This window comes from Melospiza melodia, assembly GCF_035770615.1.
Source record: "Melospiza melodia melodia isolate bMelMel2 chromosome 7 unlocalized genomic scaffold, bMelMel2.pri SUPER_7_unloc_1, whole genome shotgun sequence".
NCBI lineage: Eukaryota > Metazoa > Chordata > Aves > Passeriformes > Passerellidae > Melospiza > Melospiza melodia.
The window spans coordinates 4,620,508-4,681,455 of NW_026948497.1; the positions used below are offsets into that span (position 1 = coordinate 4,620,508).

The following is a 60,948-nucleotide window of genomic DNA, read 5'->3' on the forward strand; positions in this document are numbered from 1 at the left end:
GAAAGTGACAGAGGGGTGGAGGGGACCGAGGGCGGCAGCGGGGCAGAAAGCGGGGGGTGGCAGATGGCATTAGGGGCTGACGAAGAGACAGAGGGGACAGCAGATGCCTCCAGGGAGGGGACAAAGGGGCCACCCCAGGAGGCCACAAGTGCCACCAGGTCCCTGACACCTCTCCTGTTCCCTTCCCAGTGCCTGGAGGCTGTGGTGGCCATGGGCAAGGTGGCAGCCACTGTGACCAGGCCACAGAGAGGCATGTGGCAGCGCGTGTCCCCAAAGTCCCTGAGTGCAAACCTGGGGAGATTCACCTGGTACCTCCATAAGACCCTCAACTATCATGCTGTCACCTTCCTAGGCCACTCCAGTGTCCCCTCCCTGGGTCAGGCCCTGGCACCACCCTGGGACCACCTGGGCCGATATGAGAGCCGCAGGCAGCACCTGGTGGCCTAGTGGGACTCGTCGGATGTCTCAAGAACAGCTGGCCACCGAGCTCTGTGACACCTGCAGGGACACAGCCACCACTGCTGCCATCACTGCAGCCACCGTTGCGACTGTCGCCACAAACCATGCCTGGAACCTGCAGGACAAGGCCGCCCACTGGGGGACGTCTCTGCACAACCTGGTGGCCACGGCCCAGAGGCCGTCGGTGGCCCTGGCCAAGGAGGCAGTGGCCGTGCTTGAGGCCTGGCTGGCAGCGGTCACCAGTGAGGAGGAGGTGGCCACCAAGGCCATGAGAGAGGCCATGGTGGCCACCAGCTGGTTGAGAGTGGCCACCAGGAGGGGACAGCAGGCACAGGTGGCCCTGGTGCCACTGGAGCGCTTGCTGTCTGCATGTGACGAGGCCACCGCGTTCCCCCGGGAGCTGCGGTGCCAGCTCAGGGACATTGAGGCCACCCTGGAGGGGACAAATGAGGCATCCCCCGATGTCCCAGAGGCCATGGTGGCCAAAGTGGCAGAAGCCAAGTGGCTGTTGGAGGCCAGCGCCCACCTGGCCACGCGTCACCTGCTGAGGACACTTGGGGACATCCACAAACTCCTCTTCAGTTGCTATGGTGGCCACGGTGGCCCCGGTAGCCCATGCGGCTAAGAAGCGCCAAAAAACCATAGAGGACATCCTGACGGTGCTGGAGGGACAGTGATGTCACTGCTGTGATGTCATTGCGGTAATGACGTCACTGGGGAGCCTTGTGGACACTCAGGTGCCACCAGGCACTGGGACACCCCCGTGCATTGACAGCACTGCCCCCATCATCGAGCTCCAGGACTGGGGCTGAGCCCCCCTCTCCTGTACCATTCCCCACAAGCACCGGGCCTTGAACCCCCTCTGTGCCTCCCCACCCATCCTAGGGGTTCTGCCCCCTCGCCTTTGACACCCCAGAGCTGCGGAATCCCCTGGGGACAGCACCGGGACCAGGGCAGGCCCAGGAGTGAGACCAGGGGGGCTCTGAGCGCTGGGGGAGCACAGGGGGGTCCCCAACACCGGGGGGGTCCCTTAGGGCTCGACCCTGTGACCTCCCCCTGTTATCAGCCAGGACCCCCCGTTATCACCAGGGACCCCCCCCAATTTACTGGGCCCCCCCTCGCACCAAGACCCGCCCTTCACCAACCCCTAAAAGTGCTTGGACTCCCCTGGTCCATGAACCCTCCCCCAGTGCACCAGGATCCCGCACTCACTGCCCCTTCCCCATCCGTGGGATCCCCTCACACTCACCAGACACCCCCACTGACGAGGACCCCCCAATCCATGGGACTGCCCCACACTCACCATGTCCCCCCTCAGAACCCCCCAGGGCCCTCCATTGATAGGAACAGTCCCAAATGATCTCAAATCCTGGATCCCAAACAACCTCAATGCACTCAAAAATCTCAAATCCTACTGGACACTCAAAACCAATTCTAAATGCTCTCAAATCCCAAACCCTGAATCCCAAAACATCCCAGATCCCAAATGCTGCCAGATAACCCAAATCTGATCCTAAAAGATCTCCAGTCCTAGGTCCTCAAACAATCCCAAATCCCAGACCCCAAATCCTGCTGGATCTTCATAAACAATCCCCAAAACCAATTCCAAATCCGGGTTCTGGCGGGGGAAATCAGAGCCCTGTGTGGGGTAAATGGGCCCTGAGGGGGTAAATGGGGTCCTGGAAGGATAAATGGGGTCCTGAGGGGGAAATGATTCATGAGGGATAAATGAATGCCCTGAGGACTAAGTGGGGTCCTGAAAGGATGAATGGGGGTAAATCAGGGTCCTGTCTGGGGAAATCAGGGCCCTGAGGAGTCACTGGGGTCCTGGCAGGGAAATGGAGCCCTGATGGATGGATCCAGGCTCCGAGGGGTTAAAGCCAGCCCCAAAAGGTTCCCTGAGGTCCTGGCAGGCCCAGTTCTGCCCCTCGGGGGAGGATCAGGGCGTGGGGCCCTCCCTCCTCCGAGCCTCGAGCCTCGACGCCCTCTGCCCTCAGAGCTCCGGCCGCAGCCTCCGGGTGGGGACCAGGATGGAGCTCAAGGTGGGAACCCCAAAACCCCGGGGTAACCCCCAGTGGGCACCCGAGGGGATCTGGGAGGATTTGGGGGGGGGATTTGGTGAAGTTTGGGAATCCCCAGGGCCAGGGCTGCAGCTGGGAGGGCAAAGAGAACTGCAAAGTTCTGGAGACTTGGGAGTTCAGAGGGGCTGGGGAGGGGGAAAAGGGGGGTGGGACTCTCCAAATTCCTGGGGGGATTCAGGTGGAACCCCCCAGAATCTCACCTGGGTACCTGGGAACCCCAAAACCTCCCTGGAGCCTCACCTGGGACACCTGGGAAACCCAAAATTCTTGTGAATTCTTATCTGGGACACCCAGATCTCATTTGGGAGTCCCTTGAGATCCTCACCTGATCCCCTGGGACTCACCCAAATCCTCACCTGGGCATCTGCGAAACCCCAAATCTTTGAGAATTCTCAACTGGGAAGCCACAAATCCCTGGGAAACATCAGCTGGGATCCCCAAAACCTTGACTGAGAGCCCCAAGACCTCACCTGGGACCCCCAAAACCTCACCTGGCACCCCTTCAGTCTCTTGCAAACCTCACCTGGGACTCCCTTGACCCCTCTGTCCACCCTGACTGCCCTGTGCTGTGCCCCGTGTTCACTTGGGACCCTCAAAACCTCACCTGGGACCCAGAAAACCCTACGTGGAGCCCCCCCAAAACCCTTCCAGGACCCCCAAAAGCCCCCTCAGGATCCCCCAAAATTCATCTGGGGCCCCCCATGCCCCAAAAATGTCACCTGAGACACCCCAACCCCCCTGGGCCACCCCCTGAATACCCCTCTGGACCATCCAAAAGCTCCCCCAGAACCCCCCAACCCCACCAGCGACCCCCCAAACTCTCCTCCCCGAACCCCCCAAACCCCTCCCTCCATCCCCTAACCCCCCTTTCCTGTCCCCAGGTGTCCCCCCCTGCCCTCCCTCCCGATGTGTCCTCGGCGGTGGCCAAACGGCACCGGGCCCTGGAGGCCCTGGTGGCCCTGGCCGAGGCCTTGGGGACACCGGACAGCATCCCCACGGCACTGGCTGAGGCCGAGGCTGCACTGAGAGAGGCCCGGGTGGCCCGGGAGGGGCTGCAGGGGGCCCGGGTGGCCGCGGTGGCCCCGGCTGTGGCCCTGGGGACCCTGGGCTGGACCCTGGTCCTTGTGACAAACAGCCTCAGGTTTATTCTCGCAGCTCCTTTTATAGGAGCTTCAAATTTCCCTCGCTTACACATGTGATTGGTTGGGGTCTTAGCACCGTCCAGCTCCCTGGCCAATGATAGGTCTGCATTTAGGGCTGAATGACATTGGCTGAGGGTCCTTGTATAGAACTGAATCCAACCTATCCTTATTCACTCAGGGACTTGTTTGCTTCTAGGCTGGTTGAATCAGGGGGGCAGCTTCAGACTGGTTGCACTGTGACACCCCTGCCCTGAACAGTTTAGACCAATATAGACCAGTTCAGACCAGTATAAACCAATACAGACCAGTAAAAAACCAGTATGAATATCTACAAAGCAGTAGACCCTTCTCCCTATGCTGACGAGTATAGACCAGTTCAGACCAGTATTGACCAGTATGAGACTCTATAGAGCAGTAAGGACCAGTATAAACCAGTATAGAGCAGTGGGGACCAGTTCAGACCCGTTTAGACCAGTATGAGTTTCTACAGAGCAGGTGGGACTCTCCCCTGCCAATGCCGGTATAGACCAGTATGAACCAGTATAGAGCAGTATGGACCTGTTCAGAGCAGTAGGGACCTGTTCAGATTGGTATGGACCAGTATAATCAAATTCAGACCAGTATGAACCAGTATGAATATCTACAGACCAACAGAGACTTTCCTCTGCCCTGACCAGCATGAAACAGTTCAGACCAGTATAAACCAGTATGGACCAGTAAAGAGGAGCAGGAGATGCAGGAAACCAGTACAGACCAGTAGAGACTGGTAGAGACGAGTTCAGACCAGTATGGAACTCTACAGACCAGTAGAGACCTTCCCATGTCCTGGGATGCGGACACTGGGATTGAACTGTCACATTGGAGGGGACACTGGGATGGAACTGGGGACACTGGAATGGTGACATTGGTATGGGGACAATGAGAGATGGTGGCACAGGGCTGGCAGTGGGAACACTGGGATGACACTGGGAGCACTGGGATGGAAGTGGGGACACTGGGCTGGTGGCACAGGAATTGAACTGGTGCCACTGCACTGTCCCTGGTGCCACCTCTGTGGTGACCCCCATGTCCCCACAGTGTCCCCACATGTGTCCCAAGAGGACATTTTGGGAACACTTGGGCACTGTTGGGGACACTCAGGGGACATTGGGATCCTTTTGGGAACATTGGGGGCACATTTGGGACCCACGATGGCCCCTCAAGGGAGGGGCAGTGGGCGGGGCCAGGGGTGACATCACCTCTCCCTGCCTCCACCCTCGCCCCCCCACCTCCCTGCCTGTGTTCAGAGTGTCTCCTGGGAGTGTCAGTGGCTGCCAGCACTCCTGGAGTGTTCCCAGTGTCCCCAATGCATCCCCACAGTGTCCCCAGCGGCCATGGAGCACCAAGAGATGCGGCAATCCCGGTCTAGTGTGGTAGATAGGGACAGGCGATCGGAAGATCACGCGATGTGACGGAAAGCGGCAGGATTCCTTTTCCTCTAATCCCTTAAGATAAGAGACCACCCTAGGAATGTAACTAGGAATGTAGCCCCCCTAACAATAGTAATGCTGGTAACTTTCCACTCCTTACTCACCATAGATGGTACTGCAGACCCCCTCTGACGTAGAGAAGCCCCTTAGACTATAAAACTCCATGAGATGAGACAATAAAGGCCTTTGACCCTCTACCACATTGGTATCTGCATGCTCTCTGGCGCAAACGACCCTGGTGAGTTTGGGTCGCCGTGCTGCTCCTCGAAACCAGGTCGCTTTGCCTTATATCAGAAGGCAACAACTGGTGCCGATACCTGGAAGGGAGCTTGGGTAACGGGATTCGCCTGGAGGAGAAGCAGCGGCTGCAGCGGCGGGACCATCTGCAGCGGGGGGGACGCCCCCAGACCCACGTGGACCGTGGAAGCCTTAGTGAAGGTCATAAGTCAGATGCATGCGCAATGGGGTATTGAGTGTAAGCTTAAAGACCTATGTCTTGCATTACCGAGACTGATTAAGCTTGGGGCCATAGAAAGCCCAATAGATATCCTCCATCCGGAGACTTGGGATAATTGTACAAAGGCTCTGGCCGAGGACACCATGTCCTCAGGCTCAGGGAAAGCCCTAAAATCGTGGGGCAGAGTTATCCAGGCTCTGCAAAAAGCTCGACAAAAGCAAGAAACCTGGAAAGCCTCGCGAACTTGTTTATTAGCCACGCCGCAGCTGGGGGTGGGCGCGGAACGCAGACTGCAGATGATTTTGATTAGATCGGCGGCGTGGAACCGCGAAGGCTGGATTCCCCCGAGCAGACTGACTTACCATCGGGGGGGGGGGGAATACGCGCGGGTGTTTTGGCAGGGGCTCGCGGAGGAGGCGCGGAATGCGGCCGGATTGTCAGACCCCGTAGGGATCGGTAAAAACGCCCCCCCCACCCTATGCATTTGACAATGGCGCCGACCTGCGTGTTCTGGGTGGAAAGGAGGACGCGGAGGGCGGAAATGCAGTCAGCCTGCTTAACAACGCATGTGCGGGTTAGCGGGGAGAAGGGGCGGCCCCCGCGGAGGAGCGTAAGACCAATCAGAGTGCTCAGTTCACATTAGGTCCTTATAGGGCAAGGACCTACCCCAGCAGGAGGCGGGGGGACCCCAGGGAGAGGGAATGGCCCGACCCCGCAAGAAGGGGCGGGGTCGGAGCCCGAGAAAATGGCAGAGCAGCCTGGAAACGTCCAGCCAGTCGACTTCCGGCTCGGACTCTGACTCGAGCTCTGAGCTCAAGAGGGGACCGGGGGGTTTGACTCGGATTCTAGTTTTAACAGAAAGAAAGCAGCAGCATGTAAGGTCACTAGCCACAGCGCTCCCGCATGGGTTAAGGGGATATCAGAGAAAGATTGAACCCCGCTTACAGACTGGCGGAAAATAAAAATAGCATGCGCGGAATGGGCTCCTTCTGCCACAGTGGTGTTCCTGGTCCGTGTGGGGGGAGCAGGCGGAAACCAAAGGACCTATTCCCTGGTAAACCCGAAAGATGTACAGGCAATTGTTAAAGCGATTGCAGACAAGGGAATTAATTCTGCCATCGTTTCCACTCTCATTGACAGCGTTTTTGGAGGGGACGACATGCTACCTTTTGATATTAAGCAGACTTGCAGGATGATTTTCGATGGGGCAGGGATGATCGTTTTTAAACAGGAGTGGGAGGACAACTGCATAAAGCAGCTAGCCTTGGTAACCGGAGCTGACCATCCACTGCACGGCTCCAGCATACAGAGGCTAATGGGCACAGACCCCACTATGATCAACCCCAGGCGCAGGCTGAGGGCTTGCGTGCCCATGAGGTTATGACAACAACCCGTAGTAGCCAAACCCTCGCCATGATCATGTATAAAACATAGTGAGAGTGAGTGCTTCACTCAGTTTGTGGACAAGCTTCAGGCCGCATTAGATTCCTCTGCATTACCCTCAGAGGCGAAGGGTCCTGTGCTGGATGAGTGCCTACGCCAGCAATGTAACTCAGCCACCAAGGACATTCTAAGATCACTGCCGCAGGGGTCTAATATAGCTGCCATGATCAGACACTCTTTGCAAAGGAAGAACATCTAGCTCCCATCCAAGCAGCAGTTCACACTGCAATAACCAGTGTGATGGCGTGCCTTAAGTGTGGCCAGGCAGGCCACTTGGTAGTAAACTGCCCCCAGCCAGGACGCCTATCAGCAGCTGCTCCACCACGCCAGGGGAGACTTAAGGGACCATGCTGGGCATGTGGAAGGAAGGGACATTTAGCTAAGGAATGCAGATCCAGACCTCAGGGAAACGGGAGAGGGAGGGAGCAGCCCGGCCGTATCCAGCCTCCTCCCACCTGGAACATGCAGCGGCCCAGCTACAGCAACCCCCAGTGGGGCAGGGGACCCTCATGCCCCATGCCCCCACAGGGAGCAGTCAGTTTCGCACCCCCACCAGCAGCGCAATGGCAGAGTTGCGCAGCACCACCAGCAGTACTTTGGCATTCTCCACCGCCACAAGCCGTGCTGGTGCCACAGTGCCAGCAGGGGACGCCCCAGAGCGGGACCCCTGGGTGGCCCTGGCCATAACAATAGGGAAGGAGCCCCTGATGGTGTGGGGGACATGCCGCCTTTTTACGGCAGTCAGGATCCCTACGTCATAGGGCTTCAGTTTTGGGTGGACACGGGATCAGACTGCATGATTTTTTCCCAAGCGCATTGGCCCGGACATTGGCAATTCAAAGAAGTCCCTCCAGTGAACGGAGTGGGAGGGTAGTCCCCGGCGTGGAAAAGCATCCAGCTGGTGGCTATAACACTTCACACGAAAAAGGAACCAGAACAGACAATAGCAATCTACCCCTACATTTTGCAAAATTCCCCACCCCTGATAGGAAGGGATGTCCTTGCTATGCTAGGAGTCAGGATCACAAATTTATCATGAGGGCCACTGTCATACAGCCTCTGCTGCCAATCAAATTGACTTGGAAAGCATCAGACCCCGTATGGGTTGAGCAGTGGCCCCTGACAGAGCCTCGAGTGGCAGCCTTGCTGGAACTGGTCGACCGCGAACTGCAAAAGGGTCACATAGAGCCCTCCATCAGCCCATGGAAGACCCCTGTATTGGTGATCCACAAAAGGTCTGGAGAAAGTTATCGCCTCATCCACGACCTGAGAGAAGTGAACAAGACAATCTGACCCATGGGTCTAGTTCAGACACTGCTACCCACAAACTCAGCCATCCCCGCAGGGCAGCCATGCGCAGTGCTGGACATCAAAGACTGTTTCTTTTCGATACCCCTGCACCCTGAGGACAGAGAACGATTTGCCTTTTCCATTGTGTTCCCAAATGGCAAGCGGCCCAACCTCCGCTTCCAATGGAGAGTATTACCACAAGGTCTAGTAGACAGCCCGACCATATGCCAAATCACCGTGGACAGAGCAGTGACGCCAGTACGATACTCCTACACCACCGCAACCATCATTCAATACATGGATGACATCCTAGTCGCTGCACCATTGGCAAGCCAAGTAGATCACCTGGTGTCCACAAAAAACATCACGGAAACCCTTCAGGCCAACGGCTTCGAGATCGCAAGCGCAAAGATCAAGAGAGGACCCTGCGTGACCTTCCTGGGAGTGGGGATCACAAGCTCCTACGTGACACACCCCAAGGTGAAGCTCCGTCGAGACATCAAGACGCTCCACAACATGCAACGGCTGGTGAGATTGCTGCAGTGGCTTCGCAACATTGTCCTAATTCCTCCCGAAGTCATGGACCCTTTATATGACCTCCTGAAAGGAAAGCACCCCTGGGAACCCAAGGAGCTGACACCGCAAGCAACAAGCTCCCTTGACTTCATCGAAAGCCAGATGTCCACTGGCGCACTTGCCAGGTGGAACCCAGCCATGCCGCTGGACCTATACGTCCACTTCACACCGAAGGGGCGAGTGGGAGCACTGGCCCAAGGACCTTCTGAAAAGTCCCGACCAATCCAATGGGTGGTCCTCGGAAGACCCGCTCATGCATTTTCCCCAGGAATCGAATGCATCGCTAACCTCATCATGAAAGGCAGGAAACTCGCCTTGAAACACCTAGGAACCGAGCCAACAAGAATCCACCTTGCTTTCCGCAAGCAGCCAACCACGGAGTCAACCACAATATCGGAGCACCTAGCCCTTGCTCTCACCGGCTTCGGAGGAGAAATTTCCTAGACCGCCAGACCACCCTGGACTCAGCTGCTGACCATTGTCAACATGGACATGCCGCCAAAGGTTGTGGACTGACCGCAGCCAGGCCCAACGGTCTTCACAGACGCTTCCTCCACAACTTCAACCGCAGCAGCAGTGTGGCAGGCAGGAGAACAATGGCATTGTGTCAAAGCTTGTGACCCCACACTGTCAGTGCAACAACTGGAGGCAGCAGCAGTGGTCTTGGCGTGCGGACTCTTCCAAGAAGAACACCTCAACATGGTAACGGACTCTATATTCATGGAAAGGCTCTGCCTAGCCATGGCAGGACCAGGTGTGTCAACATCAGCAGCAGCCCTAATGCTGGAAGAAGCATTCTCCTCGCCACAGGGCACCGTGTCAGTCATTCACATCAACAGCCACAACCCAGTCAAAGGTTACTTCCAGATCGGCAATGACAAAGCGGACGCCGCAGCAAAAGGCGTATGGACGTTGCAGGAAGCTCGTCAACTGCACGAGTCGCTCCACATTGGAGCCAAAGCACTGGCGAATAGATGCGGAATCTCGACAGCGGACGCAAAACATGTGGTGGCCACCTGCCCTCATTGCCAGAAGTCACCCCTTTGGACCTGTGGGGTCAACCCGAGAGGTCTCAAGCCCTCAGAGATCTGGCAGTCGGACTTCACCTGGTGCGAACTCCTGAAGCCCCGAGCATGGCTTGCAGTGAGAGTGGACACTTATAGCGAAACGATCATAGCCACACAGCACCCCAAAACTAACTCCAAAGCCACAATTCAGCACTGGCTGACAGCCATGTCTTGGCTTGGTATCCCCAAGCAGATCAAAACGGACAATGGCTCCAATTTCACCTCCAAACCAGTATAGGAATTCACCTCGAAATGGGGCATCATGTTAGTGCAAGGCATCCCATATAACAGTACCGGGCAGGCCATAGTTGAGGGAGCAAACCAGACCCTGAAAACCAAGCTAGAAGTGTTGGCAAAAGCAGAGGGCTTTGCCAATGCCATTCCCCCAGGAGATCAGGCACATATGCTGGCAACCGCTTTGCTAGCACTGAATCAATTCCCTAGGGGAGGTGAAACAAACAGTCCCGTTCAAAAGCACTGGGCCACCCGAGCGCTAGAGGAGGGCCCGCAGGTTGTAATTAGAAATGAGGTAGGTGAATGGGAATGGGGCTGGAGGCTGATGCTCACGGGGCGAGGGTACGCAGCTGTCAAAAAGGACGGCAAAATCAGGTGGTGTCCACTTAAGTCAATCAAGCCCGACCTTCACAATGAGCAGAATGAGACTGATGAGAGTTGCAAGTTTCTGTTTACAGGACATGCTTGTGGGGCGTCCTCGTGACGCATACATCCCCGTTCCAGAGGAAAGTGACAGACCACCAAGTCGCCAGGCAGCCCCCGAGAGACCCGCACGGGTAAGACCCAAGCATCAACAGTGTTTCTGTGTGATTTTGCTGTTGGGGCTTGTTGCCATAGGGCAAACCAGCCCAGATCACTACCCTCATCGGCCATTCAGGTGGGTCATGTGACACTTAAGTAGTGACAAGGTGCTCAAAGAAATCACCACACCGAACGTCCCATCCTTCGTGCTCCGCATCACCGACCTGTTTCCAGGACAACCAAAGGTAGACCCCAATTCCCCCACACGCCACACACATGTACCTATCCTATTGGTGCCCAGCTTCAAACCCAGGACAAAACTACTGCAATCATCCAGGGTGAGGATATTGTGGGCACTGGGGCTGCGAAACCATTGTTACAGATGCCAGACTGTCAGGGCCTGGGTTGGAGCCACAAGAGCCCGACAAATTCTTACAGTTCACCTGGGCACCCACCAGCTGCAAAACACCCGTCTTCCTCCAGGGAAGTTTCAAAACGGTCATAAAATCCCTAAATTTTGGAAATGCACTGACTACAACATGACGGTTTTGCAGCCAGATCATCCTAGTTGGGCCATAGGCAGAATGTGGACAGTAGTCCTTCAAGGGTCAAAAGAGAGGGTGAATGTGCGAATTATGAGGCTCCAACCGTCAGCACCCGCAGCGGTCGGACCCAACAAAGTGATTAAAAGCACACAGAAAGGGAGAAACGCGACCCACCCCAAAGCCTTGCCCACAAAGGTCACCAATATCCCGACTGGCCATACGGAAGCCTTTCAGATAGGCCGCTCAGCCGGGTCGGACTCAAACCCAATCCTTCACATGCTAGAAGCTACTTTTCTATCCCTGAACGAATCCAACCCTAACCTAACTGACTCTCGCTGGCTTTGTTACGATGTTAAACCCCCCTTTTATGAAGGAGTCGCTTTAAACACTCCCTTCAGTTACTCCACAGCCGATGCCCCTCACCAGTGCAGGTGGGATAACCCCAGCAAAGGAATCACCCCAAGTCAAGTCACAGGCCAGGGCAGATGCTTTGGCAATGCAACCCTAGCTAGGCGAAAAGGCAACGTCTGCACCAAAGTAGTCAAGCCCAACAGGAAAAACAATAAGTGGGTAGTCCCATCCGCATCTGGGATGTGGGTTTGCCAGCGATCTGGAGTGAGTCCCTGTGTGTTCCTTGCCAAATTCAATGACTCTAACGACTTTTGTGTCCAAGTTCTGATTGTTCCTAGGGTCCTGTACCACTCAGACAAAGAAGTGTACCACCTTTTTGAGGAACCCAGCCGGCTCCACAAAAGAGAAGTAATAACAGGTATAACTATCGCAATGCTGCTCGGCCTAGGAGCAGCAGGAACGGCCACGGGTGTCTCAGCCCTAGCAACCCAACACCAAGGACTGTCCCAGCTGCAAATGACCATCGATGAGGACCTGCAAAGGATCGAGAAATCCATTTCCTTTCTAGAGAAGTCAGTCTCCTCACTCTCAGAAGTGGTCTTGCAGAACAGGCGAGGCCTGGACCTCCTGTTCATGCAGCAAGGAGGCCTGTGTGCCACCTTGACGGAGGAGTGCTGCTTCTACGCGGACCACACGGGAGTCGTAAGAGACTCCATGGCGGAACTCCGAAACAGACTGGCTCAGAGACAGAAAGACAACAGGGAAGTCCAACAGGGTTGGTTCGAGTCCTGGTTCAATCAATCACCATGGCTAGCCACCCTAATTTCTACCCTAATAGGTCCATTGGCAATGCTACTTTTAGCTGTTATCTTTGGACCATGCCTGCTGAACAAGCTGGTCTCATTCGTTCAGACCCGCCTAGAACGGGCCAACATCCTGCTCATAGGCCGGCAACAAATGCTGTGAAATCAACCAGGGAACACTGCCAGTCACAATATTTTCTAAACTTGCCTGGCAAAAATTTACTCAGGTTTACCAAACCCCTTTCCCTTGTTGAATTACAACCTTATACCTCATTTCAGTGCCTATGTATATGACTACCACATTCATTTGCGAAAAAGGTGGGGGGAGATGTGGTAGATAGGGACAGGCGATCGGAAGATCACGCGATATGACAGAAAGTGGCAGGATTCCTTTTCCTCTAATCCCTTAAGATAAGAGACCACCCTAGGAATGTAACTAGGAATGTAGCCCCCCTAACAATAGTAATGCTGGTAACTTTCCACTCCTTACTAACCATAGATAGTACTGCAGACCCCCTCTGACGTAGAGAAGCCCCTTAGACTATAAAACCCCACGAGATGAGACAATAAAGGCCTTTGACCGTCTACCACATTGGTGTCTGCATGCTCTCTGGCCCGAGCGACCTGGGTGAGTTTGGGTCACCGTGCTGCTCCTCGAAACCAGGTCGCTTTGCCTTATATCAGAAGGCAACAGTCTAGGGAGGGGGGAGGAGACGGGGGATACACGGGGGTGGCAGGAGGGGACAGGGGTGACAGAGGGGAACAGGGTGGTGGAGGGGAAATTGGGGGTTCCAGTAGGGGAGAGGGGCATGGCAAAGCGACTGCAGCACGTTAGGAAGAGGGAGATGACCCCAAGGACAGCAGGGGGGAACAGTGGGGGGTAGCAGGAGGTGGCAGAGGGGATGAGGGGGTGAGAAAGGGACAGAGGGGACACAAGAGCCCTCCAGGGAGGGGACAAAGGGGTCCATAGGAGGGCAGAGGATCCGCCACAGGAGGCCACAAATGCCACAAGTTTTCTCACATCTCCCCTGTCCCCTCTCTTTGTATCCCCTTCCCAGCTGCTGGAGGCACTGGTGGCCATGGTGGCCACCCTGGGTGAGCTGGTGGCTACCATGAGCGGGCCATACGGGGATGTGCTGTTTGCCGTGTCCCCAGGACCCCTGCACGCAGCCCTGGGGACCTTCATACATCGTGTCTGGGACACCCTGAACCACCCCAGTCTCACCTGCCTGGCCAGGGCCCTGGCTGCCCTTGGGGCCACCCCGGGGGCCACCTGGGCCCATGTGACAAGCACAGCCAGTGCCTGGTGGGACTTGGTGGCCACGCTCTTGGATAGCTGTGCCCACCTAGACCGGGAGGCCACTAAGCTCTGCAATGTCTGTAAGTGATTTACTAAAATTATGGATATTGATCTAGTACTGATATTCCAACTGTGACGGACAAAGACTCTCTAACAGTTTAAAGTTACAAAGTGGATGTTTATTGCGATGTCGGATAGCTCCCAAATACACACTGCAATTTACAGGTGATTGAAGAGTCCTTTTATCTATACCAGTAGTGAATACCCAAAATACAAATACATATTCATAACTTTGGTGCATCCCATTCCCCACTTCGTATGGTAATTAGTTCAAAAGCTATTAACCATGCGTTGTTTGTTCCTTGAAATGGGTCGGTGGTCCCTTTCATGGGGAGGGGTCCCAAAATGAGGGAGTAAATGAAGTCTTCCTCATTCTGACCTTTCTAACTTTCAATGCAAATATGACAAATGAACCCTTGGTAGAAGAACTCCCATTCCCCATCTTCAATTGGTTTCAGAACAGAGGAAGCCACAATTGTCTTGTGTTCCTAAAAGCTATTTATCAGTTTCTATATTCTTCATTAAAAACCCAGCTAACCAAACAGTGTGTTGACAAGCAATCAATTATTAGTTAACTACTAACTCTTAAGTTCCTCAAGGCCTTCCCATTTTTTGATTAACTCTAATAAAGCTTATCTCTAACTGAAACCTCAGCTCCTTTAAAATCTCTAAATTTCTTAAAGTTTATGTCTCACAGGGACGTGGCCACTAATGAGGCCACCACTGCGGCCACCGCCACTGCCCTGGCTGGGGACCTGCAAGACAAGGCCACCTGCTAGGGGACATCAATCCACAACCAGGCGGCCGCGGCACAGCAGCCGCTGGTGGCCCTGGCCAAGGAGGAGGTGACCTCAGCGGTGGCTGCGCTTGAGGCCCGGGTCACAGCCTCCACCATGGAGAAAGAGGCAGCCACCAAGGCCGTGGGAGAGGCCATGGCGGCCAGCAGCCAGGCAAAGGTGGCCACCAGGAGGGACAGAGGGCGGAGGCGGCCCTGGGGCTGCTGGAGCGCTTGGCGACTGCCTGTGACGAAGCCACCATGTTTCCCTGGGAGCTGCGGCGCTGGTTCGAGGACATCAAGGCTGGCTCTGAAGGGGACAAATCAGACATCCCCTGATGTCCCTGAGGCCTTGGTTGCTGCAGTGGCCAAGGCCAAGTGGCTGTGGGAGGCCAGCAGCCGCCTGGCCACGTGTCACCTGCTGAGAACACCTGGGGACATCTGCAGGCTCCTTCTGAGTCCCCCCAGTGGCCCCCGTGGCCTTGGTGGCCGTGCAGTGGCTGAGTGGTGCCAAAAAGTCACTGAGGACATTCAAAAGCTGCTGCGGGAACAGTGATAACAGCACTGTGACATCATCAGGGCAGTGACATCATGAGGGACATCGCTGGTGTCACTTGTTTTGTCTCCCCTCCCTGTGTGGGATTTTAGACCACATTTGAGGAGTTTTCTGAGAATTTTCATTAAAATTGCCCCAAATCCTGGGGTAATTCCTGGAGTAACACACCAGGATCCCCCCCTTTGCTGCCTGCCTGCTTCACAACATCCCCCAGAACGCCTCCAGCCACTTCCCCCTCGGTCCTCCCAAGCCCCTGGCCCACGTTGGCCCCTGCTGGGGCCTGGCTGGCTCTACCCCCTGGGGCCCCCCAGAGTTTGACTGCCAATTTCTCTTCCTCTGGAAGTACCCCGACACCTAACTGCACTTGCAAATCCCTTCCCATCAGATTATATCCTTCCCCCCATACAAATAAAACATCCCTCATTCCTAATTTGTTTGTTCCTTCAAACATTACATGTTTTATAACAGGTGCTTCATATCCTTCTCCCTTTGCCCCTACTTCTTGAACTGTATTTTGGCTTTTTTTTTGCATCCTCTTGGAATTCTATAAACATGTCCTCTTAGCCCCTGTGTCTACTAAAAATTCAAATTCTTCCTCCTGAGGGCCTAGTTTGAAATTTATCAAGGGCTCTTGTTGATATTTTGACCCCAGGAGACAGAGCCCCTGACTTCCCTATCCAACCCAATTCCCCGCGTGCCCCTCCCAGTGGCACTTCTAGAAGGGGGTTTAGTGCCACTGCTTGGTTCTCATTTTTCCATTCCTCTCGCTGGACTGCTCTGCCCCAGGAATTCTGGCTGGGTCCATCAGGGGTGCATCAAGTGCTGGCAGATATAGAGGGGACAGATACCCTAAGGTCCCAGTTTTCAGTTTCTTTTAATTTAAATGTGTTCACCTACCTCAGGGAAGCCTCACCCTTCCAACTGGCAGCAGAATCTGTTTTTTCTTGACTGACTGGTTCTTTGGCATTCACATGAATATTCAAAGTTTGGCATATCCACCCTTCAAAGGAACTCTATTTTGGCCAGATCAGATCAATGATAAATGATCAGATCTTGTCTCCTGATGAGTCTATTTCATCATATAGCAATCAATCATTTTGATTTTATTTGCATTCTTTTTGTCAGGGTTATGTACCTTCTGTTCCAATTTTATGCCTAGGAGGCTGTTTGGAGGTATATCCATTAATGTTTCCCGGCTCCCCTTTCCCCTGGGGATTTTCTCCTTGCTTGCTTTGTGTCCCATTTTCTCAGCTTATCCCAGCACTGTCCCCACACCTTTTTTTTCCCTTCTTTCTTAACTTCAAAACAAATCTGATTCTACATATTTCACATATATTTTCCCAGTCCTTCTCAGGTACTGTTCAGGGTCATGGAACTAAATGCAGTTTTCCCACACACTATTTCCTACAGAAATTTTTAAAAATTTAATGCCCAATTCCTGGCTCAGAGTTCCACTTTTTCCCACTCCCGGCACAAGGCACTCTTTAGTGTGCCTGTGCAATGCCACCTCTCATGACAGATTTTACACTTACACCATACCCAAGGATCACATCCCAGTCCACAACTGAAACATAAAATTACATTCATACAGACAACACAAAATCTTTATTAAAAATTTTATTCATATGCAAAACAAACACTTTGCTTTTTCTGGCTGTCTCGGTCACCTGAAAAGAGGAAGCTCGGCTCGAAGCTCCTTGTTTGTTTTGTACTGCAGTACATCTCATTCACTCAGCAGCTATACCTATCAGCCACAAGACACAGGACATAAACATTCACTTCCCACTCTCCTCATTTCCCATTCACACTTTCACACAATACTGAGGTGTAGCAATGGGGAATAAAGAGACACAAATGCCCTTGTGCATCTGAAGGAGATCACTTTATTGTAGAAATCACCCTCCTTTTATAGCTTCACTCTGAACCTGACAAAACCAGACCTCAACAGAAGAAGGGCACCCATTGGCTGGCTCAGCTGCAGTCTGCTGTCCACAGGTCCTATCATCCAATCAGTTTCCCTTTCATGCATTCATCCGTGCATTCCTCCTCATAACTGCCTCTCACCCCCCAACCAATCTCCAACCATCCAGCCTGCAGCTGTGCCTTACCCACAGGGCCTTCTGTGGGCACAAGCCTTAACAACTTTAGGAAATATCACCCCATATTCCACATACTGCCCTTCCTTTCTTTTAGGCAATGAAAACATACTAAGAAAAACCTAAACAACCCCTAAAACATTTATTACAGTGATAACAATAATACCTTTAACAACTTTTTCAAAATAGTAACATATACCTATAACACAGCAACTATATACACATGGGATCAGGACAGTGAGACAAAAGGCTGCACACTGTGATGGATCCCACTCCACATGGAGGCACTGTGGAGACACAGGCCCAGCCCCTTCCCCATGTCAGTAAGTCCAGGGCTCCTTTCCATTGTCCAGCCAGTAAGTCCTTCACCAGAACTGGAGGTCTTAGATGAGCCTTTGTGCTGAAGGAATGCTGTCTGTCACATGCAGTCTGTCCCATCTTGTCCCGATTTAAAAAACTGAAGACATATAGGGCTTTAGCTACTCTGTTGTGAGGGTACCCCAACTCCCCCTCTTTTTGTTTTTCAAGCATGGTTTTTAGGATCCTATGGGCACACTTGACAACAGTTTACCCTGTGAGAGAGCGGGGAATGTCAGTATTGTGAGGCACACCCCATGGCTGCAAGAAGTTACAAACTCTTTCTGAGGTGTAGGCAGGTCCATGGTCCATTTTGATGGTGTCAGGAAGGCCCAGAGTGGCAAAACAGGTGAGCATCACAAGCCTTCTCTCTGGTGTAAGAAGTCGCTTTTAGAAAATGAGAATAGGTGTCAATGGAAACGTGAACATATTTTAAGCAGCCAAACTCTGGGATAGGGGTGACATCAATTTGCCAAATGGAGTTAGGAGTTAAACCTCAGGGCTTAGTGCCTTCTGCTAAAGGAGCAGGATCAACCTCATGACAGGAGGGACAAGACAACAGGATATCATGGGCTTGTGAGGAAGTTATTTGAAATTGCTTGTGAAGAGAATAAGCATTCTGGTGTAAAAAAGTTGTGACATAGCTTGGCCTGTGCAAAAGTATTTTGTAGGAATGTTCCCCCTATTGAAAGAGTGACCAAATTATCCTTTATCTCCTTAAAAAGGAAAAAACCCAGAAGTTTCTCTCCTCAATTTGGTAAAAAGACACCTCACAGGACCTTTGGGACTTCATCTCAAACTTAAGACTACCCAATTGGATAGAAGCCAAAAAGTCCCGCCTAAGTAATTCACTAGAAAAAGAAGAGAACAAAAGAAATCATTGTTTTTGTGGGGTGTTTTTAGCAGGAGCAAGAACCTCTTGCTTCTGGCTCGGGTTTTCTCTGCCAAGAGCTTTGTTATTTGCCTTTTATTAAAACTTTCCTGTTTCCAACACTACCTCAGAAGTCATCCTGCTAATTTTATGCCATTTGAAGTAGCTGAGCTATCTTGGGTGTGATAGGTCCTCTAAGAGCTCATGAGACCTGGCTCGAGGAGAAAACTTATCAGTATTTGGTACCACACCTGTCATGACAATGACATCTGCATTTATTACCTTCTGCAATAGGGCCAGGTGAACCTGTGTGGGAGCGAACATGCAACACATAAAAATCATGCAGCTGGCTGTTAATTAAAGTCCACTATGTTCTTAACTCTGTAAACAAAAGATAGTTATTAACATGCTTTAAATAGGAAAACTGTCAATGGAATACAACATTGGCAGCATACAAGGAATCAGTTACGGTGTTAAGTGGTTCCTGTGAAAATCACTGAAGGGCATAGCAGATAGCAGCCAATTCTAAAATGTGCACCGAGGCATCCTTTAACATTAACATCCTTTTATGCCACTGGAAAGAGTCACCTTCATGCCAAATCCCTGCACCTTTGTTGGTTTTGCTGGATGCATCTGTAAAAACACCTGGTCTGTTGACAGGGGTTGTGCTGCAGTGGTGCTTTGAGTGCAGGGCGAGGTTACCCATCTCTGTCCATAAACGATGTGAGGGATAATGGATAGATAATTGTCCAGAAAAACCTGCAAGCACAATTTGGAAGTTAGTTGCTGTCAGAGTCTTCTTTACTTGCAAGTACATTGATGGCATGATGATCCTGGCCATTGAGAGTTTGCAATCTGTTTCTACCTTTCTTAACTAAATAAGAGAACATATCATTAACAGTCCACACAGGTTTTGTTGCTATGTGAGGTAAGAATAACCATTCTAACACAGGCAAACGGTCTGTATCATTAGCAAACAATCAAAACAGAACAGCAAAATGTCAAAATTTTTTAGCAATTATGGCAAGGTACACAGATTTATCGGGATCCCCTCTCCAATTCTGTTGGTTTTCTATTGCTTGAGCACAGTGTGCAAGGGCACTTCTAGCTTCTGGGATAAGCTGTCAAAGTGAATGCAGGTGGGGGTTTCCTCTGAGTAAGCCAAACAAAGGATGTGAAAGTTCTGTGGATGTACCCAAAACAGGATGCAGCCAATTCAAAGAACCCAGCAGTTTCTGTAATTCATTTAAAGTGAGGGTGACTAACACAAAGCTTTAAAGGCTGAGGTTCTGCATGATTGGAGGTAGGCACAGAAAAGGCAAACAGAGGTACATGATCAGGGTGTAAAGATATGGTGAAATAACAATCTTTAGGTCTAACATTACTAAGGGCCAATTGAATGGCATCATTGTAGCTGATGGAAGAGCACCCATAGCTTCAATAAGTGCATTTACTGCCCATTAATAGCTCACCACTTGCCATTTTGCTTAGGTATACAGAATATTGGTGTTCCGGGGGCTAGAAGATGGACAGATATGGCCTAAGGGCAATTGCTGTTCCACAAGCTGTTTTAAATTTAGTAGATGTTCTTTTCATAAGGGCCATTGGTCGACCCATAAGGGTCTTCAGTCCACCTTGGGAGTTGACATATGTCCAGTATTTGGTCCCTTGGTTTTGGAACGGCTGATCCCTTGGTTTTGGAACGGCTGATCAATGGCCCCTTTGAAAAAGGTTTTCTGGTGAGGTCAAGTCTATGGTGACAGAGGGACAGAACTGGTGGCAATGCTGTGTCCCTGGTGCCACCTGCCAAGTGTCCCCATGTCCCCGCAGTGTTGCTGAACTCAGCCAGCACCACCCTGGCCGTGTTCGACCCCTGGAGTGTCCCTGGAGTGTCCCTAGAGTGTCCCCAGTGTGTCCCCAGTGGCCATGGACCCCTGCAAGGTGTGACAATTCCGTCAAGGAGGTGGCAGAGTGGACACAGGGGGTGGGGGGAGGGGGCAGGGGGGACAGAGGGTCACAAAGGGCACAGGAGCGTGTGGCAGGATGGGGGCAGGTGACAGAGGAGTGGAGGGGACCAAGGGTGGCAGGGAGACGGCAGAGAGGATGAGTGGCCTGTCAGGGGGGTTGGCAGAGGGGACAAGGAGGTGACAAAGGGATAGAAGGGACAGTAGAGCCCTCCAAGGAGGGGACAAAGGGGACCCTGGGAGGGCACAGGGGCCCACCACAGGTGGCCACAAGCGCCACGGGGTCCCTGACACCTCCTCTTTCCTCTCCCCAGCCGCTAGAGCCACTGGTGGCTGTGGTGGCCACCCTGGGCAAGGTGGTGGCCACACTGACCAGGCCATACAAGTGTGTGTGGCAGCGTGTGTACCCAAAGTCCCTCCTCACAGCTCTGAGGAACTTCACCTGGCACCTCTGTTAGACCCTGGACCATGGTGATGTCAACTCCCTGGGCAGATTCAATGTCCTCACTCTGGCCTGGTCCCTGAGAGTCCTCAAGTTCTCCAACATCAACCCCAGGTCTTCTGGGCCGGTGTCTGGCGGGACTTGGTGGCCATGCTCATGGACAGCTGGGTCCAGCTGGCCAGGGAGGCCGCTGATCTCCGTGACACCTGCAGGGACATGGACACTGCTGAGGCCGGTGCTGCAGCCACCACCACTGCCCAGGCTGGGGACCCGTGGGACAAGGCCACCCGCCAGGGGATGTCAATGCACACACTGGTGGCCATGGCCCAGCGGCCTCCAGTGCTTCTGGCCATGAAGGACTTGGCCTTGGCAGTGGCTGCACACAAGGCCCATGTGGCAGTGGCCACCATGAGGTGGTGGCAGCCCCCAAGGCCATGAGAGAGGCCATATTGGCCGCCAGCCAGGCAAGGGCAGCCACCAGGAGGGGACAGTGGGCGGGTGTGGCCCTGGGTCCACTGGAATATTGGTGACGGCGTATGACAAAGCCACAGGGTACCCCTGGAAAATGCGGCACCTGCTCGGGGACATTGAGGCTACCCAGGAGGGGACAAAGGAGGCGTCCCACAATGTCTCCAAGGCCTTGGAGGCCCCCATGGCTGAGGCTGAGCAGCTGTGGGAGGCCAGCACTCGCCTGTTCATGCATCACCTGCTGGGGTCACTTGGGGACATCCACAACCTCCTCTTCAGTCCCTATGGTGGCCCCAGCAGCAGCACGGTGGCCGAGCAGTGCCAAAAAGCCATGGAGAACATCCCAAGTCTGCTGCAGGGACAGGGATGTCACCGCTGTGATGTCATTTGGGGTGGTGACATCAGCGCTTATGTCATCTGTGCCCTCCCTCCTCTCCACACAGGATTTGGGACAAAAGTGGGGAATTTTCTGCGAATTTTCATTTATATTCTTGGTGGGAATTCCTGGGGTGATGTCACTGGAGACACTCTGGGGACACTCTGGCAGCACTCAGGGACACGCAGGGACATAGTGGCAGGTCAGGGGGTGAATGAACCCCCTCAGTGCCTTGCAGAAGAGACAGCTTTCTGCTGTGGCTGCAGCAGAACTGTCTTATAAATGGCAAAATAATAATTGGCTTTTGCATTTCTGTATTGGCTTTTGCACATTGTAATTGATCACAATTATTTTGCTATGGTGCTTGATATTGATATACATTATTGATAATTCCTTCTATCTACTTGTTAGTACAATATAATCTATCTAGGTTTTTGGCCACTGCAGAGCCTTTTTAATGGTAGCATAATGGTCCCTTGGGGCTCGGTCCTGTCGCCCCCGCCCTGTTATCACCGGGACCCCCCCATTGTGACGGTGTTCGCAGAGGTCTTCAGATGAGGGAAGAGCAGAGGATGCTGACTCTGTGTTTCAGAAGGCTTGACTTATTATTTTATGCTATATATATTATATTAAAACTATACTAAAAGAATAGAAGGAAGGATTTCATCAGAAGGCCAGCTAAGAATAGAAAAAGAATGAATAACAAAGGCTTGTAACTGACCAAGACAGTCCAGACAGCTGGGCTGTGATTGGCCATTAATTAGAAACAACGACATGACACCAATCACAGATGCGCCTGTTGCATTCCACAGCAGCAGATAACCATTGTTTACATTTTGTTTCTGAGGCCTCTCAGCTTCTCAGGAGAAAAAATCCTAAGGAAAGAGTTTTTCAGAAAATATCATGGCTGCACCCCATTATCACCAAGGACACCCCTCAATTTACCAGGGCCTTCCCTGTGGTGAAACGCACACCTTTAGCCTGGGCCCCGTGGAGAATCTGAATAATAGAAATGCTGACACAGCAGCAAAGAAACTTCCTGACTCCAGGGACATCCGCCCTATAACCTATCCCTAAAACCATGTAAGGCAATATCTTGTTAACCCTACTATTGGTCACTTATGGTCCCTCCAACCTTTGCCATTGGTCAAGATTGGAACTGGGCCAAGGCTATAAAAGTAGCATAAGTTAGTAGTACCCCTACTAACTTAGAAGAAGAAGTGCTGAGACCCTTCACAAACCCCTCCAATAAAGCCATACTTGTGGAACAGCCGGCGTCTTCTCCTTCTCCTCTCTCTACCGTCTGCTGGAGCCTCAAGCCAAGGGCAAGCTACCTAGCAAGCAAAGCTGAAATCATAAGAGCTGGCTAATCTCTATAAGAGCTGAATATTCCCTGCTTGCTAGGGGCTGATCCATGGCCTTGGTCTGAGCGAGCTGGCCTCTGGCACTCAGTCCTCTTGGGGGCTGAGCTCTGGAGCTGTCATAGCTTGCCCTAGGATAAGACCAATTAAGGCTCATTACTCCCCCATGCACTGGGACCCCTCATTCACTGCCCCCCCATTCACTGTCCCCCCAAAGTGCTGGGACCACCCTGATCCATGAGCCCCACCCAGAGTGTCAGGACACCCCTTGGCCTTCCCCGAATCCCCAGCCTGCACTGGGCCCTGCCAGGGCCAGGCTGGCTCCAAAACCCTGCTTGGAGCCATTCAATAAATGCCAATCGGTCTTGTAGTCATGCCCATAGAGGGGGAGGACTGCTCACGGCGGCCATTGGGGAGCGACGGAGCAGGGAGAGGGCAGGGACTGAAAAGAGTTAGAAATGGGACTGTGGGAAATGGGGCGGGGCCCAGTGGGTGATGGCCGATGCGCAGATGAGAGGCCTGGGGGGCTGGAATAGGAGCGTGGGAAGGGGCAGGCAATGAATGGGGTGTGGAAAAGGGGCGGTGCCTGGACAGAAACAAAAGTGGGCGGTGCACAGCAGGTGTGGAATGGGGATGATTCTGGATGATTTTCTCTCCTTTCTCGAACACTTTTGCTGCCATCTTCCCCCACACAATGATGTCATTGATGTACTGCAGCTGTTCTGGAGCTTCACCCTTTTCCAGTGCAGCCAGGATCAGTCCATGGCAGATGGTAGGACTGTGCTTCCATCCCTGGGGCAGTCGGTTCCAGGTGTACTGCACTCCCCTCCAGGTGAAAGCAAACTGAGGCCTGCATTCTGCTGCCAGAGAAATCGAAAAAAATGTATTAGCAATGCCAATGGTGGCAAACCACTTTGCTGCAGATGGGGCTGTTGAAGGGTGAGTGGGTTTGGCTGATGATCCCTTGGCACTCCAGCTCATGGATCATTTTGTGGATGGGGATCAACGGCAACCCAATTCATCCAATACTGCTGGCGGTGCACTGTCAAGGTGGCAATTGGTATTTGTTGCAGTTCTCCCCCCACGAGTCCTACTGCAGATGGGTTTTCTGATAGTCCAGCCAAGGTGTTCAACTGCTTTATGATCTCTGGCTCTACAGCAGCTATTCCAAAAGCCCACCTGAGTCCCTTTGGGTCTTTGTAAAGCCATTTCAGAGGAAGTCTATGCCCAGAATACACGGGGCCTCTGGGCAAGTCACAACAGGATGTTTCTGGGAAGGATCCACTCCTTCCCAGTCAGGCTCACCTCAGCTCCCAACAGGGTCAATTGCTGGGATCCCCCCGTCAATGGAAACAGGTTCTGTCCCCACATGCCCTGATGGTATCAGGGTACACTGCGCACCAGTATCAACTAAGGCATTGTATTTTTGTGGTTCTGATGTGCCAGGCCATCGGATCCACACCGTCCAAAAGATCTGGTTTTCCGTGCCTCTCCCTGGCTACAGGCAGGGCCCCCCTTTCCTGGGCATACATGCTAGAGGTACCTTCACTTTAGTGGAACTCCCTTGGTTAGTGTTTCCCTCCTTGAGTTGATGCACCCGTGCTGCCAGGACAGAAGTGGGTTTCCCATTCAACCTTCCCATGTGTCATAGTTTGACCCTGGCACAATGCCAGCACCCCCATGAGAATACCCTCTCCCTGGTGTCTGCTGTAAGATGTCACCAGGAGTAAGCAAAGCAGGCTCCTGCTTAGAAATAAAGAAAACTTTATTAACTCAACTACAAGAAAAGAAAAAAAGAACCACAAGGAAAATGAAAACTTTACAAAAGCATTTTCCTCCTCCCACCCACCAAATTTCCCAATGCAATACATTCCCCCCAAATCACCAACTCTCAGTCCGGCACCACCCTTTAGAATACTCAATCTTCAATTCATCAAGAGGAGAGGAGTCCTTCTTGCACCACAGGCTTCCCCTGGAAACACGCTGAAACCTCGTGTGCTCCCATGTCACTCAGCACCGCCCGGAAAATCCTTTGCCATCGTGACATCTTCCTTCCATGCCCAGTGCTCTCACCACTGTGCATGGACCAGAGCTTCTTCTAGGGTTGTCTTTCAAGGATGTCTTGTCTCACTCCAAAAAGGCACAGTCTCTCCTTGGGGACATCTGTCCCCCCCAAATTTTTTGCACCCCTGGGGCTGAGGGGTACCTATTACAGCGACCTGTGTGGGCGCTGCTGGTGAGAGAGAGACGGTGAATCTTGTATCTTGATCAGAAGGCTGATTTATTAAGATATTATATATAATACATTATGACTATACTAAATAGAATATAGAGAGAGGTTTGCAGAGCTGCTAGCTAAGCTAAGAATAGATAGAAAAGAATCCCAAACAAAGCTGTGTCCAGGGACTCAGTCCCCTAGCTTGTACTGGTGATTGGCCCTTAATTATAAACATAGGAAATGAACCAATCAAGGTGTCCCTGTTGCATTCCACAGCAGCTGATAATAATTGTTTACCTTCTCTTTGGGGGCCTCTGGCCTCCCGAAGATGCAGAAATCCAAAAGAAAGGATTTCTGTGGAGAAATGTCTGCGACATCTCACCTTTCTAAATTGTATAAAATAAAGAAAAATGCTGATGTGGAATGAACAGGAAATTTCTTCACCTATAGAATATACAATAACTAACAAATCACTAAAACAATGCTATAATATAAGAAAAATGCAAAATACAATGTAAAGAGAATTTGAGTCCATGCAGCTGAATTTCAGGAACAGTCCATCAGCTGAAATTGTTTCTTTTGGACATCTGAGAATCCTTAGAGTCCTTTTTGTCCTGAAACAGCATAACACAATTTTAAACAATTTAAAACAATTTGAAACCATTTGAACAATTTTGGAATGTCCTTTCTGGCCCTTCAATGCTTCAGTGCATCAGAGCTGCTGCCCACACTATTTTCAATCTTTTTTATTTAATTTTTAATTTTTTTTTTTATTTTTTTTTTAATCGAAAAGCAAAAGAGCAGCAGCCAGCCGAGCAGAGCAGTGCCAGAGAAGGAAAGGCCCTGGGGGCCCTGGCCCATGCCGGACCAGGAACCCCAAAACTGGCTCACACAGGTGGACCCGGACCGGTAGGACAAACCACAATTCCCAAAAACATCAGGAGGCCAAGTGATGGCCCTGGCTCAGGAACCTCCTGAGCCAACCAGCCCAGGTCAAACCCATGAGGAAGGCTCTGCATATCCACAGGCCTGAACCCAGCTGCCAGCACAATGGCAGCACGGGTAGTGAGACGCTTCCTTTCCCCTAAACCACTGAGGCATGCCAGCAGCAGGGAAATAGAAGCCTTCCCCAGCAATCCCATCTGGGGTCTGGAGATGTTTGTTTCCCACAGCAAACCAGCTATGGTCTCCTCCAATTGTGCCCTCTCCCTCTGCACTGCATCGTGTTTGTCTCTCATCTGCCCCATGGCTTCATCCCCATCCCCTCCGGGCTGGGGATCAGAGGCAGAACTCTCTGGATGCACCTGCCCCCCCATGCCACTAGGGCACAAGAGAGGCGGCGGCCTCCATGGGACAATCCCCGAAAAACTACCCCCCAAACCGCCGAGAATGCTGATCTTAAAAACAGGCAGCTGGACTGCCACAACAGTGAGCTGGCGGGCAGCCCCCGCTCCACGGAAGGAGAGACCCCCCGCCGGGGCAGTCTCTGACAACGGCAAAGCCGCTGGGAGGTCTGGTGGAAGCAGCGGGGGGGGAGCCGGAGGATCCGTCGCGGGCTGCTCCGAGGGTCCCGCAGGCTCAACGGCGTTTTCAGCCCCATCCTGAACAGGAACTGTCTCGGCTGGAGGAGGCGGGGACGCGCGGAAACACGCTGTTGCTGCGTCCCTTGGCTCTGAAAGCGGCGGCAGGCACGGCACAGGCATCAGCGGAGCTGGGAGAAGCGGCGGGGCATCGCTGTTGCTTAGCAACAGGTCAATCGCCGACAGTGCTGTCTCTTCTGCAGGCGGGGGCGGGGCGGCCGGTGAAACCGCGGGCGGGACAGCCTGGAGAGGCGGAGACGGGATCTCCTGGAGTGACGGCTCTAGCAGGGGCGTGGAGGAAACGTCAGAGACCGGTGCCGCCCCTATGTCTGAAGGCGGAGTCTGAGAGGCCGGCACTGGCTTGAGCGGCCACTCCCATCCCCCCGGAGAGAGAGAAGGGGGGGAAGGAGAAGACTCCATCTGAGCATGCTCCGGAGCAAGAGTAAAAAGAACTTCTTCGGGCCGCGAAGTTTCAGCCCCCCCCGCCGCGAAGCAGCGGGGGGAAAAAAGCCCAAAAACATCACCCACGGGGTCTTCTGCCAAGGGTGGTGGAAACGGAGCCTGGCCATAACAATTAGAGATCCATTGAAAACAAGCTGCTCTGCGTTTCAGGACTGGGAAAAGCTTTATAAATGCTGGGTAGATAGAAGGCAACACGCGTCCCTCAATGTAGACGCGCTGGATAATGGAGTCCATGCACTCCCAGACAAAAGCATCTAAAGCATATAAGACATCAGCAAAGAACCCAAAAAGCTTTGCCCATTGAAAGAATTCATAGATATCTGTTTCTGACAAAAGGAAACCGTCTTCCCTGCACCAATATTTCCAGAGGGCCATGAGTTTCTTCTCTGAAGGAGTAAAATGAACCACGTACTTCAAAGGGTATCTCCCCCATATAAACAGCCATAATTTTCTTGCGGCTGAACCCTCAGGGATAGAAAAATGAACAGTACCTTTTGAAAGAGTCCAGCTTGCTCGGGCCAGCTCTGCAGGTATGCTGCTCTCGTCTACCATGTTTCCTGAAGGTTGTTCAGAAGAAAGTTCTGTTGTGGTCAGCCTTGGCTATGAACTCTGTCCATATCAGGATCTTCAGTTCTTCAGCTCCTGGCTTGAATCCACTTCTGTGGTCACTTCAAAGCAACTCTCAAATGCTACACATACAGGATTTTTACCCAGTGCAGCAATTTTTGCTCCTCTGGTCTTATTAGATTAATTTTTGCTCTGACACGAGGGGTCACCAGATATTACAGCGACCTGTGTGGGTGCTGCTGGTGAGAGAGAGACAGTGAATCTTGTATCTTGATCAGAAGGCTGATTTATTAAGATATTATATATAATACATTATGACTATACTAAATAGAATATAGAGAGAGGTTTGCAGAGCTGCTAGCTAAGCTAAGAATAGATAGAAAAGAATCCCAAACAAAGCTGTGTCCAGGGACTCAGTCCCCTAGCTTGTACTGGTGATTGGCCCTTAATTATAAACATAGGAAATGAACCAATCAAGGTGTCCCTGTTGCATTCCACAGCAGCTGATAATAATTGTTTACCTTCTCTTTGGGGGCCTCTGGCCTCCCGAAGATGCAGAAATCCAAAAGAAAGGATTTCTGTGGACAAATGTCTGCGACAGGTACCCACACTGAACCCTCCTGGTTCTGAGGCACTCCCTCCCCCTAAATGCAGTCTCTGTGTCACAGGAAAAAAATGGTTCCATCTATGGCCACACAAGAAAAGTCCAGCCAAAAGTCCACTCCGTCATCTCTCCCCCGCACTCAAGAGTCTTCTGCACTTCCCTCGTGGCCCATCCCCTCTTATCTCATCTCTTATCTCTCTTCTCATTCAGCTCCAGGAGGACCAGCATTTGCAAGGTTTCTATCATGCAAGAAAAGGGTTAAAAATTTCAGTCTCGTGCCTGTCTGGAGCTCCGGAACTCCCACGCTGCACACTGCCCTGCCGGGCACCTTCTCGCTGCACCCCCTCCTTCTCCTCCTGGGCCGGCACCGCTATCAAATTCAGATGCTGGCTCTCCCTCTCTCTCTGCCCTGCGGGGAGAGGGGGGGGGGTGGCTGCCCGATGTCTCTTGGCGCTCTTCCACCCTTCCATCCTCAAGGGCCTCCTCACCTCCCATCTCTGTCCAGGCCCAGGCCTACCACATGGCTGCCCCTCTCCCGCCCAGCAGCAGCAGCTGGGCAGGAGAGGGAGATCCGACCTCTTTCCCTCGAAGTCCCAAGACAGCTTCCCAGAGGAGCAGCTCTGGTTTTTAACCCCTGTGTGTTCTCAGACGTGTCTCCAAACCTCAGTGGCTACATCAGGTGCCAATGTCAAAACCTGAGCATCTATTGGTAACCACAGCATATCCCAAAAAAAACCCCTACTTCCTGTCAGTGAAACCACGACAAAATTGTACTCTGTCAAAATCAGTGTGTTTAAGAAAAATTTGCAGAAGTCAATACATAATAGCAAAAGCCAACACTACCCAGTTATTTACAACAAAGCCAGGGCAGGTTTTTCCCTTGCATGGAGCGCTTGGGCCTTCCCCGGGCCCCTTCTGCCCTCGTGCAGAGCCGGTGGCATTTTCCAGAACACCCAGTTTGTATCCAAGAGCCGGGTGCAGCCGAGAAGGCTCCAAGCGCCTCCTTCCAGGCTGACTCTGCAGGGGCCGAGGCTGCTCTGGGCTCTGCCAGGGCTCTGCTGGGGCTCAGCTCTGGGCCAGGCTGGGCCCGCTCTCCCCTCACATTGCTCCGGGCAGCTGAGGCACAGCGGGAGGAGGAAGGGACACGGCAAGGCAGTTGAGGGTTAAGAGAGTTTTTATTCAAACAACTGCCATAACAAACAGGCTGTCCTAACTCCCATAACTAACTACCAGTGTTTACTACCATAACTAACTAGTTGTCCTGACTACTGTAACAGAAAGCTGTCCTCAAGGGCTTCATCTCCTCCGCTGCTCCCTCAGTTGCTTTGCTGCAGTGATCAGAGGGGTCAGGCTGGAGAGAGGCTTGGCTGATGATAAAAATGGGTGCTGCCCAAAGGGTAAAGAGGAAAGAAATGAACTGTTACTTTCCAGAGTCAAGTTCCTCACAGGCTCTGTTGCAACAGGACAAAGGGAAATGCTTTCAAACTCAGGAGAGGGAAGCAGGCTCAGATTAGATCTAAGGAAGAGTTTTTTAACCAGTAGAATGGGGAAACACTGACAGAAGGTGCGCAGAAATGTGGGAGGTGCCTCCTCCCTGGAAACATCCAAGCTCAGGTCAGGCAGGGCTCTGGGCCCCCTGAGCTGCTTGAAGATGTCCCTGCTCACTGTGGGGCACCAGGCCCAGATGAGCTCCAAAGGAGCCTGCCAAGCCACAGCAGGCGAGGATTCTGCTTGCTCTGCGTGTGGAACGCAGCCAGACTGGAGACTGTCGGAGGGGGCCCCACAAGAAAACCCCTCCCTGGCGCTGCTGCTTCCCCTGCAGCCCCTGGCCCTCAGCTGCAGCAGCTCCTGGGCAGCCCAGCGCCGCTCCTCGTCCGGCTCCAGGCTGCACTCAAGGAAGTCCCGCAGCAGAGCCGACAGGCGCCGGGGCTCCTGCATCTGCGGGGTCCCGTTCTGCCGGATCAGAGCGCGAGCCTGCAGGGAAAGCAAACTCAGCGCTCTGCCAGCTCCCTTCACACCCACACGGGCTCACATCCACCCCGGGGCCTCAGCCCCAGCTCCAGGGGCACTTTCCTCCCTGCCACAGATGCTGCTCAGAGCTCATTTTGCTATGCCAGCCAAAAAACCCAAACCCTGGGGCTGCCACAGCCACTGCAACATCCAAATGATCTCGCCTTGAGAGCCAGTTCCATTGGCTGACTCTGTCAGTAGGAACCTCCATCAGAAATAGCCCATTTTGCATCTCCAAATATGGACACCAACTTTACAGGCCACTTTCCAGAGTCAGTGTGGTCTGCCTGTGTTATTTCAGAGGATTCTTACATCAAGTGCATCTCTGCAGTGCCACTGACACTCAAGTAAATGCATTCCTGATGCCCCATCCCAGACACTGCCAGGCAAGAAACAGGAGGTTTGTGATGCTGAAAGCTCAGGCTTGGTGACACAGAGAAAGTAGCTTGGACTAGGAAAGAAATATGTTAGACTATGGGGATGTTAAACAATCATCTTCATGTTCTCAACAAGTTTCCCAGTGAGAAGAATCAGGGGGGAGATCATCTTGCAAAATGTCTCTTAGAAGCTCCTGCAGAAAACTTCTTGTGTTTGGGGCTGGGATTTGGGGTTGATTTGGGGTTTTCTTGCAAGGTAACATTAGACCTGATGCACTTGCTTCACATTTCCAGGTCATCCTCACAGCCAGATGAGCTGCAACAACATAAATCCCAAAGCAAATTGTTGCTGGAGACTGAAGAATATTCATCTGTGGTGAGGCTGGAGTCCTCTGGGAATTCCCTTCCCATGTGCAGAAACCTCCAGCTGCTGCTCCCAGTGCAGGGTCCCCCTGTGCTCACAGGCCTCTGCAGCCACTGCAGAATTTGCCTCTTACCATGGCCGCCGTTTCCCTGAAGTAAGGAGGTTCTCCTTCCACCATCCCGATGGTCACAGTGCCAAAGGCCCAATGTCCACCTTGGGGCCATAAGGAGATCTGGTCACAACTTCTGGGGCCATCCAGTGAGCAGTGCCCACCATGGAGCTGCGCTGGTCCTGCTCAGGGCTGAGCTGAGCGCAGAGGCCAAAATCAGCTGAGGACAGAAACAAACCCTGTCAAAGGCAGCTGCAATGAGGAAACCAAGCACCAAGATTCCCCACTCTCAGTCTGAGAGTGCAGTCGTGAAGTCAGCTGGAAAAGCCCTCAGGGCTGTAAGCCAATGAAAGATGGAACTGGACCCTTCAAGAAACCCTCAGCTTTCATGCAGTGGCTTTTACTGATTCCCTTGGAGCTTTATATTCCCACTGCTGCCCCTCTGGCAGGGCCATAGGCAGAGCAAAGGCACTGCTGGCACCCTGCTCCTCTGCTGAGCTCTCTGCAGGGGCAGCCGCTCTCAGCTGGCACCCGGGGCGGGGCAGTGCCCCCAGCAGCCCTTGTGGGGCTCTGGCTCTCCCTGGGAAGCAGCCCCACACCCGCAGCCCGGGAGCGCCGTGCCTGGCCAGGAACACCCATCCAGCCTGACAGAGCCGTCCACGTCCAGGAGGATGTTGGAGCTCTTCAGATCCCTGTGGATCACCCTCTTGGAATGGAGGAAAGCCAGGCCCTGCACACACTGAGAGAGAACAATGTGGTAAATAGGTGTGATTCATGCTGATAAAATTGAAACAGTCATCAATATTGATACAGTAATTAATATTTGGAAATAATAAAACAGATAAAAGTTGTAATGCCAAAGAAGAAAGGGAGAGGAGGGGCTCTACCCCCCTCTCCTGGCAGATGTTCAAGGATAGGAGGAAAAAGCAAGAGATAACAGTTACTAAAAATTAACTGAGAGAAGTGAACATCTGGTTTGGTCCCAGGAAAATGCCCGCTATAAGAGATTTATTGCTTTGATGCTAAAATGTAGTAATACGTTAGTTTTGGCTTCCATTATCCTGGCTTGGTGCGCATGTGTAACCCAAAGGTGAATTAAAGGACAATGAAGAAGACTATACGGCCTTCATCAGTGACGACCCCCAAAGACTTGTGCGACCACCAAACCGAGTGGTGGCACATGCGTGGTAAAGGTGGTGAGGAGGGCGGAGACAGAAAAGTGACGAACCAAAAATAGGAGGAGATGGCATTGACACATGGCATATAAGGGGCGACTTTCACTTGGCAAGCTTGTACTTGAAGTGGCAAGGGTCATTGAACCCTGCCCTCCGTACCCCGCGGTTGTTTTTGCTTATGTGCTATTATTTGAACCATATTATCCCTTATTTATATATTTGCTAAACTATTCAATTAAAATTGCTGCTACCTTAAATATTGTTTGGGTTTTTTTATGATGGGATAATTGGGCAAACATAACACCTGCAAGCCCAGAAGGACACCTGTCAGGGCTGGGCTGGCTGCTGAGAATGCCTCGGGCAGGAGGATCCTCCGACAACGAGCCCAGAGCCACTCTGGGCACTGAGGCCTCCGTGTCCCACAGCAACGGGAACACCATGGGGACGTGGCGCTGTTCCTGCGACATCCCAGCAGCAGCTCACGCAGAAACCGCCTGGAAGGTTCTCCTGTGTCACAAAGGAGCACAAAGAACCCTCCCAGGGCACAGCCCATGGCCCAAAGGGTGCAAGAGGAACTCGGAAAATGCAGCAAACAAGGACACCCCATAGCCCAGCCTGAACACTGAGGAGGAACAAGGACGGCACCAAACCAAAGGAAACATGACCTTTAGTCACTGATACTTCTGACTAAAAGCAGCAAGCCTTGTTCCGTCTGGGATCTTTGTTCTAGTTCTAAATGCAAGCAAGGTTCTCCACTCTAAATACACAGAATGCAGGAACTGGGGAGGAGGTGGGGTTAGGAAGGAGGAGGAAGAGGGACAGAGAGAGGAAAAGGAGGAGCAGGAAGAGGAGGAGCAGGAGCAGGAACAGGAGGTTCCAGTGCCCCCTGTGGCCGCGGCTGCGGGACCATCGCCCCCAGCTCGCCCTGCAGGTGAGCGGGGAGAGGGAGCTCATCCCAAATCCATCGGGGGGTCCCTGTGAGGGTTTTTTATTGGGGTGTGTTTGGAGGTCACAGATTGTGAAATTGACCCCAAATATCATCTGGTGTCCCTGGGAGGTTTTTTTCTGTGTGTGTGTAGGTTTGGATCTTGCAGGAGCCCAAAGCTGAGCCCCTTGGGGGATCTTTGGGGGCCCACATGGCCATTGCCCCGTATGGGCAGGGGAGGACATTGGTCCTGGGGACCCCCGGGAGAGCAGAGGAGGTGAACCCCTGGGACCCCCAGAGTGGGGAGAGCAGAGAGGGGCAATCCCAGAGCTGGGGAACCCCAGCAGACTGGAAAGGGGGGGAGCCTGGAGAGGAGGGACCCCTGGGATCCCTGGGATGTCAAAGCAGAAGATCAGGGTAGAAGGGACCCCCAAAAGCCCCTGGATCATCCCTAAGCAGGACGTCGGAGAATGAAGAACCCCTGGAACCATTGGACCCCTGTGATCCCAAGGAAAGGAAACCTGTGGAACCCCAAAAGTGGAGAGATCAGCAATAGGGAGCTCTTGGGAGAGTTTTTTCAGGCTAAATATTGATGTGTGGAGTTTTTCATGGACACAAGATTCCTGCTGAGTTCCAGATATGGACCTTGCCAGGAGGAGCCTCTACTCCAAGGCACTCCCACCTTGGTTTCCCCCAAACCAGGGTCTGTCATTCCCAAGCTGTGGCCAGATGGAGGAGGAGGAAAAGCCCCAGAGATCCCTCACAAGGAGGGGCTGCAAACCCAGCCCAGGTAGGTGTGAGGAGGAAAGAGCCCCCCTGAGCCAGGAAGGTGGCCGGAGATGCAGCCAGAGCTCAGAGCTGGGGGAGAAGCCTCATGGCAGGGAGAAGCCCCACAAGTGCTTGGAACAAGTGGGAAGGGTTTCAGCTCCAGCTCCACCCTGATGGAACACCTGAACATCCCCACTGGGGAGAGGCCCTGGGAGTGTGAGGAATGTGGGAAGAGCTTCAGTGGGACCTCTGACCTCAGCAAGCACCACAAGATCCACACTGGGGAATGGCCCTAGGAGTGTTTGGAATGTCAGAAGAGCTTCAGGTGGGATTCAGAGATCGTCACTCACCAGCACTTCCACACCAGTTAGAGGTCCTGCGTGTGTCCCGAGTGTGGGAAGAGCTTCGTGCACTGCTCCAGCTCCATCCCCCATGGGAGGATCCTGGCTGGATGATCCACAGTGAGCCGCGTTGGGAAGAGCCCTGGTGACCCCTGTTCTGGGTGATCCGTGTTGGGCAGGGGGAAAGTGTTGGAGAGATTTCTTTCCCTTCTCCTTGTGCTGCTGTGATTTGGTTGGCAATAAATTCCCTCTGTGTGTCCAGGCCGGATCTGTTGTGCCCGTGTGGGATTTGCTGAGGGATCTCTCCCAGTCCTTGTCCCCACGCAGGAACCCTCGGTTCCATTTTCTGTCCCTGTGCGGCTGCGGGGGGCAGGGACAGAGCGGCTCTGGGGGTGCCTGGCATCGGGCCAGCGTCACCGCTCGCCACGGGCAGCCCTGAGATGCCGCGCACCTGGGCACGCATTGCTGGGCTCACCTGAGCTCCCACCTGCCCAGCGCCCCAAGGTTCCCCCTGCCCAAAAAACCCCCAGCCCGGGGCTGCAGCGTCCCGGAAAGGCCTCAGCCAATGGCAGCGCAGGCAGGAGGCGGCACAGCCAATGAGAGCTCGGGGCGTTGGATTGCCTCATCGGTTGCCGGGCAGAGCCCGTGGCCGATCGCTGCCCCCAAGCGGCGGCAGCCAATGAGAGCGCGCGGCGCTGCCGAGCCCGCCCTGCTCCGGACTGGCGCTCCCAGCGCAGCGCGGCTGCTTTGGGGCTGCTGCTCCCTGCCCGGCCCCGGCCACGGGGCGAGGGGCGGCAGCTGGGGCCCTGCTGGTGGCACTGGTGGTGCTGGGAGCCCCCCCGGCTGCGGGCGCGGAGCTCTCGGGTGAGCGGGGGACGGGAGGCGCTGGGACAGGGGGGAGAAGCGGGAAAAGGGGGCGAAGGGGGGAGCCCGGAACGGAGGAGGAGGAGGAGGAGGAGGAGGAGGGGACCCCCAAAGGGAGAGCGGGAGGGGCTGAGGCGTGGGGGGAGGGGAGGCAGGGGTGGGAGAGGGTGGGGAAAGGGGGAAAAGCGGAGGGGGGGAACTCAAAACTGATCGCAATGGAGACTGGGGATTGGGGAATTTGTGGGAAAATGGGGAAATGGCACCCCAAAGTGATTTGGGGAGCGGCCGGAGGTGGGAGGGGAGAGGATGTGGAAGGGGAAATGGGGGAAGGGCGGTAAAGAGGAAGCGGCAGGGTGGGCAGGAGGGTCCCATGGCGGCCTAGGGGCACAGAGGGTGCGGAGTGGGGATCCGGGGTGGCCCCGGAGCTCTGGGGGTGCTGGGGGAGGGTGTTGGAGAGGCACCCCCCGATCTATGTTCTGCACAGGGGTGTTCCAAAGGATGACAAAGTCCGAGTGTTACTTCATTAACGGCACGGAGAAGGTGAGGTACGTCCAGAGATCCATCTACAACCGGGATCAGTTCATAATGTTCGAAAGCGACGTGGGGCACTTTGTGGGGTTCACCCCCTATGGGGAGAAGTTGGCCAAGCGCTGGAACAGCAACGCGGTATTCATGGAGGACGGACGGACTGCGGTGGACTGGTTCTGCTGGTGCTGGTACAAGAATTTTACCCCGTTCCTCACGGAGCGCCGAGGTGAGCGCGGGGCAGAGCGTGTACCCTCGGGGCCTGCCCTGCCAGTGACCCTGGAGCCGCTCAAAATCTCCATGGGCATCGGCCCAGAGCCCTCAGCCCTTCTTGTGCCCACCCCCGGGGTCTCCAGATCCTCCCAGTCCCTCCCAGTGCCCCCCCGCGCGTCCATTTCAGCGACCCGTAAAGTTGACACTTGGCAACCAATGAGATCGCATCCTGTTCATGACTCATCTATTGCCAGGCGGACCCGCATCGCCGAGTGCCTCGCGCCGGACTCGACCTCCCAGTGCCGCGCACTTCATTCCCAGTTCCTCCCAGTGCCACCAAGATCCCTCCCAGTGCCATTCCAGTCCCTCCAAGACCATGCCCAGTTCCTCCCCAGTCTCTCCCAGTCCATTCCCAGTCTCCTCCCAGGTCATTCACAGTTCACTCTCAGACCTCCACCCTCTCTCCCAGTTCCCCCATTCCTTCCCATCTCTCTGTGTCACCCAACTCCCTCCCAGTCTCTCCCACTCCCTCCCAGCACATTCCCAATTCATCCGAGCCCATTTCCAGTCCCTCCCACCACATTCCCCAATCCATTCCCTGTCACTCCGAGTACATTTCAGTCCGTTCCCACTCCCTCTCCAGCCCAGCCCAGCCCAGCCCAGCCCACCCCTCTCTCTCCCAGTGCCCCCCAGCTGATCCCAGTGTGTCCCCGCTCTCTCTTTCTCTGTCTCTCCCAGTGCCCCCCAGCGTGTCCATCTCGCTGGTGCCCCCCTTGAGCTCCCAGCCCGGCCCCGGCCGCCTGCTCTGCTCCGTGATGGATTTCTACCCTGCTGCCATCCAGGTGAGGTGGTTCCAGGGCCAGCAGGAGCTCTCGGAGCACGTGGTGGCCACCGACGTGGTCCCCAACGGGGACTGGACCTACCAGCTGCTGGTGCTGCTGGAAACGCCGCCCCGGCGCGGGCTCAGCTACAGCTGCCAGGTGGAGCACGTCAGCCTGGAGCAGCCCCTGAGGCGGCACTGGGGTACGGGGGAGCCCCTGGGGGCGCTGGCAGAGCCGCTGGGCTGTGCTGGGAGCCACTGGGAGGGAGCTGGAGAGAGCCGGGCTGGGAGTGGGAGAGGGGCTGGGGGCTGGGCAAGGGCTGGGAAGGGGTTGGGGGATGCTGGGGAGGGTGGGATGGGCTTGGCGGGGTCCTGGTGGGCACTGGGAGGGAGTTTGGGGGTGCTGGGTGTGACTGGGAGGGATCGCAGTGAGCCCCGAGGGGCCGGAAGGAGATTGGCAATGGCAAAGCAGGCTCGCCATGAGCTCGGTTGTGCTGGGCACAGACTGGGAGGGCTCTGGCTGAGTCCTGCTGGGGTTGCCAAGGGACTGCAAGAGGCTTTGGGGGTCCTGGGGCGCTGGGGACACCTGGGAGGGGGCTGTGGGATGCTGAGAGGGACGGGAGGGGCTTTGGTGGCTCCTGAGCAGGACAAAAAGGGATCGGGAGGAGGTTTCAGGGGGTCCTGGCTGGGCTGGGGGCCACAGGGAGGGCGCTGGGAGGGGCTCGGGGTGTCGGTGCGAGGTTTTGGGGCTGCTGAGCCCTGCGGACCCCCCAGAGATGCCGCCGGACGCCGCCCGCAGCAAGATGCTGACGGGCATCGGGGGCTTCATCCTGGGCTTCGTCTTCCTGGCGCTGGGGCTCGGCTTCTCCCTGCGCAAGAAGGTGAGGGCGGGTGCCGGGGGCGGCGTCCCCGCCGTGGCGGAGCGTGTGCGCTCCCGCCGGGGCCCCAGCCCGGTGTCACCCCCTTTTCTCTGCCCACAGAGCTCCTGAGCCGGCGGCGGCCGCAGCCCCTCCCCGTGGGCTCGGGCCCGGCCGGGACCCCCCGCTCCGTCCCCGCTCCGCTGATTTTGGGGGGTCCCGTGTCCCCCCAGCCCCGCTGGCGCTCTGCCCCGCCGAGTGCCTGCTCCCAGTGCTCCCAATAAAGCTTCCCAGTTGGGCCCGGGGCCGTTTATTGGGGGTGATGGGGAGGGCTTTGGGCAAAGGGAGGGGGACAAAGGGTGGTGGCTTGGGAGAGTCTGTCAGAATTTTCCCTCATCTGCCTCACGATTGTCATTTGAGGACCACTGAAGAGAAGACCCCCGCCCCCCATCTCCTCTGTAGGAGAAAGTCACATGCCACAACACCCAGAGACCCCAGAGCACAGTGTTCAGTTGCTGTTTTCACAGCTGTTGTTTGCTGTGTGCTACACTGAGCCCAATCAGAAGAAGAAGGGGGCACCGTGCCCTTTTTGCAACAACAGCCTTGGGAGCTGTCCCACCTCTCGGCCTGGCTGGACTTCTCCTGAGTTTCAGGTGGTCCCCCCACAGAAGACTCTCACCTGTTTTACAACCGCCGTGACAGACAGACTGAGATGGAAGGAGCCTCTCCATCAAGGACTGAGACATGGAACCCCCATGTGAAAAGGCCCCTCTGCTTCTTCCAAGGACTGGGACTGAAACCCCCAGCCCAGGGAGGTGTGTGGGGGAGGCAAGCTGACCAAAGCGAGATGTTTGCCTGCAGGTTGTGACCCCTGCACCAAGAAGACAATGGCTCTCGCTTACTGATGAGAGCATGGACTACCGGTTACATCTATTCCTTATTGTATCTGTTTCCCCATCCTCACAATTTCCAATAGAGTTATCATAATAAAAACCCCTGAGTTAGCGAGAGACTTCGAGATCTCCCCGACGTAACAGTGGATCCTCGACTGGACTGGACCAAAGGACTTCGTCTCTATGTTTGGCAGCTCTATCCCCTTTCTCTCTCTCTCTCTTTTGTCTCTCTCTTCCCCTATTTTTTCTCTCCCTTAATCCCTCTATCGCGTTTTGCTGTGATCATTCAATAAAGGTGCATTTGTTTCGATTATCATTGCAAACCCCCCTGTACTGTGTCGGTTCTTTTTGCACCCTGAGATCAAATCCACGAACCATCACAGAACCCGTCCGTGAGGACGGATCGTGACAACCCGAGGACCCCTCCTCAAATTCCCCTCCAAAGCCCCCCCAGCACCCCCCCGCTAAAACCCCCGCAAGTTCCCCCCAGACCCTCCCCAAATCCCCCCCAAGCATCCTCAAGACCCCTCCCCAAATTCCCCTCACGACCCCTCCAGGACCCCTCACCTGTCCCTGCGCCTCCTCAGCAGCTCCCGGAGCCCCCCGTCCTCTCCCAGCGCCTCCCCCGCTCTCTCCAGCGCCTCCCGCAGGACCCGCCCGAGCCCAGGGCGGCTCCCGGGGGTCCCTGAGGGGCTACCGGGGGCGGAAGGGGGAGGGGGCGCCCGCTCCATGCCCGGCCCCGGGGTCAGGGGGCGCTGCTTTGGGCTCAGCTCTGATTGGCTGGTCCACGCGAGGAAGGCGGGAGTTGCTATGGGGAGACGCCCGGTGATTGGTTGGTTTCGTAGAGGGTGTGCTGATTGACAGGATGGGGTGGGGGAGGCGGGCTTTGCGAGGGGAGGCGCCCGGTGATTGGTTGGATAAAGGCAAAGACGGCAGGACTCGCTGAGAAGAGACCCGCGGTGATTGGTTGGTTTGGGGCAGGGTGCACTGTGATTTGTTAATTTGGGAGATGAAGGGCGGTGATTGGATGGTTTGGGGCGGGGCACGTCACTATTGACTGGGAAGAGTCACGGATTTTTAAGGGACATTCCCGGTTTTTTGGGGAAAAACTCTCGGATTTTTAAGGAAAAATTCCCATGTTTTGCAGGAGAAACATTGACGGATTTTTTGACCTCACATGACCACAAATAACCTAAATAACCCCAAAACACTCGAAATAAACCCCAAAGAACCTCCAAAAAACCCTAAACAATAGCAGAAAATGCCCCAAATAACCCCAAAAAAACAAAAAAAAACCCAAATTAAACTCAAAATCCCTCAAATGATTTCAAGTACTCCTTGAAATCCAGTGGGAAAAGGGCTGACCCCCTGGGCATCCAGTGGAAAAGAGCTGATCCTCTTAGAATCCAGTGGGAAAACCTTGGTCCTCAAGGAATTCAGTGAAAAATAACGGTGATCCTTTGGAATCCCGTACGAATAGGGCTGATCCTTTGGGAATCCATTTCTTACCACCCAAATACAGGGCACAGGAAGGGCCGTGGAGTTTTTGTATGGTATCCCAAGGGTGGAGTTGGGGTTTGGGTCAGGGGAGGAGTTCTTAGCAACACAAGAAGGGTGAGATTAAATTCCTGCCTCTTAGCAACAGCAGCACTCCACACAGAAAACGTCCCCAAATCCTAAATTCCCTCTAAAACAACTGAGAAATTATGGAACTTGAGATATATTCAATCAATTTCCTTCCTCTAACCCAGTTTTGGGTGCTTTTAAAGGATGAAGGTGAAGTAGAGGAAAATTAAGGCCAAACAAAAAGTAGAAGCAGCCAGCTGTGTTCCCAACATGGATCACAGGGAATGTGGCTCACCTGGGCTGTGCCCAAAGTGCCTCCTCCAGTGGGGGGTGGAGCTGGAGCAGCGCACGAAGCTCTGCCCGCACTCAGGGCACTCACAGGGCTTCCCTTAGTGGTGCCTCCGTTGGTGTTGGGTCAAGTGAGAGCTGCTGGAGAAGCTCTTCCCACACTGGGGACACTCGTAGGGCCTCTCCCCAGTGTGGATGCGCCGGTGGGTGACGAGGGTGGAGTTGCGCTTGAATCCCTTCCCACAGTCGGGGCATTGGAAGGGCCTCTCCTCTGTGTGAATCCGATAGTGCAGGAGGAGAATGGAGCTATTCTGAAACCTTTTCCTGCATTTATCACACTCGTAGGGCCTCTCCCCAGTGTGGACGCGTCGGTGGTTGGTGAGATTGGAGTTCCACTTGAATCCCTTCCCGCAGTCGGGGCATTGGAAGGGCTTCTCCTCCATGTGAATCCGGTAGTGCTGGAGGAGAACGAAGATGGTCTTAAACCTCTTAACACATGGAACACTCATAGAGCCTCTCCCCAGTGTGGGTCCTAAGGTGCTTGATCAGGCTGGAGCTCTCTCTGAAGCACATCCCACACTCGGAACACTTGTACGGCCTTTCTCCAGTTTGGATCCTCTGGTGCTTCATCAGGCTGGAGTTCAGGTTGAAGCTCTTCCCACACTCCCCACACTCATAGGGCTTCTCCCCAGTGTGGATCCTCTGGTGCCTGATCAGGTCGGAGCTCAGGCTGAAGCTCTTCCCACACTCCCCACACTCGTAGGGCCGTTCCCCAGTGTGGATCCTCTGGTGCTTGATCAGTTCGGAGTTCCACCTGAAGCTCTTCCCACACTCCCCACGCATGTGTGGTGCTTCTCCCCATCATTGAGCTGCTCATGGAGCACCAGCTCCGAGCTCTGGCTCCGTCTCCGTCTCTGGCTGCCTTCCCGGCCCAGGCTGGCTCTTTCCCCCTCAGATCCCTGCCAGCTGCGTTTGCAGCCCCTCCTCGTGCGGCATCTCCGGGGCTTTTCCTCCCCGTTGGCTTCCTGCGCTGTGGAGCCGCTCAAAACGGCCTCTTCCACCAGGTTCTGCCGCAGGCATTTGTCCTCCCTGCTCTCCATGCTCAGCTCCTGCTCTGGGGGAGGAAGGACAAGGACAGGATGGGATTTGCCTCCGTGCCACAGGCAAGGGCAAGGAGATCCCCCCAGGGCTGAGCTGCAGCCGGGGCCGTGCTGGGCTGGGAGATGGAGCAGCACAGAGGGGAAAGGGGCACTCATCACCAGCTCGGGGCTGTGCACAAACCACAAACAGGACTGGACTGCTGGGAATGCGTCCTGAGCTGTGTGATTTTCCAGCCATCTGTCTCATTATTTGGTTATGACAATGGGAAGATGGCAGTAGCTCACTTCACAGGTAGCAGACAAAGGACTTCATGTTAAAACTTACTTTAAAAGGTTTTTGACCAATCACACAAAGCAAAAGCATATTGACTGTAGTTCTATCCAAGCACTATAAGCACATTGAGGGTTAAAAAAATGCTTGCTTATTTAAAGTACAATACCTGCTTGTAAGCCTTAAAACACAATGCATAGAGCTCCATTATTAAGCTTGAAACTTCCTAATATCTTGCTAGATATACTTTTCCGCAGGTTAGGGAGTTATTCTAGATAAGTGTTAATGCACAGACCATTGTTCTATTTCTCCTTACTTTCTACTTATATAATTTTTCTGCTGATCAATCTATTGGCTGCTGCAAAGCTCAAATCAGTTCTACTGTCTCTGAGGCTTGTCTTTTGCAGCTTTCCCAAAACCATCTGATTTTAAGCATTCCACGCACAGAGATTTTCTCCTCACCTGCCTCATTGTCCTGGGGCATCTTCCTCTTCCTCGCAGCCTCCCAGGAGTTGGCAAAGGGAAATCCTGGTTTGGGGAAAACAAGAGATGAGCACGTTGAGTTTGAAGGTGCCTCTGTCCAAGTCCATCTCTACAAATCACTGGCACTCTTGGCTCCAGAAAAACCTCCCAAACACCCAGATTCAGCCCTGAAAAAGCCTCCCAGGAGTTCCCCGTCCCTGGCCCTTCTTCTCTGGTGTTCATGAGGTTCCCCCCTGTCCCAGCTGCTTGGGGGTCACGCTTGGACTGGGGGACCCCCTTGTGCCCGGTGCCCACCCTGCCCAGGCTGCTGGAAGTCCCAGCAATGCCAAAAGCTCCCCCTGCTTCGCTCTCCCCATTTCGGGATGCCGGGCTGTTTGGGCTCCCGGGCTCCCTTCTCCCCTCATTCTCTGCTTTGGGCTGCAGCGGCTCCAAGGAGTCCCCCCTGCTCCTCTCCAGGCTCTTGAGGCTCCCGCCAATGGTGGCGCTCCCCCCTCTCTGGGCTCCCCACTTTGGGCTCCTGGGGGACACAGGGCTCTGCTCCTCCAGGCTGCCTCTGCCGGCAGCCGCCACCGCCACCCCCCGATGTCCCCCCAAGGGGCCTTTTCCGCTCAGCCTTGGACTGCTTCATTCTCCAAAAATCACCCCAAAAACCCCAACCCAGGGACCCCCCGGGATATCTGGGCCGAGCCCCCGCTCTCTGCTCACCGGCGTGATTGGGGGGACGATGATCCCACAGGTGGGGGCTGCGAATTCAGGCAGGGATCGACTGCCTGGTTCCCTACCTCGGCTCAGCCTTGATCTGCCTTTGTCCCTCAGCTTCCTCCCGCTCCTCCTCTTCCTTGCCCCCTCCTCCTCCCCCTCTGTCTTACCCCCACCTCCTTCTCCTCTTCAATCTCTCCCATTCCATCCCATCTCCTCCTCCTCCTTGCTAACCCCCCCTCCTTCCCCTCCTTCCATCACTGCTCACTCTCCGCCTTCATCGCTCCTCCTCCATCCCTACCCCTGCTCCTCCCCTCTAACACATCCTCTTCTTCCCTCTTCATCCCTGCCTTTCCCTCCCTCCTCCTCCTTCCCCAGCAGCAGCCACACCCTCGGTGCCCCGTTCCCGCAGCCCTCGCAGCCCGCGGCAGGAGCGGGGATGGAGCCGGGACAGGTCGGGATGGGCAGCGCGGGGCTCTCGGCTGCTCCAGCCGCTGCGGGCAGGGGGAACCCGGCCCAGGCTAAAGGAGAGGCAAACTGGGCAAACTGGGGGCAGAGTACAAAGCTAAGGATGCAGCAGAAAATGGAGCTGAAAGAGTTACGTTAACATTAACTCCAAACGAGTAAAAACTGGAAATTCCAAAGTTTAGGGAAGCCGAGAAAAAATATTTAAACACGACAGGAAGTGAACAAGATAAATCAGGGTAATGGAAACTTCTTAATGGAAGACAATTACTTAATAAATGTGCTTCTAAGAAAATATTAGAAGACATGCATCAGAAAACCCACTGGGGTACTCAAGCTTTGTGCGATTATTTTTTAAGGAACTATGGGTGCATTGCGATTTTTGAAGTTGCAAAGCAAGTAACTGAAAGATGCTTAATTTGCCAAAGGATAAATAAAAAGGTGATGAGAAAAACAACATTAGGAGGTCGTGAGTTAGCTCATCGATCATTTAAATGTATCCAAGCAGAAGTTTAGATTTCTTAGGCTCTGGATTTATTTGTAAAAAAACCCATTTACCTAGAAGAGAATATGCAATATGTTAGACACGAGATTTTAGAAGAATAAAAATCTTTAAAGTATGAGTAACCTCTGAGAAATATAAAAGGGGAAATGAAAGGGAAGGGAACAAGAGGAAAAATCAGAAAGAGAGTGGGATCCTCTGCAGGTCTTGCCCCCTCCGTTCGCAGCCCAGGCGCCTGTCCCGGGTCCCGGCTCGCTGCCCGCCTCAGCTCCGCCTGCCCCGGTTTCCATCCCAGGTGCAGCCTCACTGCCCAGGGCAGCTCCACCTGCCCCGGCGCTGTCGCTCAATTTCTGTGCCCTGCTCCCACTGCCTGGCCCGCGGCCGCTCTGCCGGCCATGCTGGGGAAGATGGGGGTTGCTCTGTCCTGCCGCCTGCTCCGAGGTCACTGCGCCCACCGCACCCAGGGGGGGTCCCAGCCATCCCATCCCTGGCTGCCATGCCCGTGCCACCTGCGCTGGGCACCGCCGCTGCTGCTGGGCTCTCCCACCTGCCTTTGCTCTGCCGGGAGCTGCCGGATCAGCCGCCATCAGCCATGTGGGGGCTACCCACGCTCCACCTCGGGCTCCACGGGAAGATCCCCCTCTGCCGATTCCGGCAGCAGACCCTGCCCACACTCCCACCGACCCTCGGCGGGATATGCTCCCCTGACCCCGTCCTCCTCTGAGTTACGTCCCCTTGGTAACCACAGCTCCGGCTGTACAAGGAAACTCTGTCTCTCTACAGGAAGCACCTTATTGAAACACTAGGAGCTCAGTTAAAATGCAGCCCTCTCCAAATTCTTTCTCAAAACACGGGAGAAAGGCCATAGAAGGGATAAAAGTGAAAGAGTTAGATGAAGGGATTGCTCTATTTCCGTTCAGAGAGGTTCCCATGGGAGGGATGCGCTGCCCCGCCCCGCGGGAGCCACCAGCGCCCCTGCCGGCCATGCCCGGAACTGCACCCAAGGGCAAAGCGCCGCTGCCCAAAGGCCGGGACTGGGTCCGGGCTCTGTTTGCTGTCAGTGCCGCAGCTGTTGGTGTTTGTTTGCTTTATTATACACACTAGTAAAGAACTGGTATTCCTATTCCCATATCTTTGCCTGAGAGCCCCTTGATTTCACTAGTCTAAAAATGAAGAGGGAGGGGGTTTGCATTCTCCATTCCAAGAGAGGCTTTTTCTGCCTTCCCGAGCAGACACCTCTCTTGTAAAGCAAGACAAGCACCCACAGGCACTGAGGGGGCTGCAGGAGGGGCACAAGAAGGCCCTGCAGCACTTGGGTACAAAGGCACAGCAGGTGAATGCAAGAAGGGAGCAGCAAAAGACCAAGCTGAAGGCAAAGGCCAGGGCACAGTTCCTACAGCCCCTGAGGGATCAACCCCAGGGCCCAAGGGGGCCCCAGCACCCAGGGCACGGCTCAGCCACAAGTACCTGGCAGAGGCATTGCCCTCCTCGGCAGGGGAGAGCCCACCCAAACAGCCCCGGGCAAGGAATCAGGGCTCCAGCTGCAGGGCACAAGGACACTGCAAGCACAGACAGCAGCACCCTCAGGACCAGCAAGTCCACCCCTTGATGGACATGGATTGGCAGGGCTGTCACAGCTCCCATCACACCAGGGACCCTCCACACTGCAGCCCTTGAGAACATTCAGGTGGGTGTGCATTGAGAGGAGGCATTTCCTGATGGACACAGGGGCCTCTCAATCCACTCTAAATCTTAGAATGAAGGGGGAAAATAGTAAAGGAATGTTTCAATTTTTAAGGGAATGAGTGGGAAAAAAGAGCAGGTATGATTTGCTCAACCACTATTAGAAGCTGTGGGGGATAGGTCAGAAATAAAAGAATTGCTTTTTCTTCCTCCTGTGATTGTAATTAAATAGGAAGGAATTTGAGAGCTGGATTTTAATACTGTAAAAGGGATACATAAGCTAGTTCTGTTCCACCTTTGTGCCAAAATGTGACAAGGCCCATGTTGAAGTGAACCTCAAAGTGTGGGCAGCCCCAGGGAAAGAGGGAAAATTAGATATGGAGCCTCTACAAATTACTTTAAAGCAACCAGGACAAGGAATACCCTGTTCCAAGAGAGGGAAGGAAGGGCTCACAGCCCTGTATTGAGTCCCTGTTAAAGGCAGGGCTTTTGGAGCCAAGGATGTCTCCCTACAACACTACCATCCTCCCAGTCAACAAACTGGATGGATGGACAGGAGGAGGAAACACAGAATTTTCAAGTGTTAAAATGAAGATTAACTAAGGCGGCTGGCCTGGGCCTTCCAGACAGGGAGAAAGAATTTGAATTATAGGTGGATATTAAACAGGGTCTTGCCAAAGGAATTCTTGTGCTAAAATATTTAACCCTATATAGGATCTCCTATAGGTCAAGTCTGGCATCAAGTTATGGTCTGACAACCAAAAGAGCCTCTAAATACCGAGCAGGGCTCGGTTATTACAGTATGAAACTTGTTCAATGGCACAGGAGGATTTAGAACTGAGGACAGGGAAAGGGTTTAACCCAGCCTCCTGTGTGAACACCCTGGAGAGGGGCTGGCAAGGAACCCAGGACTGCACTCAAGGGACAGAGCTCCAGACCCAGGTTGGGACAGATTGATGATGGGACATTCCCTGGCCTGAGGGAGAAAATGTGTTTGTGGATGGCTCTGCAAGGGCAGCAGAAGGGAAAGGAGCTACAAGACAGGCTGTTATTAAGGAAGGGGAATCAGACACAGCGCAGGTCACCGCCCCATGCTCAGCTCAACCCACGCAGCTGTGGGTGCCTGTGAGAGCCTGGCACTGAAATGCCCTGAGCAGGAAGGCTTCAACATCTTCTGCTGACACCATGGCACCTAACAGGGGGGCAAAAGCAATTCTCACTGCTTCAGCAACCACTGGAGCAGATATCAAGGCACATTCTCCCACAGGAAGCTGGGCTGGCACACAGCCTGCCCTGGCACTTTGCTGCTGCCAACACCCAGCCAGGACATCGGCTCCTGCCCAAGGAGTGCAAAGCAGCACCACTGGTGGCCAAGGGGCCCATGCCAAGTGTCCCTGAGGCCAGAAACAGCCGCCAGCACAGCTCAACATGGGGGGACCCCTCAGCCTGGCCTCAAGGGCTCTGAAGCCCCGGAGATTTGCACTTCCCGCCGGCAGCAGGAGGATGGGAGGCCGCCCCTGAGCCTGCCCTGAAGGCAACGCAGCAGCAGCCAGGGCTCCACAGCGGGCCAAGCCCCTGCACCTGCCCACAGATCCTCGCCTGGAATCCTCTGCAATCCTGGCCACCCTCCTCTGCCATCTCCAGCCACTGGGGCCAAGCCTTGCTGCCACTGCTGCAGCTTCAGCGCTGGCTGGGCCTGCACTGCCACAGCTGCTGGGGAACACCACGGCACAATTCCACTCTGGGGCTCACTGACACCCACACTCTGGGCTGCCTGCCACTGCAGTGCTGCAAAATGTACCGAGTTTGGTTCTTCTAAATCTTCTTTCTCTGCTCAGGCTTGGTTTGTCTTTGCCTTGGGGAAAGGAATTTTAAAGCTTTTATTTAAGGGGTGTTACACCACTCAATGGAGATGAGTTTAACACCTGAAGAGACCGGGACAGCACAAAAGACACCCACAGAGATAACGACCAGCAACAAAACATCAACATTGCCCAGCAGCAGAAAGAGAAGCTTCATTCCAGGCAGCCTGCAGAGGAGCTTTAGAAATGCAAATGAACACTGCTGGGCAAAGTGTGGACAAGCACCTGGGTCTCTTGCCCGGGGCAGGAATTGGGCTGATTCCCTCTGCCCCTCACCCCAAGCTCTGCCTGCTGGCACTGATGGAATTTGCACAGCTCAAGGCAGAGCCCAGGGGGAGGATATCTGACCCTGCAACACAAACGGGTGAAGCTGCAAAGGGAAACAGCAAATGGAGAATGTTGGGAAACTTCACTATAAACAAATGGAGGGAATCATCCCTCTGCCCACTCCAACATGTGCTGGCACTGTCTGTGTTATGTAGGGTATATTAGAGCACTGGGGATTTTTTGCTACCAAATATTCAGGGAAATCAGTTGGGAATCCAAGTATTTGATGATTTAATTAGAGAAAGGCAATCAATTGATGCATCCCTGGCTGGAGAGAGTGGCCAAAAACAGGGAAACGATGAACGGCCAGCAGAACAAATCCTAGAACACCATGGACCAGCCCCGGGGAACTCGAACCAATTCATATCAGGAGCCACAGAACCCATTTCTCATTTCAATGGCATCATTAGATTACAAGCTGCCCTCGCAATAATAACCAAACAAACATCTGCAGCTCCTGACCTTCCTGCTGACCAACCCACTGAAATGAGGAACACAACACTTAACCATGGGATGAGATTAGATCATCTTTTAGCAGAAAAATAAGGCTTTGTGGAAAATTAAATGTCTCAAACTGCTGTTGGCAAACAGATGACAAAGTAAACATGGTGAAAAACAAAACAACAACGGAAACAAGAAAGCAGCTCATGTATTGGTCCAAACGTGGAAAGGATGGGAATGGGACACAGTTTTGTGGCTCCCTGGCAGACCATGGGTTAAACGAATGCTGTTTCTCCTCTGATGTGCTACAGCAACTCTCATCTTTCGACCATGCTCCACACCTTGAGAGTGCAGCTCATTCAGCAGCTGAGCAAGGGGCCAGGGACTTGTAGATAAGGAAGCAAGAGACGAAATCACTAGCTTCAATAAATGTTACTAATGAACATGGACTGCTGCTCACAGAAAGACCGGCTAAATTCCTGAACTTCCAGAAGAGTAAAGACTTAATAGAGCCGTGAATATCAGCCGTTATACAAAAGTGGGGGTGAACAATAATGAGGACATGCAGTTGGCAGATGGGGAGATCTGAACCTTCCAAGTACCTCAGCCAGTGGGCAAAGGGAGAGGGAGATGAGGCCGGGAAAATGAGGATAAAAAGGAGGCTGCGAACTACAACAATGGCAGAGAGCGCACGGCAAATGCCCCACGGCCTCTCCCTCTGCCCAGCAATAGTCACTTTTACAGGACTCCTCTGCGCACAGAAACCTCCGGCCACGGCAATTTCCCCGCACAGCCCCGGGCACGGGGCAGCCCCCTCTGTCCCAGCCACAGCAACCGGGCCGAGCCAGCGCTGCTCCGGCAGCGGCTCCTGCCGAGGCAGCGGCCGCAAGGAGACCGCGGGCAGCCGCTCCCGCAGCGCCCTCACGCCAGCGGCAACACGCGCCGGACACGGCACAACGAACCCGCCCGAGACCCCTGCCGCCCCCGAGGCCCGCAGCCGGCCCCGAGCCCCCGCACAACCCAGCGCGGCTCCCACCTGCGCTGCGGCCGCCTCCGAGCTCCGCCGCCGCCTCACCGCGCTCCGGCCGCCGCCTCACCGCGCTCACGGGCCCGCACACACGCTCCGACAATGGCGCCGCTGCCCAGCCACGGCCGCCTTCAGCCCGCCACCGGGGCCCTGCTCCGCCCCGCTCCCACCAATCAGCGCGCCACAAACACGACTGACGGCACCATCGCCCAATCCCAACCAGGGGCGGGCTCTGCACGCGGCACAGCCCCGCCCCGCGCTCTCAGGGCGCCCCGGGCTGCGTGAGGGCAGAGCCGGAGCTGAGGAACAGCCCTGGAACGGGCCCGGGCCCGAGGGGGATTGAGCTGAAAACACAAACAAACTTCTCCGCAGCGCCCGCCACGGCTTTCCCGGCACTGCGGCTCCGGTGGCTCCGGCTCCGAGGAAAGCCCTCAGTTTTCCTACCCCTAATTAGGCGCATTAGTGCACCGCTTTAATTTACCGCAAGAAAAGGAAAACTGCCCAAAGCTCTGTGGATGAGTGGGGGAAGGGAGCGATTTCTGACAGAAAACTCCAAAATCACAGACCAGAATAGTGAGAACTAAGTGAAGACCCTTAAATCCACTTTTCCTTCCATGCCTGCATTGTGAAAAAGGCCCATCACTTTAAAAAATAATTTAAAGTTTAATAGTAATAAAATTGTCGTAAAAATAGTAATATAATTAGAGTAATAAAAATTTGAACAATTGAGATTAGGGCAATACGAGACAATAAGAAGAAAGGTACGGAGGACCGGGTACCTTTTCTGGGCGAAATAAGCCCGAAAATGGACACCCATTAACAGAGGATTAACCCTTAAAAGCAATAGCCTGTTGCATATTCATACACCTCATACATGATGCATAAATTCCATTCAAACAAAGGATTTTGTCTGTTCAGTGTCAGCTTCTGCCTCCTAATCCTCAGCGGCGTCTTCATGGCTGAGCAAGGTGGGAAGAAGTTCCTTTCTTCTGATAAGAGAGCAGTAAATTCTCTTTCTCTGAAAGATTTAGGTGTCCTGTGGCTGCTATCTGGTGCAAGTACCTCATTCCTTTCTTTAAAAAGTATCCCACATACATAGTTCCTACCTTAACTAGAAAACTGCATTTACCATACTGTTAAAATGTTGATACTGCCCTATTAATCACTACAACAAAATACATATAGTATTTTATATCTGCATAGAGACATATAATATGCACTTTTCACACTGCCAAGGTAAAGGGATTCCTTTAATCTGTGTAACCACAAATAAAATAAATAAAAAGGCTGTCCCTGTTACAGCAAAAAATCTGATATGCCCACAAACACCACAAATGGGAGCGGGGGGGAATTCCTGGAATTCTTTTAATTTGGTTTAATGCCCATAAATCACCACACTAGTTTTTCCACATAAAATGCTGCACTTGTTGCAAACAAAATCTTAAAATCTCACATACAGAATTATACAGTCCCAAGAATCAAATTACCACAATGCAGGGGAAAAAGCCCACACAGCTCTCCTGTACCTCAAGTCTTGGGAATGAACTTATAACAAGCTGTCTCTATTACAGCTCAGACAGCCCACAAACACCAGTTTAAGTTAAAACCCTTCTAAAAGGGTGGTTTAACCCTTTTGACTCAGGCTCAAGCTTAATACACAGCTTAACACAGATGACACACAACAAAAATTACCAGCTTGTTACAATTGTAACTTTTACACAATAGTCAGCAAAATCTCACACTACACCAGATGAATCCAAAGTTGCATCTTTGCAAACTCCACAAGGACAGGGACCACAAAGGCACCGTGTTACAGCGTTTGATCCTCGCCTCCCAGGTCCCACAGGCAAAGGATTGGTTAACACCTGAACACAAAGCCTTATAAAGACTGGTTAAACTCAAACACCAGGTGTCACAGCGAATGCTGCTCCCCAAAACTAGAAAGTTCACACACACAAACTCACTGTGAAAGGGGTATTTCTTTCCACACACACAAACTCAGTTATAACAACCTTAGACCAGCATTTGCCCTTACGACTGCTAGCCCCAGTTGGTGGCAAACTGAGCTCTCTATGGTGAAACAAATGGCAGCACCAAAAGCCCAAGCTCAGTACAACAGTTCAACAACTCTTTCTGCTGGCAACCAGATTTCAACTGCAACTTCAGCTTGCAAGCACACTACAGAGGCACAAATTGCACATGGACATCTCCCACGACTTACCAAAGGGCCTCTCCTGACCACGCCTTACCGGTCACTGTTTAAAACTGTCTCAATTTTTAAACATACCATTTTGTCTGGAGTTTTAGTAGTCAGGGGTCCTTGTCTGCTGCTGGATGAACAGTCTGTGCAGCAGAGCCCACTCTTCCAGGAATATCCTGGGGGTGCTGTTGCAGAATGCGGCCTTTGTCGGGGATGAGCCATTTGTCAGGTGCAGGGAAAACTTGGGGCTCAATATGAGTCAACAGCAAGTTCCGTTTATTGAAGAGAGCATCAGACACTTATACAGCAAGTAATAAGCTTATGAATATTCTGTAAGCCAAGCGAACTATTGGTTAAACTATGCCATCAACTCTTCCTCATTCCTTTGGGCCTATATTCCCTATTTCCCACGTCTCTCTGTCCACTTGTTATCATACCCAGCTAGGCCCAAGGACACGCTATCTTGCAGGTGCAAAAACTCCAACTAGCTGTGTTCGGTACTTTCCCAACTCCTGGTCAGCTAACAAGCGAATGTCTATGTGACCTCTGTCATGTAGCCATTTCTCCACAGCATGCACCAAGGGGGTCCATGACCTGAGCTGGTCTCACAGTCCAGCAGCACAGGGGAATCATTCTCACAATGTGTGACCGCACTGCATAAGGATTTTTGCCTTCTATTTATTTGCCAAAATAATACATATACATAACCCCAGCACCTCCCATCCCGGCGTTGTATTAAAATGAGGTTATTAGTCCTTCACGCGTGCGCAATTCTTCTCTTGAATTGGGTCAGTGGTCTCAAATTGGGCCAGTGGTCCCAGGGATGAAGTCAGGAAGGTCTTCATCAGGTGCTGGGCATTGTTCTACTGGTTTCAATATGTTCCTATAATGGTTCACTTGCTCCACTTCTTTCTATAAATGAGCTCATAATATAACAATTAGCTTTAGCTTAAGCATCCAATAATCATTAACCTAACATTGGTGCATCTAACTTCACTATGAATTGGTTCTAACACTCAGCTAAAATCCTAACCCTTTAAAATCATGATTCAATAGGACTTAGCAAAACATAAGATGTGAAAAAGGCTTTTGTGTAACTAAAAACAGTGTAAGGCCATCCACTGACCAGCCTGTCCAAGTAATAAGATAACCGTGACACAAAGCAGAGCACCAGAGGACAATTAGACAATACCATGTTAAAATTAGGGAGGCCATACTGCATCCTTATGAGAGGATGTGAAACAGCAGGATGGAGACACAAAAAGAAATAAAATATATTGACCTGACACACAGGATGTTGTGCAGATAAGCTGGAGTGTGAAGAAGTCAAAGAAAGAACTTCCCAAAACATCAGAAAGTTCACAAGAATTTTTGAATAATGCATGAAACACATGAATGTGCATATATCTCAGCAATGTAACAGTATAAAGATAACATTGTCTATGTACACCCCTGTGTTCTTTGGCTGTTGGCCAAGAGCACTCCAGCGCATGGGAGGGGGGGGGAAATATCATCCTTTTCTGGATTGTTATTGTTATTGTTATTATTCTTATTATTATTATTATTACTACTATTACTCTTACTCTTACTATTATTATTAAACTTTTAAAAACTCTAAGCAGTGAATTTTGTTTTTCATACCCTGAACAGGATCAGGACCCCCCTGAGTCCCCCATTCCTGTGAACAAGGACCCCCTGCACTGGATCCCAGCCAGGCCCTTATCTAGCACCAGGACCCCCCCCAAACCCTGATTCCCAGGAAGGGACTCCCCCTGAACCCCCATTCCAGGGTACCAGGACCCCACTGCATGCCCTTATTCAACACCAGGACCCCTGTTCACCCCCATATCCGGGACTGGAACCCTCCCAAAGCCTCCATTCTCAGGCACAGGGACCCCCCTGCACCCCCTGTGGATATATCTTGTCTGTGAATATATGTATTGTTATAACAGCAATAAGAATACAACAACTCAAATGTAGTGAGAGTCCTATGTGTTAGATAAGTGGGTCCTAGCTATTCTAAATGAGTCACAGCTGCGAAGTCCTTGGTCGGGCAGCAGCTGTGGCTCGTAAAGATAGCTGGGATAAAAGGGGTGGGTCGAGAGCCCAGGAGGAGCCCCTAAGAAGACGCATGAAGAACTGTGCTGCAGAGAAAACATCTTGCTACAGTATGGGACTTGAGAAGTATGAATAACAACAAGAATGAAACACTTATCCAGCACAGGGCCCCCCTGCACCCCCTTATCCATCACCGGGATCCCCCTGCTTCCCCTCATCCAGCCCGGGGATCCCCCTGCACCCCTTATCCAGCCCCAATGCCCCCCCGCACCCCCTTTTCCTGGACCCCCCCCTCCCGCCTTCCCCAGCCCCCACCCATCACCTTCCTCAGCACCGGGGGCCCTGCACCCCCTTTCCTGGGCACAGGGACCCCCTGGAACCCCCATTGCCCTCACCCCCCATTCCTGGGCACAAGGACCCCCCGAACCTCCGTTCCTGGGCAGGGGGACCTCGCTGCACCCCCTTATCCGGGACTGGGACTCCTCCTGGACCCCCTTCACGTGTTCTGGGACCCCCCGCACCCCTGCCCGGCCCTCCCGCCCTTCCCAGACCCCAGACCCGCCCTTTTCCTTCACCTTTGCACCCCCAGATCTCCCAAATTTCCGGATCCCCCCAGTTCTCCCCTCCAGGCGCTTCCTTAAGGGGGTCCCAGGGGTTCCCAGGTGTTCTCAGAGGGCTCCAGGGCGGTCGCAGCGGGATCCAGAGGGATTCTCTGCAAATCCTCCGTCCCCGCCTCGCCCCGCCCTCCTCGGTCCCTTTCGCTTCCGCGTCCCAACCTGCGAGACCGGGATCTGCCCGGCGACCGGTGACGTCACTGACAGATCGGGCTGCCTTTGGCGGGCGGGAGACAGCGGGGCCAATGGCGGGGCCGGAGGCGGCTGTGGGAGCCGGGCCATGGCTGGGGCGGGGCCGCAGCCGAGCAGCGCCATGGCTGCTGCGCTGGGTCTGGGGCTGCTCTGGGGGCTCCTGGGGCTCCTGGGGGACCCGGGGGGCGCGACCAAAGGTGAGTGGGAACCCCGAAACCGGGAACCCCCTGAGCGTCCATTTGCGGGCACCGGGACCCTCCTTAACTTCTGTTATCGGGCACAGGAATCCCCATGGCCCCATTTTGGGTCCTGTGACCCCCTCCATCCCTTCCTTCAGCACCGGGACCCCCTGTTCCCCTTATCTGGTACCGGGACCCCTCTGAACTCCATTCCTGGGCTCGGGGATCCCCGTGAACGTTCATTTCTTGGCAGCGGGACCCCCTGCGCCCCCTTATCTGGCCCCGAGACCCACCGGATCTCCCATTCCTGGGGATCAGGATCCCTTTGAACCCTGAATGTCGGCACGGGAAGCCCCCTGAACCCCCATTCCTGGGCACTGGGTCAGCCCTGAATCTCCATTTCTGGGCACCAGGACCCCCCTTCACCCCCTTATCCGGGACTAGGATCTCCCCCACACCCCCGTCAGTGCTCTGGGATCCCCCTGCCCCCCTTTTCGGGCATCCCGCCCTTCTCAGACCCTTTGGACCATTTCCTTGACCTTTGGATTCCCCCAGGTCTCCCAACTTTCCGTGTCCCCCCCGTTTTCTACTCCCACCGCTTCCCGAAACGGGGTCCCAGAGGATCCCAGAGGATCCCAGGGCGTCGCAGGGGAGATCCTGATGAATCCAGATGAACTCCCTGGAATTCCCCGTTTCCCTCGTCCCCTCCCCCGGCGTTCCCTCGGTCTTTTCTCTTTCGCGTCTCCCAAACTGCGTCCGCCCGCCTCTCCCAGCCCCAGACCCCCCTTTCTGTGACCCAGGGACCCCCTGGAGCCCCATTTCTGCCTTTCCCAGCTCCGAGACCCCATTTCCCTGAACACCGGGGACCCCTGGACCCCCTTTGGTGGGCACAGGGACCCCCTGGATCCCCCATCCCGCCTCTCCAAGTCCCTTCATTGGACCTTGGACCCTTCCAGGCTCTCCTGGTTCCGTTTCCTGATCCTTGGACGTCCCCACGGGGTCCAGGAAGGTCCCTGAGTGGTTGTGGAGGTTCCAGGGGGGATTCTGGGCTCTGGGACACCTCCTGGATTTTCAGTCCTGGGCACTGCCCCCCTCTGCACCCCCTCATCCAGTACCAACAGTCCCCTGCACCCCCTTTCTCCTTTGTCCTGCGTTCCCCAGTCCCCCTCTTTTCCTTGTCCCTGAGACCCCCTGGACCCCCATTCCTGCTTTTCTCAGGCCCCAGCCCCCCCCTTTCCTCTGCATCAAGGACCCTGAGCCTCCCATTCCCAGCTCTCTCTGCCCTGTGATCCCTTTCCTCGGCACAGAGATCCCCTTCTCCCAGTCCCTGCACCTCCTCTCCCATAACCCTGGAACCCGCCGAGCCCCCATTCCTGGACACCAGGACCCCCTGCAGGCCCTTTCCTGTCCATCCCACCTCTCCCACCCTGCACACCCTTTCCTTGGTCCCAGGATCCCCAACCCCCTTCCCAGCTCTCCCAGTTCCCCTTTCATTGATCCATGGTCCCCTCAACCCCCCCAAATCTCCGTGTCCCCCCAGTTCTCCACTCCCTGCGTTTCCTGGATGTGGCAGTGTCGGAGCCCAGCCCGGGGATCCCCCAGTACATGACCATGGGGTTCGTGGATGGGATCCCCTTCGAGTGCTACCACAACAAGCGGGGCCGGGTGGAGCTGCTGACGCAGTGGATGAAGGATGGAGCTGAGCCAGGATATTGGGATAGAGAGAACCAGATCCATGTGAGGAACCAGCACGTGGCTGCCAGGGACCTGGAGAGACTGCGGGAGCGATACAACCAGAGCGCGGGTGAGTGGGGGGATCTGTGGGGCTGGAATGGGATCCGTGGGGCTGGGATGGGATCTGGGGGGCTTGAATGGGAACTGTAGGGCTGGGGTGACAATCCATAGGGCTGGGATGGGATCTATAAGTCTGAGGTGTGCATTCACAGGGCTCCAAGGAACTGAAAATAGGGATCCATTAGGTTGGGATGGAATATCTTGTGATCCATGGGTTGGGATATGGATCTGTGGGGCTGGGATGGGATCTGTGGGGATGGAATAGGATTCATGGGGCTGGGATGGAATCTATAGGTCTCCAGTGTGGATTCACAGGGCTCCAAGGGGGTGACACAGGGATCCATTAGTCTGGGATGGAATATCTTGTGATCCCTGGGGCTGGGATGGGGTCTGTGGGGACAGGTTGGGATCCATGGGGTTGGGATGTGGATCCAGGGGCTAGGATGGGATCCATGGGGCTGGGGTGGGGTCTATAGGTCTCAGATGTGGATTCACAGGGCTCCAAGGGGCTGAAATGGGGATCCATTAGGCTGGGATGGGATATCTTGTGATCCATGGGGCTGGGATGGGATCTGTGGGGCTGGGTTGGAATCCATGGGGTTGGGATGTGGATCCATGGGGCTCCAAGGGGCTGGGATGAGGCTCTGTGGGTCTCCATCAGATTCTGTGGCTGGAATGGGGATCTGTGGGGCTGACACACAATTCCATGGGTCTCTGTGGGTACAATCCCCCCAGGTCTCCACACAAGGTTGAGAGTTTATGGCTGTGACCTCCTGTCTGACGGGAGCATCCATGGATCCCAGCAGATCGGCTACGATGGGCGGGATCATCTCTCCTTTGACCTGGGATCTGGGAGGTTCGTGGCGGCTGACAACGGTGCTGAGATCACCAGGAGGCGCTGGGAACAGGAAGAGGTGGCTGAGGGTTTGATGAATTACCTGAAGCACGAATGCCCGGAATGGCTCCGGAAATTCGTTGGATATGGGCAGAAGGAGCTGGAGCGCAAAGGTGGGAGCAGAATTCCTGTGGAGATTTGGGATTTGGTAATGGAGGACTTGGGATCACGGTAATTCCTGTGGGAATTCCATGGGTAGATCTCACCTCAGTCCCATTCCCATGGAATTCCGTGGTCAGATCTCCCCTCCATCCCATTCCAGTGGGAATTCCATGGCCAGATCTCACCCCAGTCCCGTTCCAATGGGAATTCCATGGATGTCTATCACCATTATCCCGTTCCAGAGCCCCCTGATGTCCACGTGTCTGGAAGAGAGGAACACGGGACGCTGATCCTGTCCTGCCACGCGTATGGATTCTACCCCAACACCATCGCAGTCAGCTGGATGAAGGGGGGTGAAACCTTGGATCAGGAGACGGAGTGGGGCGGGATCGTTCCCAACAGCGACGGCACCTTCCACACCTGGGCCAGGATCGAGGTGCTGCCGGGGGAGCGGGAGCAGTACCGGTGCAGGGTGGAGCATCCCGGAATGCCAGAGCCCGGGATCTTTGCTTGGGGTGAGGCTGTGAATGTGGGGATTGGGAATTTGGAATTCCCAAATGGGCATCCCCCTCACCTCCTCGCTATCCCACGTTTCCCAGAGCCGACATCTGGTGGGAATCTCACCATGATGGTCGCTGTGTCCGTCATCGCTGCCATCCTCGTCCTCATCGTCCTCATCGGATTCGGCGTCTGGAAGCTCCAATCCGGTAACACACGTGATGGGGGTCAGGAAGGGACATGGATCCACCCGGCATTGTTCTGGGAATCCTGTGCCACCAACGCTGATCCCACTTTGTTTCCACAGGGAGGAGAGACAGGAATGGATACAACCCGGCAGCTGGTGAGTCCCAGTGGTGGATCCAGCTCTGGATCCCCTCTGTGTGGATCCCAGGATGGATCCAGGGGTTAATCCCAGTGTGTGATCTGTGCTGGAATCTCATGGATCTTCTCTTTCTGCAGGAAGGGACACGGGAACCAACAGCTCGAGCACAGGTACGGAGCAGGATCAGGGTGGGATTCCAGAGGGGGATCGGGGCAGGATGGACAGACTGGCATCAGGGAGGGGTTACGGAACAGGGCAGGGGTCCGTCCAGAGTGGGATCAAGTGGAACTTGAACTGTAGAGTGGGATTGGGGCTGGATTCTGGAGCAGGATTAGTTGGGATGGATGGAGCAGGATTGGTCCAGGATGGATAGAGTGGGATCAGGGAAGGATTCCAATTCTGCATCGGGTGGGATGGATGGAGCAGGACTGGGGCAAGATTGGGGTGGGATCACGTGGGATTCTGCAGCAGGTCCTGCTCTCCATGGGCTCCAGCCAGGCCAGCCTGTGGAATGGGGACAGGGACAGGGTGACACCGTGACCCTCTCTTATCCTGGCAGGAATCGCTGCCTGAGTGATCCATGGAGCTGGATCCGGCCCCTTCCCTCTTCCCAGGAAAGCTGAGAGCTGCCACCAGAGCTGATCCTGCTGCTCCCACCCACCCCACAGGTCTTTCTAACAGATCCATTTCCAGTTTTCCATTTCCCAGTGTTTTAAAGACAAGAACCACAAATATTCACAATGCTTCAGTTCTGGTGTGAAATTATCCTGCTTGGGGCAATAAATCTACTTGAGGCAATATCCTGCATTGTCACGCAATTTGTATTCTATTTACTGTCTGTATGAAAGTTGTTTTCTGTTAAGTAGGCAGTTTTCCTTATCTCTTCCACAACCTGGGAGATATCTGCTGATAACAGACTATTGAATGTGACTGCCTGACTGATAAGAACTATAACATCCCAGTGTGAGATGCTCCGCCCAGAGGGGAGAGCCAAGCATTCCTACCTGGATATAATCTTGAGGTTCTGGAACACCAGCACAGTGAGACAGAGTGAAAAATCCCCCAGAGTAAAAATCCATTTTGAATTAGGTGAAATGTCTAAAAAGGGTGAAAAGTCTGTAAGGCCAAAGCTGAAGGGAAAACTGCAGAACTGAGATAATGAGGAGACAGGGGGAGACAGATAAAGAAAAACAGAAACTACTGCAAGGGCAGGCCGGCCTGACCCAGGAATTATTTTTGATAAAGGGGAACTGGTGGCAAATGTCACGCGGAGCCCATAAAAATTAATATGTATGAGCCTATTGTGAAACTGTATGCATATGTATTTGTAATGGAGATAAAAGGAGATCTAAAGTTCTCAGAGGCACGCATGCCCTTTTAGGGAGAGAAATCTCCAGATGCGTCCAGCGCTGCAATAAACATACCAAACTTTACAACTTTTACAAAGTTGTGGGGTTCTCTTTTTTTCTCCGCAAAATAACAGCTTTCTCCACTGGATCCCCAAAGGAACAGCAGCTGCCTCTTCTTCCCCTGGATCTTCAGAGAAGACTCCACCCTTCCACAGGATCCCTACTCCAGCAGAACCCACCTGACACTCCAGGAGGATTGCAGTCACAATTCCAATGGGACTGCTACCCACACCCTGACCCACAGGGTGTCAGGTTGTGTTCTGACTCTGTCAGTGTTGTTCTAGTGTGCTGCATTGTTCATTTTATCCTTTTATATTCTTCCCTAGTAAAGAACTGTTATTTACTGCTCCCATATTTTTGCCTAAGAGCCCCTTAATTTAAAATCTATAGCAATTTGGAGGGGTGGGGAGGGTTTACATTCTCCATTTCAGGGGAGGCTCCTGCCTTCCTTAGCAGACTCCTGTCTTTTCAAACCAAGACAGATTTTGGCACCCAACGTGGGGAGAGAGAGCACAGAAGCAAAAAGGGAATTTCAGTTCTTGAGTAATCTAATTTTTTGTGTGCATCTATAGAAACCTCATTAAGCAACACCATGTGGTCCAGCTTGCCCTGGTTTGGGTGGCATGTGATCATGGCTGTATTTCTCCCATTGGTAGGCCCTTATCTAAACATGGGTCCTATAACCAAGGCTACCGTGTCTGTTATCCATTTTGTTTTATGGGTGAATAAGGTGAGGAATTAATGGATTTTTAACTTCCTCTGGAAAGCAGGTACATGGATTCACAGCTATCACACCCTAACTGTATGTTTCTGGGGTTACTTTAATAATGGCACCTGCTGTAAAGAAATGACACTGGGTGAAATCTTCTCCAAACCCTTTAACCATCTCTTTGGGTCCGCCCCACCAGTTTTTGAAGCGTTCAGATCCACTCTAAATATTAATGATATCATACAGTGTCTGAAGTTGCTGATAGGCCTGCTCTATTTAGCATTTAGAGAGAAGGGGAGACTAACCTGGATAACCACCCTGACACCTACTCCAGAACCCAATACGCTACTAGAGTCTAGGGATGCTGCTGCCCCAGAGCCTGATCCTGCCCCACAGCCCACCTCAGATATGAACCACCCAGATTGCTGGAGGGTCTGGTGAAGGAGATAGGCCAGATGCTGAAGGAATACACTTCCCCAGCTGGTGAGAAGCCCTCCCCCACCTTGATGAAGGAGAGTCTAA

General features: G+C 53.7%; 3 protein-coding genes across 5 annotated transcripts; 2 read left to right on the forward strand and 1 right to left on the reverse strand.

Moving 5' to 3' along the window:
- Nucleotides 1–33,667: 33,667 nt before the first annotated feature.
- On the forward strand, nt 33,668–37,989 carry LOC134432697 (class II histocompatibility antigen, B-L beta chain-like). Its single transcript, XM_063181588.1, has 5 exons — nt 33,668–33,681; nt 35,350–35,429; nt 35,914–36,183; nt 36,906–37,190; nt 37,762–37,989. The coding sequence occupies exons 1-5, from the start codon at nt 33,668–33,670 to the stop codon at nt 37,974–37,976; spliced, it is 864 nt and encodes a 287-aa protein (XP_063037658.1). The 3' UTR covers nt 37,977–37,989.
- Nucleotides 37,990–40,226: 2,237 nt separating this feature from the next.
- LOC134432795 (zinc finger protein 586-like) lies at nt 40,227–41,644 on the reverse strand. The gene is given in 2 exon segments (XM_063181708.1): nt 40,227–41,083; nt 41,085–41,644. Coding segments are annotated over 2 exon segments (741 nt in total). The 5' UTR covers nt 41,435–41,644; the 3' UTR covers nt 40,227–40,692.
- Nucleotides 41,645–54,588: 12,944 nt separating this feature from the next.
- LOC134432740 (class I histocompatibility antigen, F10 alpha chain-like) lies at nt 54,589–60,071 on the forward strand. Of its 3 annotated transcripts, XR_010031395.1 has the most exons (9): nt 54,628–54,712; nt 56,235–56,498; nt 57,224–57,496; nt 57,728–58,000; nt 58,085–58,192; nt 58,291–58,326; nt 58,446–58,478; nt 58,868–58,976; nt 59,792–60,071. XR_010031395.1 is itself a non-coding variant. In XM_063181636.1 (8 exons), exons 1-8 carry the CDS (start codon nt 54,604–54,606, stop codon nt 58,879–58,881), a joined length of 1,110 nt encoding a protein of 369 aa, XP_063037706.1. In that variant the 5' UTR covers nt 54,589–54,603; the 3' UTR covers nt 58,882–59,108. The 3 variants fall into 3 exon arrangements, 2 of the variants coding, with proteins under 2 accessions (XP_063037706.1, XP_063037705.1); XM_063181636.1 differs by lacking the exon at nt 59,792–60,071 and having other exon boundaries at nt 54,589–54,712; nt 58,868–59,108; XM_063181635.1 differs by lacking the exons at nt 58,446–58,478; nt 58,868–58,976; nt 59,792–60,071 and having other exon boundaries at nt 54,624–54,712; nt 58,085–58,395.
- The last annotated feature ends 877 nt before the right edge of the window (nt 60,072–60,948 follow it).

Excerpts from the sequence above, each read along its gene's own strand:
- LOC134432697 (XM_063181588.1), top strand. Across the intron at positions 36,184-36,905 it reads GTTCCTCACGGAGCGCCGAG|TGCCCCCCAGCGTGTCCATC; the intron begins GTGAGCGCGGGG and ends TGTCTCTCCCAG. Across the intron at positions 37,191-37,761 it reads GCCCCTGAGGCGGCACTGGG|AGATGCCGCCGGACGCCGCC; the intron begins GTACGGGGGAGC and ends CGGACCCCCCAG.
- LOC134432740 (XM_063181635.1), top strand. The coding sequence starts at position 54,637 with ATGGCTGCTGCGCTGGGTCTGGGGCTGCTCTGGGGGCTCCTGGGGCTC. Across the intron at positions 56,499-57,223 it reads GCGATACAACCAGAGCGCGG|GTCTCCACACAAGGTTGAGA; the intron begins GTGAGTGGGGGG and ends CAATCCCCCCAG. Across the intron at positions 58,001-58,084 it reads GCCCGGGATCTTTGCTTGGG|AGCCGACATCTGGTGGGAAT; the intron begins GTGAGGCTGTGA and ends CACGTTTCCCAG.